This window comes from Elephas maximus, chromosome 26, assembly GCF_024166365.1.
Source record: "Elephas maximus indicus isolate mEleMax1 chromosome 26, mEleMax1 primary haplotype, whole genome shotgun sequence".
In the NCBI taxonomy this organism is placed as follows: Eukaryota; Metazoa; Chordata; class Mammalia; order Proboscidea; family Elephantidae; genus Elephas; species Elephas maximus.
The window spans coordinates 5,613,678-5,685,766 of NC_064844.1; the positions used below are offsets into that span (position 1 = coordinate 5,613,678).

At 40.3% G+C, this 72,089-nt stretch overlaps 1 pseudogene; it reads right to left on the minus strand.

Moving 5' to 3' along the window:
• Positions 1–4,672: 4,672 nt before the first annotated feature.
• LOC126067912 (40S ribosomal protein S7-like) lies at positions 4,673–35,814 on the minus strand (annotated as a pseudogene).
• Between the last annotated feature and the right edge of the window lie 36,275 nt (positions 35,815–72,089).

Consider the following 72,089-nt stretch of genomic DNA (forward strand, 5'->3'; position numbering starts at 1 on the left):
AACAATTACTCTAAAGCAAAGATAAAGGGGCAGGGAAACTAGAGTACTGGAAATGGGACAAACAGAAAGCAGTGAAAGAGAGTGCTGACTTGTGAAAAATGTAACTAATATCTCTGAGCAAACTGTATAGAGACTGTCAAAATGGGAACCTAATTTACTGTGTAAACTTTCACTGAAAACACAATAAAATATTAATTAGAGAAATAGTAACAGCAAGTAGCATTCTAGAGGTAGTAAGAACAAATACACTAGCCTATGTTTAAGCTTTTCAGTGATATTAACTTATCTCAAAGAGAATCAGAGGAAGTTGGTCAGAAGGTCCCTGGGTGGTACAAACAGTTTGCACTCTGCTGGCAACCAAAAGATTTGCCATTAAAACCCGCTCCAGCGGCATGGCAGAAGAAACAGGCCTAGGGATCTGCTTCCGTAAAGATTACAGCCAAGAAAAACCCAGGGAGCAGTTTTACTCTGTAACACATGGGGTCTCCTAAGTCAAAAATCAACAACACAAACAAAATCAACAGAGAAGGTTGGTCAGCTTGGAGAAGTCTACAGGCACTCAGTGTTTTAATACCTCAGGTGAGACCGTGAAGCCAATATAAATGTCTGAGTTGCCTCGAGAACTAGTGAGGTGTCCATATGCTTAATGGCACCTGTGGACTTGATTCACACATTTAATTCATGTGTGTATATATGAACTTCATAAATGGTTGTTGAATTCATGACTAAATGAATTAATGAACAGATGAATGTATTAAACCAGACGAATGATACACATAATACATGTCAGGGAGTTTCAGGGTAAGAAGGGAGACAGGAGGGATCATCCTACTTGGTTATATTGTTACAGAGCCCAGGGAAGAGAGAAGTTCTTTGGATTGTATCTTTTTTGTTGCCCTCACTTAGAAATGACACTACCAAAGCCTACCTAGCTTGTTGCAATGTCAACCCAGTTTTTTCTGTACAGCAGAAGGTGAGCTTGTGGGGACCATCTGGTCTACCCTTTTACCTTGGAGGACAACATTAGCTGTGCATTCAGTTCTACCACAGAGATACACACCATCTTAATAAGATATATTGGTCTATGGTTTCAGGGGACATCTAAGTCAATTGGCATAATAAAATCTATTAAGAAAACATTCTGCATCCCACTTTGAAGAGTGGCGTCTGGGGTCTTAAACGCTAGCAAGCAGCCACCTAAGATGCATCAATTGGTCTCAAACCACCTGGATCAAAGGAGAATGAAGACTACCAAGGACACAAGGTAATTATGAGCCCAAGAGACAGAAAGGGCCATGTGAACCAGCGACTACATCATCCTGAGACCAGAAGAACTAGATGGTGCCCAGCTACAAGCAATGACTGCCCTGACAGGGAACATAACAGAGAAACCTTGAGGGAGCAGGAGAGCAGTGGGATGCAGATCCCAAATTCTCATAAGACCAGACTTAATGGTCTGACTGAGACTGGAAGGACCCCTGCGGTCATGGCCCCCAGACCTTCTGTTGGCCCAGGACAGGAACCAATCCTGAAGCCAACTCTTCAGACATGGATTGGAGTGGAAAATGGGCTGGAGAGGGATGCTGGTGAGGAATGAGCTTCTTGGATCAGGTGGACACTTGAGACTATGTTGGCATCTCCTGCCTGGAGGGGAGATGAGAGGGTGGAGGGGGTTAGAAGCTGACAAAATGGACACAAAAAGAGAGAGTGGAGGGAGAGAGCAGGCTGTCTCATTAGGGGGAGAGTAACGGGGAGTGTGTAGCAAGGTGTATATGGGTTTTTGTGTGAGAGACTGACTTGATTTGTAAACTTTCACTTAAAGCACAATAAAAATTATTTTAAAAAACAGATATATTGGTCTGACAAACAATACACTAGGCTGATTTTACAAATTCTAATCAACTTTTTTTTTAATTTTGCATGAAATTTCTTTTTTTTTTACTAAAATTTGTATTTGAGTTATAAATATGCCATTTAAAGAATTTCCCTTTTTTGAATGAAGTGTTTTGAGAAGGGTCTTGTCTTGCATGAATAGAAAGTATAATGACTTTTAAAGAAAGATTCATACACAGTTATAAAAAAAAAAATAGGTCCATATATTTCCAGAGCTCTCCCCGCCCCCCTTTTTGTTTGGAGGGAGGTGGTAGAAGGAAGAGTATTATTCTTGTGTGAATCTAGATCAGAGTATTTGGGTGCAAGAAAAAAGGTACCTTTAATGGTGATATAAATAATGTGAGGTTATAATGGATTGAAATTTAGAGCAAGCAAGAAGCTTGTGGGGCCTGAAATCTCACCCAGAAAACTCAACATCCATCTTTCTCACAAGCTGTGTGATACCTGATCTTAGAGGCTCCACCTCTGTATTATTATTTTTCTCAATAGAGTGCTCAGCAAGGTTCTCAGTGTCTGCTATGCTAAGTCATCAGCAGCATCATTGGTTTACCAGAGAGCTGGCTCCGGTACTGACTGTGACGTGGACTAAGGGCTCTAGCACCCAGACTGTCTCATCATAGTTTCTGTTATCTTAGATCCCTGCTATTCAAGGTCCGGTCCGTGGACCAACAGCATTGCATCACCTGTGACTGGTTAGAAATGCAGAATCTTTGGCCCCACCTGTATTAACTAATCTGAATGTGTTCTTTAACAAGATGCCCAGGTAATTCATGTGCATGTGAGAGTTTGAGAATGTTGCATTAACCTAAATTATCAAGAGGGAAAACTTCATCAGTATGAAGCAGGTGTTTTGCACTCACACAACTAACTAATCCAAGAGGTCACCTGCTAAATAAATGGCCTATAGATCGGCAGCAGAATCAGGGGTACACTTACCAAAAAGTAGGCATGGACGACATAATTGCCCCGAACATGACTAATACCATATGCAATAATAGCTGACTACGTTCCAAGATTGCTAAGGAAATTAAGTAATAAATACCAATGAATACCAAAAACTCAACCACTCGTCCCAATAACAACTTTCTACGACAGTTTTTAACCTCTAGGGTGTCTCTATATCCTAAGAAAATAAAATATCTTAGATGAAATTCTTTCTCAATTTCACATCATTCCTTGAGATCGAGTTCATATATGACCATTTCAGTCAATCAGCTAATTCCTTTCAGCTTATCTGGCCTAGGAGATGATAACACCTTCACATGTTTTCTCATAAAGGATTTTATAACCACGATGTCTGTATAGCCTATAGGTGGCGGGCTGGCAATTCTGAAACCACTTTACATGTATACTAAGGGTGAACAAATAAGTAAATAAATCATAGATAATGGGAGCAAGGTTTCTCACTGTCAGAAAAGCTACAAGTAAAGGAGGAAGGATAAGATAAACCCTGTGGTGTTGTATTAGAGTCAGAGATATCTGTACAAATTCATGTTTATTTTAATATATATACAATAGATAGATGCAGGAATAAGTTAGTATAGATACTTTTTTTTTTAATTCTATCTGCTGAGGGAATCTAGAATTAGTGACATCCCAAGCACACTTAGCACCCAAATTTTAGTCTCTAAATACCATTATCCAACATAAGGAGCCAGGCCTGGGTCCCTGAAGAAGAGACTCATTCTAGGGGCTGAAGCAGAGAAAACACAAAATAAGTCTTGAGCATAATAAAGTGCCAGAAAGTGAAGAAATACTAAAAAAATTTTAAAAAGCAGCCTTCTTGAAAGAACACAGGATCCAACCTGAAGGAGCTCTTAATGGTGAAAGCTGGACAATTTGAGCAACAAAATAAATAATGATGATATTGGATTTAAAACCAAATAATAAAATGAATAGCCATGAACCCATGCTGATGTAAATAAAAGATTCAACATAAATAAATAGATAAGGGAGAAGGGACAAACCCTGCTTATTGAAGAACTCCAAATAATATATGTAGACTGACTGAGAAGACTAGACAATCAGCATTAGGACAGCACAATAATAATTGCTGTAGACAAGATCTACCAATGAATGCTTAAATGAGTGGGTGAAACAAGAAATAAAATATTTGAAGAGCCACAAATTATCCCCCCCATACTTATTAATTGTCCAAGTAGTTTTAGTATACATCCTCAAATTCTTTCATACTCCTCCTTCCAGGAAATGGACCTCAACCCCCTTTCTTTTGAGGTAAGCTGGATTTAGTGATGCATTCGTAGTGAACAGAATAAGGAAAGGGGAAAATAGTAACTTTACCGTGCAGAAACCTGGCAGACGCCACCTGAGCCACGCGATCAAGGTTAATGAACATCAGCGGTAATACATCTCATCAATATCATGCACTGCATCCTTATACCATATGATGAAAAGGATACTTTATGATAATCTTTCAAAAAATCCATAATCCAAGTCTAATCACCAGGATCCCTGGTGGCAGTGGTTAAGCACTTGGCTGCGAACTAAAAAGTCGGTCGTTTGAACCCACCAGCCTCTCCTAGGGAGAAAGATATGACTGACAGCCTACTCCTGTAAAGGTTACAGCCTTGGAAACCCTATGGGGCAGTTCTACTCTGTCCTATAGGGTCACTATGAGTCAGAATCAACTAGACAGCAAAGGGTTTTAAGTCTAATCATGAGAAAATATCAGACAAATCCAAATTAGAGACATTATACAAAATACTTGACCTTTTGTATAATGCAAGGTCATGAAGAAGAAGGAAAAGCCTAGAAACTGTCACAGTTTGGAGGATACTAAAGAGACAAGATAACTAAATGCAGTGTGGTATTTTAGATTGGTCCTGGAACAGAAAAATGGCATTAGTGGAAAAACTGGTAAAATCCTAATAGTGTCTGTGAACCCAAAAAACCCAAGCCCATGGATGTCTAGTTAATTCTGACTCATAGTGACCCTATAGGACAGAGTAGAACTGCCCCTTAGGGTTTGCAAGGAGCAGCTGAGCTCTTAACGACTGCACCACCAGGGCTCAGTAAAGTCTCCAGCTAATTAATAATGTTGTAGCAATGTCAATTTCTTCATTTCGGTATGTGGACCACAGCTATCTGAGTTGTTAACATTAAAGGAAGCTGGGTGAAGAGTATATGAGCATCTCTGGACAATATTTACAACTGTTGTGTAAAATTAGGGTTGTTTCAAAATCAAAAGTTGCTGTGTAATAGCTGTGTACCAAACAACTACAAAAATCTCACTGGTATACAGAACAGAACTTTTATTTATCTCAAAGTTCAGTAGATCTGATTACACAAGGTAGCTTTTCTGATCTTGTCTTGATTCATTCATATGCCTAGAGATTGGTTTTCCATTAGTTCATCCAATAGCAAAGCATGGTCTTTTCTGGAACAACAGAGCACCATGGTACTATCCTACCACGTCTGTCTCATCGACATGGCCATTTTATCATGGTTATGGCAGAGGCCAATGGCAGGCAAGTGGAAACACACAAGTTGTTTTGATGCTAGGATTGAACCTAGGGGCCAAATGAAGTCACAAAGCCAGCCCAGTTCAAGGGGTGGAAAACTGTTGCTGTTTCTTTTGTTAGAGAAATAGTAAAGCCACGTGCCAAAGAGTGCGGATGTAAGGAAGTTAAAATAAATGAGGCTGCCATGGCAACCTATCACACATGCTGACAGTGCATGGATTACCAATATTGTCTTCCATTAGCATACCAGATAATATAGACAGTACGACTCGAACCTTGTCCTCCAGCACTGATCCAAATGAATTATTCAATGCATATTCTTATGGTTATTTCATACGGTCAAATTTATATTTTAAAATTTCAAAAAAGAAAGTACCTACTTGATTTTCTGTTAAACTTTGTATTATTATATAGTTTTCCTTTTGAAACCTGAACATAAGGCAAAAGCAAATAAAAGAGGTCAAGTTCGGTTTGAAGAATATCATTTTCTCTGTTCTTTGAATTTATCTCTTCTTAACAAAGCCTGTATCATTAAAAGAAAATAAAGGTCCAATTCTACATTTATTACAATTTCAAATCTAGTTTATTGAAATTTTGTGTGAATGCATTTACAGTTTTTTTAATTATTGTTATTTTTAAAATGTAATTTCAGGTAAACATCGGGCCTCTCCTTCGACAGGATTCCTGGAACTTCATTCCACACACTCCTCTCTCCTGTTCTTTGCCCTCGTAAATACCAAATAAACAAATACATGCTTTTTTTTAGGTCTATGGTGTTGAGAATCAGTATAATTCAATAAACATTTATAATTAGTCTCTCCCAGTTATGTCCTGAGAACATTTCACCCCTCTGTTAAAATTGAGCTCTTGTGAAATGACCTTAGCAAAAGCTGCTTTGAAAAAAAAGCATAAGGTTTCAGAAAGTGTCACACCAAGTCAGCTGCTATGACATAGATGAGCACTGAAGCAGAGTATGACTAGGATAAAAAGCAAAATAACCAAATTCCTCAAATTATTTATGTGTGTGTCATTACAACTCCTTTGTTGGAGTCAAAACTAAACCAGGGTGTTCAAATTGCTTTTGTTAAATGTGCCAGGCAATTAGGTCAATGCTCTTATTTGGGTCAACCTGGCGAGAACACAATAGTCACATGGTTTATAATAGACAGAAAAAAAAACTATTTTTATATAAATACACACACACACACCACATACACACACATGTAATCAACGACTTACTTTTCCAGGACAGTGATGAATAGAAGGCAATGTCATCACATATAAGGACCAAAATGAGATACCTAGTGTGGAATCTCTCTCCTTTTTGAAATTCAAAAAGCTGTACACTGTAGGTACATATTTCACTTACGGGTAGAATCTTGTCCCTGAAAAGATACGTTGAAGTCTTAATTCTCAGTACCTGTGAATGCGACTTTGTTTGGAAATAGGGTCATTGCAGATGCAATTAGTGAAGACAAGGTTATTAGGCTGGGCCTTAATCTCTTTATGGCTTACAAAAGGAGGAAAAGAGACACAGACAGAGACACACAGGGAAGGCACCATCTGATGAAAGGGCAGGGATTGGGTTACGATACCACAAGTCAAGGAATGTTGGGGCCAAAGAAAGAGACAAGGGAAGACCTTCCCCTAGAGCCTCTGGAGACAGCGTGACCCCACCAACACACTGGATTCAGACTTCAAACCTCCAGGACTGTGAGAAAATAAATATCTGTTGCTTCATGTCACATCAGTTGTGGTAATTTACCATGGCAGCAATGGGAAGCTACTACAGATGCCTACCATGGGATCCCTCCCTTTTTTGAAATTAAAAAAGCAATACTAAGTAGGTGTATGTTTCAGTAATGGGTCTAAGGGATATCCCTTTTGTATCTGTAAAACTCCCTGACTAATGTTTGGCCCCTAAACAAAAATTATATGAAGTACAAATAAGTAACAGAAGTTTAAATGCAGATTATTAAAAATAGATTTGAATACATATTTATTGCATAAGCAATGTGTGCCAAATAGTGTCCTAGGTGCTGGGAACATAAAAATGATCAATACGTGTTTTTGTTCTTCTGAAACCCACACATACACTAAGTGGTATAAAGAAAATATAATTTTAATACAATAAAGGGTATTTGGGCAGTGGAGGGGTGGATTATTTTATATAGGCTACAAGGGAATGTTTCACATTACAGGTGATATATGAAGTCAATCCCATTTACTACAAGAATCCCTACCTAGGTCTGTAGGGAGGAAGGTCTTGCTAGGTAAAGGGGTTAGTATGTTTGATGCTTCTTAAGCACTAATGAGCATGGTATGTGGGAAGAACAGAATGAAGACCCCTGTGGGTAGAGCATAGTCAGTGAAAGGTGCAGATATAAGAGCTAATGTACTTATGTACTTGAAGGACACTGTAAGGAGCTTAGATGTCATGTTTACTACAATAGGAGCCCACTGAATGGCTTAAAGCGAAGGGACAGCATAATTGGACTTGTTTTAGAAACAGAATAAATTTGAAAGAAGCAACAAAGAAAGCAGAGAGATCAGATAGTTGAGCAGGTATCTGACAATTTTCCTCATTGAAGGAGAAGGTGTGTGAATGGATTGACATATAAGAAAAGATTGTCAATTAAAAGAGTTGGTGAAATCCTGGGAGTGTGTTTAGCTAAGCACTGACAATGGACTAGAATAAGAACCATTTTTTCCTGTGCTAATTTATAGATGAAAACACTTTCCTACTTTAACTCAGAGTAAGAGGTTGTAAAATAAAGAAATAGTTACCCCAAAACTTGGCCAATTCTTCACTCTACATAATTTTCATAATTATGCAAATAGTTTTACCATCCAAATTCTATTGTTGGACAACTATCTGGATCCATATTTTATTGACTGGACTGTTCTGTAAAGTACAAACAAATATTAAAGTACTTATAGAATGACTGTATGATCCATCATGCTTTGGCAACAAAACCGTATTTCTTGCTCCTATTCAGTTTGCAGTGGCTAGGAAAAAATTTTAGGAACTGTGAAAGGCAGACTATTTATATAAAAACACCAACTAATAATTACTGGAATGCTATGCTATAATAGTAAGTCAGCCATTCTAATTTGTGTATGTGTGTGTGTGTGGATGATACCTTGTCATTTTTGTTTGCAATTGAAACACTGGAAATTCAAAATTAATATCCTTAACTGTGAGCTTCTTATACACACCAGAAAAATGTTTCAACCTTGTATTCAACATTGTTCTGCTGTACTTGGGCCAAATGAACATTTAAAAGCTGGCTGCCATCCAGTTTTACACAGACTTCCTTTTCCAAGATTTCACTTGGGAAGACCAAGTCTTCAAGAATTGCATCATGCGTGGCTGTCAGGGTGTGCCTGTAGGGATACTTTTGCTTATTTTTTATTTCTTTGGTATGGCTTTTTTGAGTTGGTTTAGGCAGACTTCTCCTCTGAGCAATAAAGCCAATGTGATTTTCACTGAACTTTTTCTTCAGTTCACTTACTAGCCAGATCTGGATTTCATGGAAAGATGAGAGGAAAGACAAGGATTATAATAGTTTCCCAACCACGACCAAGTTCATTTTCCTTGGCTGCTGTTATACTCAGCTCCCTTACCTGAGCCTCTAGGTCCGAGTTCATCTCCAGCTCATGTGTCTGCCATTGGGCTTCACAGTCTTTGTGCTTAAGCTGAACATGGCCTTTTTATTGGTGAGCGCCAGCCTGTGAAGAGGCCCCTAAATTGTTATTTTTTAATCATTATAGAAAAATAAGTTATTAAAACTTTGCCCAACAAAAGCATCCATGATAAATAAATTAATGTAATGCACATTTATGTTCAGACTTCTGAAGAACAGTCTTCCACTCTGGAAGGAATATAACAACACCTTGTTTTAAAACTTCCTACTTCTACTAAATAAATATAATTTAGAGACCATAAAACAAGAGTAAAGGGGAAATACACCCCTGGACACCTTTTTAAATTAGTAATGAAGTCACCCCTGAGATTCACCCTTCAGTCAAAGATTAGACAGGCCCATAAAACAAAACAAGACTAAATAGGCACACTACTCCAGGGACAAGGACAAGAAAGCAGAAGGGGACAGGAAATCTGGTAACGGGGAACCTAAGGTCAAGAAGGGGAGAGTGTTGACTTGTAGTGGGGTTGGCAACCAATGTCACAAAACAAAATGTGTATTGTTTAATCAGAAGCTAGTTTTCTCTATAAACCTTCATCTAAAGTACAATTAAAAAAAAAAAAGAGTAATGGGGAAATAAAACCCATAAAACTACCTTTCCACTGAAGCTAGTAAGGATAGAAATCCTACAGTTAATTATCACAAGGTACAACCAAGTAGGGCAAAGAACAAGAAGTTGTAATGGTGTCCCAAGGATGCATAGGACTGTGAATGGATGCTAGCAGTGTTATCAAACCCAGAAAGGTGGGTCCTTGCCCAGTGCAGTCTGACTTGCCAATTGTCTGGACACTAGTCTTTGAGAAAGAGAAAGTAACTTTATTGCAATGCACAGAGCAAGAGCCGGGAGAAAGTTCCTCAGATCCAGCTCCCCGAGCAATGCGGAAGCAGGGCTTATATGTGATTTGGGCAGTAAGATGGAAGCGGCACAAGTGTACCGGGGGAAAATTCTAGAAGACAGCCAGGAAACAGGATATGACGTGGTTCCTAGGCATATCATATTTCAGTTGTAGAAAATCAAAGACAAATTCATGAATGAAGCTGGGGATGGGATCACAGGAATAAGAATTACATTGGACTTTTCTTCAGAAAAGTGCATGCAATCAAACAGAGAGAATAGTGAAACATTTAAAGTGTTGAGAGGAAAACAACAATAACAAAAACTACAAAAAAAAAAAAATTACCTAGAATTCTGTACCCAGGAAAATTATCCTTCAAAAGTGACAGAGAAATAAAAACTTTCCAAAACAAACAAAAAGTAAGAGAATTTGTCACCACTAAACTTGCCTTTGGAGAAAAATATTGAAGTTGTCCAAGATTTCATTCCACTGGGATCAACAGTCAACATCCGTGGAAGCAGCAGTCAAAAAATCAAACAGTGTATCGTTGCATTGGGCAAAACTGCTACAACAGACCTCTCTAAAGTCCTAGAACAGAAAGACATTATTTTGATGTTTAAGGTGCACCTGTCCCAAGTCATGGTCTTTTCAATCACCTCATACGAATGCAAAAGCTGGACAATGAAAAAAGAAAACGAAAGAAGAATTGATGCATTTAAATTGTGGTATTTTCAAATAATATTGAATATACCAAGGACTGCCAAAAGAAACAACAAATCAATCTTAGAAGAAATACAGCTGAAATGCTTCTTAGAAGCAAGAATGGTGAGTCTTATGCTCATTTGCTTTGGACACGGACACATCATCAGGAAAGACCAATTGCTAGAAAAGGACATCGTGTTTAATGTGGTAGAGAACCAACAAAAATGAGGAAAACCCTCAATGAGAAAGACTGAGACAACGCCTCATCAATGGACTCAAGCATATGACACAGGACTGGGCAACACTTTGTTCTGTTGTACATACAGTCACCATGTGTCAGAGCAATCTTGATGGCAGGTAACAACAACAAACCTGCCTTGCAAGAAATGTTAAAAGAAGTTCTTCAGAGAGAAGGAAAATGATATAGGTCAGAAACTTAGAGCTACTTAAAGAAAGGAAGAGTGTCCAAGAAGGAATAAATGAAGGCAAAATATATATATTTTTAAATTTTTCTTATTCTTAGCCGATCTAAAAGATAACTATTTAAAAAAAATAGTGCAATATATTGGATGATTATAGCTTATGCAAAAGTCCCTGGGTGTCACAAATTTTTATGCATTCAACTGCTAGCAGAAAGACTGGTAGTTTGAACCTACCCAGAGTCACCTCAGAAGACAGGCCTGGAGATCTTCTAAGAAAAGGTCACAGTCTTGAAAACCCTATGGAGCAATTCTACTCTGCACACATGGAGTTGCCATGAGTCAGAATCGCTGTGACAGCAGTTAACAACATCTTATGGAGAAGTAAAATGTATGACAGCAATTTTATAAGAAACGAGAGAGAAGAATTACAGCTTTATTCATAATTGCCCCACAGTGGATGAAACCAAGATGCCCTTCAAGAGGTGAATGGATAAAGAAACTATGGTACATCCATACAACAGAGTATTATTCAGTGATAAAAAGATATGGAGGAAACTTAAATTCATATTCGTAAGTGAAAGAAGCCAGTCTGAGACAGCTACATCCTGTTTAATTCTAACTATATGACATTTTGGAAAGAGCAAATCTATAGAAAACAATGAAATGATCAGTGGTTGAAAGGAATTTGAGGTTGAAGGATAAGGATGAATAGATAAAGCATAGAGTATTTTTAGGGCAGTGCAGCTATGCTGTATGATACTCTAATGGCGGAGACACGACATTACGTACTTGTCAATACAGTTAATAATAACGCATCAACTTTTGTTCATCAACGGAAACAAATTTACGACAGAAATGCAAGATGTAAATTATAGGAGAAACAGTATGAAGAGAAGAGGGTAGTGTAGGGAATTCTCTGTACCTTCTGCACCATTTTTCTATAAACCTAAAACTGCTCTAAAAAATAGCCTATTTTAAAAAATGAATACAGCAAAACATTATGGGAAAAAATCCACTGTGAGCAAGCAGGATTTATTTCAGAAATATGTTAATATAATTTATTATTTTTTTAGAGAAAAAGAGAAAAATTATGTTTTCATCTCCAAAGCCTGCTGACTGAGATCCTCCATTGATTTCACCAACAGCAATCCTGGGGTGACAGAAATCCCAAGGTGAGGTGTAACAGAGTCAATAGGTAAGGGCTGGTCTGACATTTGGGACACCAGCAAGAAGTATTTCCATCACAAAATACATAATATTACATACAAAGCCTTATATGATTTAATTGTGCAACAGTTTACATTTTTTCTACTACTTAAACCCACAAATAAAAATTTGAATTAAAATATAGTTCCCTTCGACTTTACAAATGGACATAGGAGGGGCAAAAGGCATCTTATATGTCTTTAGTCTTTGAATCAGAATGAAATGTTCTTCTAGAAGATAACCCATAAAATCCTAGAGTTCTGACTAAGATCAACATATAATAGCACTTACATCACTGCTCACACTGAGTCAGTTTCAACTCATAGCGACTGTATGTACAAAACACTTCCCAGTCCTGCACCATCTTCACAATCATTGCTATGTTTGAGCCCATTGTTGCAGGCACTGTGTCAATCTATCTAATTGGGTCTTTATCATTTTTGCAGACCTTCTATTTTGCCAAGCATGATGTCCTTCTCAAGGATCTGGTCCCTCCTGATAACATGTCCAAAGTATGTAAGACAAAGTCTTGCCATCCTGCTTGCTTAAGGAGCATTCTGGTTGTACTTCTTCCAAGACAGGTTTGTTTGTTCTTCTGGCTGTCCATGGTATACTCAATATTCTTCACCAACATCATAATTCAAATGCATCAATTCTTCTTTGGTCTTCTTTATTCATTGTCAAGCTTTTGCATGCATATGAAGGGATTGAAAATAAGGAGCACCTTAGTCCTCAAAGTGACATCTTTATAACACTTTAAAGAGGTCTCGTGCAGTGGATTTGCCCAATTGCAATGTCTTTTGATTTCTTGACTATTGTTTCCGTGGGCATTGATCGTGGATCCAAGTAAAATGAAATCCTTGACAACTTCAATATTTTCTGTTTATTATGGTATTGCTTGTTGGTCCAGCTGTGAGGATTTTGGTTTCTTTATGTTGAGGTGCAATCCAAACTGAAGTCTGTGGTCTTTGGTCTTCATCAGGAAGCGCTTCAAGTCCTCTTCACTTTCAGCAAGCAAATTTGGGCCATCTGCATCAACCTTGGTTGTGTCATCTGGAAGTTGTCACAGATTCTACCAGGACTTAAATTTCTTCATTTTCAATTTTCAGATCATCCAAAGGCATTAGTTAATGGAACTCACGATAATGGAATTTCGGAAGATACGCCCATTACATTGGTGCTCTGGATTATTGCTTAAAGGAATCTACAGAGTATTTTAAATTCAGTGTTTATAATGTCCATGGCATTCCTTCTTACTGTTACTTGAAATTCAATGCCTGAAAAATTAGTGTTTCAGATCAGACCACTTTTTGTCAGGGCCTTATAGATATCCCTTTTGCACCTCACATGGATATCAAAAAGTATATTCACCCTATTCTCCCATACACCTGTTCCTGTTTCACCTTTCCTATCCCACATAAGAATGTCATTATTACCCTGTCGTTCAAACAAATACCTGAAAGATGTCTGCAAGCTTCCCCTTCCCTCATTCCTCACACTCAATAGCACTGGGTGGTATTACTTTTATCTCATATCTATCTCTTCAACTCATCCTTTCCTGTCACTCCCATTTCCTAAGGTCAGGATTTCATAATCCAGTAGGATGGCAGTAGTCTCCTTACTGGTTTCTTGTCTCCCATTCACAGTCCATCCTCCACACTAATGTCCCTACACCCTGTGCAATAACGTCCCCACTGATTATAAGAGAAAGCCATTTAGAATCTATTCTTGCTTGTCTTCCAGACACCCTACATGTAGATACTAAGTCCCAGGGGAAAACACATGAGCTCCTTGAATTCCCATCACCTCCTCTACCTGTCTCACAACTATTTGCCTTCATCACTCAACTGCAGTATCATCCATCCATTGGAAGTATTCCCAGATGTTCATTCTCCTCCCCTCTTTGGCTGGGTGAGGGAGATAGGAACCGCTTTTGTGTGTGCCTGTGGCACCCTGATGTCACTTCAGTGCTGATGCTAAATTCTTATTGTTTTCAACACTTGTCTTCCTTTCTATTGTGACCTATCTCTAGGCAGGGATTTTTTTTTTTTTTAATCTATGCATACTACTTAATGCAGAGTTTGGCATATATTAAACCCTTTGCTCTCGAGTCAGTTCCAACTCATAGCAACCCGATAGGGCAGAGTAGAACTGCCCCATAGGATTTCCAAGGAGTGGCTAGTGTATTTGAACTGCTGAACTTTGGGTTAACAGCCAAACCCTGAAGCCACTGCACCACCAGGCCTCCTTGGTATATATTAAGACTCAAAAATTCTGTTCAATAAATTGAGTAGGATGTGACCTTTGAGTATAAAAATTAATTGTAAGATTAAAATTCATCTAAAATTGGAATGTTTTATCAGCTTTGTACCCTGTTTCTTTTCAAGTAGTCACATGCCTGTGACTTTGGAATGGATTTTTTTAAAAAATAAAAATGTGCACACAGTGGAGCCATCCAAACTTGCAGATGAAAAGTATACACTTCAATTCATGAGCCAGATGTTTTATCTCTTCAATGGCAAACATCTGGATGTTTATAAATTCAGCAGTGATTGGTTAATTTTGTCTTAATTTTTCATCTGGATGTTTGGTATCATGTGGAAAGAACTTATATTTCTAATCTAACCAAAAAAATGTTTTATACATACACAAAAGAAAAAAGTGATTGTGTTTAGTAAAACATCATCTGGTCCTGTTTTCCTTTTTATATTTTTGACTTCTACAATTTTGTCTCTTGAGATGTTATGTCTAGAAAACATCCACAGGGCCTCACAGATAAGTTCACAGAATGATTATAGGTGTAGGGCTGCTAAAATTAAAGAACAGATTAATACAACCTGATACCTGCTGTCTTAGTCATCTCGTGCTGCTATGACAGAAATACCACAAGTGGATGGCTTTAACAAACAGAAATTTATTCTTTCGAATTTTAGGAGGCTAGAAGCTCAAATTCAGGGTGTCAGTTCTAGGGGAAGACTTTCTCTGTCAGCTCTGGGGGAAGGTCCTCGTCATCAATCTTCCACTGGTCTAGGAGCTTCTCAGTGCAGGGACCCCAGATCCAAATGATGCACTCCACTCCCGGTTCTCCTTCCTTGGTGGTAGTAGGCCCCTCTCTGTGCTCGCTTCTTTCTCCTTTTATCCCTTGTAGGATAAAAGATGATGCAGGTCACACCTCAGGGAAACTCTCTTTACAGCTGATCAGGGGTGGGACCTGATCAAGGTGTTGCATCTCAACCTAATTTTCTTTAACATAACCTAATCTTCCCTTATCAACCACAGGCAGAGATTAGAATTTACCATACACAGAGAAATTAGATCACAAAACGGAGGAAAACCACACAATACGGGGAATCATGGCCTACCCAAGTGACATTTATTGTGGGGGGAGACACAATTCAACCCCTGACACCTGAGTAAAGCACAACAGAAAGAATCAGCAATACTGACCTTTTAGTTGGTGCCACATCCTCCACAGAACACATTCCATACTTTTATTCTGTGTCACCTGCCACACACCTAGATGTTGGCATTTCCAGCCACAATTTACAAATGAGGAGGTTACGTAAGTTTTCCCGGGCCTACAACAAAAAGTGTGGAGAATTTGTTTTTGACACCAGATCCTCCGACTAAAACATCCAGCGTAGTAACATCTACACACTACTCTGAATTTTGAACTTTGGGTTTCAGCCCATTCCAACACAGAATACTTTAAGCACACACACACAGAGCTATTATTTCACATTTTCTGTGAGTCAGTGTCTAGGCACAGCTTAGCTTCAGGATCTCAGCTTCAAGTTGGTAGCCAGCCCTGCAACTTCATCTCAAGACTTCAGTGAGGGAGGATCTGTTTCTAAGGAAACACGGTTGATGGTAGAATTCAGTTTCTTGTGGGCTGTGGGGCTGAGGGCTTCGTGTTTTTGTTGGCTGTTGGCTGCCCTTAGTTCCTTACCCTGTGGGTCTTGTGAAGGGGCAGCTGAAAACATAGCAGCTTGTTTTGTTGAAGCCAATAAGAAGGAGAGTCTGCTAGCAAAACAGACATTACAATCTTACGTTACATAATCACGGAAGTGACTTCTCGTCACCTTTACCACAGTGCTTTGGTTAGAAGCAAATCTTGGGTCCTGCCCACACTCAAAAGGAGTGGATTACACACACACATGAGTACTAGGAGGTGGGGGCCGCGTGGAGTCACACTGCTGCAGAAATGAGTCATCCAGTCACACGTCTGTTGATAGAGCTGGTTCATTTCTAGCCTCCCTTGAAGAGTAAATTGGGTAAAGGAACAGGCTCATTCTATAACATGATGTGGGGTTGAAGAGAAGTTCAACGTAGACCACTTTTAACACAGCATTTACTAACACAGCATGCCCTGGAGGTCTCATGGCATCATCTCATGACAATCTCCCTGATCCTTCTGTATGTTGTTTAAATGCCTCTTTCACTCATGCACTAAATAAAGTCTTCATTGAAACGCAGTCTTATCTTTGGCATTGCAGGACCTAAGGAAGCTTATTCTTCATCAGGACACCATGATGGGCCTGAAAAGCTAACAGGATGGCCTCTCGAATAAATGTGACGACAGAGAAGAAAGAGGGAGCTGGTAGAACTAAAAATAAATAAATAGGTAGCTAGGTAGACAAATAAATAAAGAAATGAGTGAGTGAATAAATAATAAATGAATAAATAAGTAAATAAAATTATAAAGCTTCATTATCACACTAAAACACCAATAGAGTGTTTCCCATTGGGTACTCTGTAGGATGTTAGTTCCAAGAGCTAATCAGAAACATATGCAGGAAGAGTTCTATGTCCAATAATTGTTTGATATCCGGATTTAGCAAAGATGAAGGTAGTTTAGCAAAGCGCTTCTCCAAGTTGCTACCATGCTGAAGCATGTGTTGTGAACATGCGAAGGGTAGACCATCATATGTAGCAGTTTCTAAATTACTGTGACCACGAAACCCGTTTTTCAAGGACACCCTGTGGGACCCATGCTAACAGAATGCTTTTCGTCAAAGAACAGGAATATTAATAGCTGGCAGATTAAATTTTGCAGCCAGAGTTTGCCTGGAACTCAACAAGACTTAGGGATTTGACTTCTAAAGCCCTGAAAGAATCCAAAGGACATATAACAAAACCCTGTAATGAAGATGAACTGATGACTCACGTATGTTATAAAAGAACATGAGGTCCTTGAACCAGGGCAGATCTGCGGAGAGGTCTAAGTCATGACCATCCTCCCATTAACCTGTGACTCCTCTGAGCCACTGGACCCATTCTAGGCTGTATCTGCTACGCACCGATCATCTCAGGGTGTAGAGTTATTTTATAGTCTAATGTAAATCCTCCGTCTAGCCCAGTGATGTAGTAATAGACCAGGTACTTTCCATAAAAGAAGGAGAACCTACAAAGAAAATGAGTGGAAAGGAGATAAGAATTTTAAGTTTGGAACTAAAGGCATTTTACCCAACCACCCAGAAGAGCCTTCACTATTGCGCACTTGACATCTGTCTGTACGAATTCCAGGTTGTCTAGGAATTGTTTAGAGAGCATATGCTGGGCTTACCTCAAGTCCCATATCCCCTTGCTCCTTTCCTCCAAGGAGTGGCTGGTGGATTCAAACTGCCGACCTTATGGTTAGTAGACAAGCTCTTAACCACTATGCTACCAGGGATCCATACAACAGACTAAATTCACTCCTGTCGAGTTGATTTCGGCTCACAGCGCTAGGACAGAACAGAACTGCATCATAGGGTTTCCAAGGAGTGGCTGGTGGATTAGGACTGTCGACCTTTTAGTTAGCAGCCAAGCTCTTAAACACTGTGCCACCAGGGCTCCGTACAATAGACTAAAGATGAGATTAATCTGTTCACTCTATCTTTCAGGTATTTTGGTCAATTGTATTGTTTTTAATTCCTAAAACTTTTCCTATGCGTTCACTCTATTGCAGAGCCTCTGAGGAAAGCCACATATATAGTCTATATTTAGTAGTGTAGGCCCTAGAATCAGCCAGGAGTGAGACGAGACCCTGAATCTGTCACAACTCTGTGGCCTTGGGAAAGCACCTCAGCTCTTTAAGCCAGACTTCTTCTATTTATAATAGATTGTAGGATCCTAATTTATGAAATCGTTGTGACAATTAAGGAAGCTAGAGCATGCAAATCATCATGGCCCATACAGAGTAAGTTCTCTGCAAATCCTAGCTGTTAAGCTCTTGATGATGGTGATGATGATAGAATCAGCTGATTCAATAATACTAGAGGGAACACTGGATAAGGATCCGTGTTTGGCAAACTTCAGTGTGTGTCCCTAAAGCCCGCCCTGGGAGCTGCAGGTTCTTGGAGCAGCACTCCTTATCTCTCTGGCTTTTTAGCAGTGAATTGGTCTCATCTGTTAGCTTAGTGGCTCTGGTTACTTGTTAAAGAATAGATTCCTTTCAGCCTGACTTAGAAATGGAGTGCAACAAAGGATGAGCAAAAAACTGTTTTTCATTTGTAACAAACCACTTGCAAATATATTAAAAAAAAATATATATATATACACATATATATACATACATGTATATAACCATATATGACAGCAGCAAACCAAAACCAGAATGGGCTAAGATAGCAGCTTGCATCTTAATTTTTCAAAAAGCCAAAATTAAATCATTTGTCTAAAGTGGGAATAGAGAAATAACTATAGTTCTACATATATGTATGTATATGTACATATATATGTATGCAATAAAATAGTTTATTTGTGTGTGCATGATGAAAAACTTTAATTGATATTACTGCCTATAATACTGAGACAATTGTTTTAATTCTCCACTTTTGCTTAAGGTATGAAGTGTCAATCAAGGACAACAATACATTCCAAATTTTCCTGCAAAATTACAACTGATTTTTGTTTTTTATTTTGCAAATAAACTCTTATCCTGGATTTTCCCTTTCTTGACAACCACCTTTGAATTGCGACGAACTCATTTAGGATCCACTGCGTGTCCCCCCCACCCCCAAATATTTAGAGGAGCTAAAAGGTAGACATTGACAAAATGGTTGCCTCAAGCAAAGGCTGGCACAGAGGGCTTGGTGGTTGTTGCCACCTACAATGTGTTCTGTGAATCTCAATTTGGAGCCCAACTGTGAAAACAAGGGTAGGAAACCTGGCCTCACTTTTAACAGTTACAAGCCAAGGGAATGTAAAGTCAATAGAACCTACAGCACCCCTCGGTCAGGGGTAACAACATGGCCTTTTCTTCCTGGTAGTTCCTATCCATGCTCTGGATCTGAGGATGTTGGAGCCCATACAGAATGGAGACCTTCACTTGGCCAAGGGGAAAAGAATAGCCTTGTGAAAAAAAGCATCTTTGAGACACAGCCCTTGAAGAATGAATAGGGGTACTTTAATATTAGCACTTGTTTTTTTAAGTTGGGATTGTTTAATGCTTTGCTTTGGGATCTGCTTTGAGTGATAAATGTTCCTGCTTTCCGGGGGACTGAGAGCCTCGTACCAGAAAAGACTAACTGAGCAAGTCTTGAGGGCTCAGTCATTCCACTGATAATTCCAAGGGGATGAACTATTACCACTGCACAAACATGGAGCTAACCGAGTCGTTCTTTATTTGATGGAAATTATTTCTGATCAAAGCCAGCTCCCAGAATAAAGTCAAATTATACAGCTGCTCCCGTGGACTATGTAAAGCAGTCTGGCGATGAGAGCTGTAGGGTCTTTGTACTAATATTAGCACAAATTGGGCCCCTGTTTGACTCTAAAAGCCAGTTGCAGCTATATAGTTTAAGAGTTTCAGTATTAATGGTGTTTTTTCCTAAATGAAACAGCTGTCAAGCTCTGCCCCCAGCGAACATATACATCAAAGAAAGCAAGTCTTTATGCTACAGTGGTTACTTTCTTCAATAGATGGTCATTGGTGACAAAACAATGCTTCCCTGGGCACCTGCCAAAGTGCTGCTTTTCACATTCACATGCTGACTTCAAACATGTCAGATCTCAGTGTTCACCACCCAAGTGTCAAATGAAAGTGATTTTCGGTAGAGATCCTTTGTTTCTAAGTTTATTAAATTACAGGCAAGTACTCTGTGAGTCTGCTCAGTATACTTACTAGGACATCCCAGATTGTCCCTGTGACAACATATGTCAGCAACAAGGTGGGTTTCAGGATTATTGCATATCCCATTTTAATTAATACTCTGGCAGAAAGGGTTTTATTTTTATTTTACTTTCTATCTGTGCTGAATGTTTCTCAGACAACTCTACATTTTGAGCCATTAGCAAAGCTTGTTTTTACTTGGAGTCCTGGTGGCACAGTGGTTAAGAGCATGACTGCTAGCCAAAAGTCAGTAGTTCAAATCTACCAGCTCTTCCCTGGAAAACCTATGGGACGGTTCTACTCTGTCTTATAGGGTTACTGTGAGTTGGAAATGACTTGATGGCAACCGGTATTTTTAATTGTTAAAAAAAAAAATCCATTTTCTTAATTGACTGTGTGGTTTGAAGTTTGATTAAAGTATCATCCAAAAGGTGATTCAGGGCCCAGGTGAATGGATGCGCTAAGAGGAACATTTGCAAATACAGAAGACTCCTGGAATTTCTTTCCTGAAAATTTGTGATGGATTCGGAAAGCCCTGCCATCTCTGCTTGGCCCATCTTACACAGAGCATTTAAAAATCAAGACCTAAATTAAGATGAGAAGTTAACCAAGGGAGCCAGAGCTCCTTTTAATCCGTTGCTTTGACTAAAACTGTTAATTCAAATTGGGAGCATTCTTTTCGGACTAGACCTACAGAGATATTATACTTCTCCTTCCAGGCACCCAGTTTTTTTAATCAAGATATTCTTTGCACTCCCATCAACCACTATCTTGTGTAAGGTTAGAAAGAGACGTGACAGCTGTGTCTGATCCTTCCGAATGATCATCAGAAGGACGGATGGAGTGACAAGGATGGGGCTTTGGGACCTATCAGCACCAGACCCATGGGATATGCTGAAATAATGGCACCCTCTTTTTTTTGTTGCAGTAGGGATACACAGCTTGTATGCAGACCAACCAGTTACTGTCACGTCAGCTTTGACTCACGATGACCCCATGTGTGTCAGAGTAGAACTGTGCTCCACAGCATTTTCAATGGCTGACTTTTTGGAAGTAGATCTCCAGGCCTTTCTTCCAAGGTGCCTCTGCATAGACTCTAACCTCCAACTTTTCAGTTAGCAGCCAAGCATGTTAACAGTTTGTACCACCCAAGGACTTCTTATATGCAGAAGCTCTCGGTACACACTGTCCAAATACCTCTGGCCATTTCTACCAAAGCAACGGCCAGTGGATATGCCTTTACCATTTCAAAGACAGCGAACTTTCCTTAGATAAACACTGATCTTGGTTAAGAAGAAAAGCCTCAGAGACATGCAGAAGGCTTATAGACAATCTAGAGCTTTGAAATACATTTTCTTTAGAGACAAATCGGAGGCAAAAAAAAAGAAAGACAAGTCAAACAGCATTAATCCATCTCTAATGAAAACCTGAGAATCCACCTCACTTGGACCATTGTTTTTCCTGTTCATTTGTTTGTAGTTACATGTCATTTTGTGAGGGTAAAAAAGAACATGGGGGCATAAAATACTGAAAATAAAATCCCAACCTGAACCATGAGAACATCTCTTGGAAAGCCTTGTAGACAATCTGTATCTGCATTGTAATAGCGTTGAAATCTATTTTAAAAAATTCAGCAGGAGATAAAGTTAATGCCAACATATTTTACAGTGGTTTGGAGTACTTTTTTCCCCCTTAAGGAAATGCACCCGTCTTCACATACATGGTTTATAATTCAGCCTGTGTGATGTCAACAGCCACTAAGCCATGTTCTCGGTGTTTCTAACACTTGAGGAAATGGGTGCTCACTTTCTCTCACTGCCAAAGCCCCTGGCAGAGGATTTCCTGTTCAAAAGTGCTTAGGTCATAGGCTGAGGGTTTGCTATTATGAAAATAGAACTGTATTGATGCTAACCCCAGAACACGTATCTGATCAACACCCAGAACTGTATTTGATGTTTGGGGTGGGGGGGGGCGGGGACAGGTATTTTATAATTGAGGAAACTGAGCCAGGAATAGATTAAGGGACTTACTCAAGATCCTGTAATCGGTGAGCAGTAGAAATAAATAAAACACAAGAGCCTTGATTCCCGGAGCCAGACAGTGACAGACACCCAAATGAAGAGGAAAAAGAGGATTTTTTTTTTTTTTTAAGTAAAAGAGAATCTGATGATATTGGCCGACCAATTACTCAGTTGCAGAGAGGTATGTCATAAATTTTTATTTGCACCTCTAAGATTTTCTCTACTAAAAATGGCTCTAAAAATTGTATGAGCTATATCATAAATTGTTTGAATAAAATAATGGTTGGAAAAACAGAAATGTGCTCATAAAAATATTAAAAATGTATTAAGTAATACAGTCTATACTCAGTTTCTTTGTTAATTCATCTGGAAGGATGAAGGATTTTGCCTCAATTATCTTTATCTCTTCCAAATTTTCTCTCAGACTCGGCCTCTGGTGCGCTGCCCACATAAGTGATTGACCAGCACTCCCTGAGTAATCCACGGAAACTCAGTGTATCTCCTATGATACAGTTTTCCCAGTTTTAAAAATAGAGGATTACACTACATAATTTCTAAAAGTCCCTCCAAAAATAAAAAAAAAACAAACCTGTTGCCCTCAGGTTGTTTCCAACTCATGACACCCCCGTGTGTTTCAAAAGGGCTTTTTGGCTGTAATCTTTGCAGTAGCAGGTCTCCAGGTCTTTCTTCCATGGTGCAGCTGGTGGATTCGATCCTACAACTCTTAGGTTAGCAGACAAATACAAACCGTTTGCCTCACCCATGGACCATAAAACCAAAAACAAAAAAACCCATTGCCGTGGAGTCGATTCTGACTCATAACAACCCTATAGGTCAGAGTAGAGCTGCCCCATAGAGTTTGAAAGGAGCACCTGGTAGATATGAACTGTTGACCTTTTGGTTAGCAGTTGTAGCATTTAACCACTATACCACCAGGGTTTCCCATGGACCATAAAGGCCCCTCTAAATGAAACCAAACCCATTGCCATTCTGACTCATAGAGGACAGAGTAGAACTGCCCCAGTAAGGTTTCCAAGGAGCGGCTGGTGGATTTGAACTGCCGACAGTTTGGTTAGCAACCTGAGCTCTTAACCACTGCGCCACCAGGGCTCAAAAAAAAAAAAAAGTCCATTCAGCTTCATATAATTGCATGTAAAAATGATGGTATCTAATATTTTAGAGTACTCGCTACATGCCACGCCCCAAGCTGAGTCCTTAACACGCATCATCTCACGTGATACACACAACCCTGTGACCTGAGACCTGGAGCTAGCTACCTTTTATGTATTGAGAAGCTGGGGCTTAGAAAGTTTTAACAGCTTAGTCACAGCTAAGTACAGGGGAAAATTGGAAGGGGAACTCAGGTCACCTGACACCAGAGCCCAAACTCTTAGCCTTTTGTATCCCTGTTGCACCAGCTGTTGCTGTTAGGTGCTGTCCAGCTGGTGACCCCATGTGACACAGCACAACTGTCCCATAGGGTTTTCTCGGCTGTAAAAGGAGCCCTGGTGGCACGGTGGTTAAAGTGTTTGACTGCTGACCAAAGGGTTCGAACCCCCCAGTGGCTTGGCAAGAGAAAGGTGTGGCAGTCTGTTCCGTGTAAAAATTACAGCCTTGGAAACCCTGTGGGACAATTCTACCCTGTCCTATAGGGATTCTGTGAGTTGGAATCGACCCGATGGCAGTGGGTTTGGTTTTTGGTTTGGTTACTGTTTATGGGAGAAGATAGCCACGTTTTTCTCCAGTGGAACAACTGGATGGGTTCAAACCACCAACCTTTTCGTTTAGCAGCTGAGCGCTTACCTGTTGCACCACCAGGGCTCCTTCTGTTGTGCATGTTGCATGTTTATTGTGAAGATGGGGATTCTGTAATAGGAAGGTCCAACAGATTCCCATGATGACCTAACAGACTGTTGTCTTACAATGCAAACTGTGGTTCGCAGACCAGAAGTGCTGGCATCACACTGGAGCTAGTGAGAAATGCAGAATCTCAGCCTCCACCCCAGACCTACTGTCGGGTCTGCATTTTAACAAGATGCATGTGTGCTTCCCGTGCATGTTACGGTTTGTAACCAAAGCCCAAAACCAAACCCGTTGCCCTCAAGTAGATTCCAACTCTTAGCCAACCCATGTATTACAGAGTAGAACTTCCCCATAGGGAAACCCTATAGGGTTTTCTTGGCTTTTTTTTAGTCATCACAGAAGCAGATTGCTAGGCCTTTCTTGCAGTGTCTTTGGGGAGGTTCAAAACATCAACCTTTAAGTTAGTAAAAAAAAAAAAAAACTGTTGTCATCGAGTCAATTCCAACTCATAGTGACCCTATGGGACAGAGTAGAACTTCCCCATAGGGTTTCCTGGTGGATTAGAACTGCCGCCCTTTTGGTTAGCAGCAGTAGCTCTTAACTACTATGTCACCAAGGGTTTCCATTTAAATTAGTAGTCAAGTGTAAAACATTTGTGCCACCCAGGAACCTACAATTTGTGAATCACTGTCTTAAGGACCATTTAAGAAAGAACATAGACATGTGGGGAAGAAAATGGTCAGAGATTACCTGGTTTTAAGAAGTGCACAATGTCATTCTTAAAAAATGATTTTTTTCTTAGATCTTTCAAGCCCAAACTCTATAAATGATAAAAACAAAACTGTCAAATGTGTATACAAAAAAAGTTAAAGCAGGGTTACTATCAAACTAGACTAATCATTCCAGTATCTGGGAATTATTTTTATCTGTTATTCTAATCGCTGAAAAATAGATTAAAATTTTTAAATCTCTATCCCTGTTCATGGAGCCCTGGTGGCACAGTGATTAAGAACTTGGCTGCTGATCAACAGGCTGGTAGTTCAAATCCACTGGTCCATCCTTGGAAACCCTATGGCGCAGTCCTACTCTATCCTATAGGGTCAATATGAGTTGAAACTGACTCGACAGCAATGGTTTTGGTTTCATTCTTATTCATACAGCATCCACTACACAAAAGATTAAAATAAAAACAATAACTGCCGATGAATATATTTTGTTAATGCCAGTTAATTGTCTTCTGCCTTCTCCATACCCAAACATCATGGCTTCTAGCCACACAAACGAGAAGCCCTGGTGGGGCAATCGTTAAGCATTCAGCTGCTAACCAAAAGGTTGGTTGTTCGAACCCACCAGCAGCTCTGTGGGAGAAAAGACCTGGCCATCCGCTCCCGTACACTGTACTAGGAAACCCAGTGGGGCAGTTCTACTCTATTCTATGGGGTGACTGTGGGTCAAAATCAGCTCGATGGCGTACAACAATAACAACAGCCACAGAAAAAAAAGAAAGTGTCCCTAACTGCTGAAAGCCCACGGCATTCATGAGTTTGCTTTTATATCCCGTGGGAAATCTAGCCGGGGAATGTATACACAAGCTTCTGATATTGCAATGTTTAGTCCTGGTACTATATCATTAGTCCAACGAAACACAGACTTAAATACCCAGATTCATTTTCAATTCAGTATAATATCTAGAAACCACAAACCTTTTCACCTCATTGTCTGGTAAAGGTCAAGCCAGACCAAGGAACTAGAGTGTCCCAGATAAGTCATTCTCCTGACGGTTCACTCGTTTTTCTTCCCTTGGGACTACCTAATTTAAACCACATTAATTTTAATGAGAGTAAGGCCTCTTTGGACCTTAGAAGTGTTTTGTTGTGTATTCTTAAGGAATTTCCCTAATTTTCTTGCTACTAGATTTGATTCTAATTGAGTAGCAAAGTTTGCTTTCCCTTCTGCTCCAACGCTGCAGTCATCCCTGATCAATACTCCTGCTCATGCTGGTTTATTTGTGCCCTGGGCTGTTAAAACTCACTCTGTAAGAGGAGCCAACCCTGCAAAACGCAGTTCTTCTTAGGATGGGGAGAGTGTTTTGTGAGCCTGGCATAAACAATAGACTTCATATTCTCCAGTCATCAAAGAAAAAACTCAAACCACAATGCCAGAGGCAGAGCTCTTTCCTTTGTTATCAGAGTTTGACATTTACATGACAATGGAGCCATATGAGATCATACAATGCGAACCTAAGTAACCCCTATGATTTTATCACCTGTTATAAATATATTTGAGTCCTCTGGGATTCTTGGCCCAGATAAGAAACCTGAACTATCAGCAGAAGTATTCATGTACATCTCACTCACTGTTCTCATAATATACCTACGGGTTGCCTACTATGCATTAGGCGCAGGAAGCCCTGGTGGCACAGTGGTTAATAGCTTGGTTGCTAACCAAAAAGTCAGTGATTTGAACCCACCAGCCACTTTGTAGGTGCAAGCTGTGGCAGTCTGCTTCCGTAAAGATTATAGCCTTGGAAAACCTATGGGACAGCACTTCTCTGTCTCATAGAGTCTCTACGAGATGGAATCCAGTCGACTACGGTGAGTTTGGTTTGGGTTTGGGGAGATGTGTGCTACTGGAATCCAGTGGATTATGGCCAGGGATGCTGCTAAATAGCCTACAATGCATGAACTAGACAGCTCAGCCTTCCCTTCCTCAACCAAGAGTTAACCCAACCCCTATATCAACAGTTACACTGTTTAAACCCTTGTTTTAGTATAAAGAATGAAATGAGAGTGCAGGATTACATACAAGAGAGAAATGTGAAGAGATGTCCATGAGTAAGTATAGGAAATTTTAATTTTTTTTTTTTTATTAATTGGTTTCACCTTTTCTGTTAAATAGGGGAGATTTTCAATACCACACCTCAGATCAGAAGGCCCTTATCAAAGACGTATGCACCCTCTGCTCCTTTTGTCACTGCATTTTACCAGCTCCACCACCATGTCCTCCTCTCATTTTTATCACTACTATCAGACTTGAGCACAAGTAGCAGCTCACAGCAAAGCAGCTAGTTTCACGATTCTTTATTATTGCTTAACCATGCACTCCCCTTCTGGGGCCTGGAAACTCAACAACAGCCTTGGGTCTCTGAAGACAAAGCAATGTGAAAGGCAGAACAAGGTTAGGTCGTGTTCGGCAATTAGATTACTGTGACAAGCACTGCTTGTTCACTATCAGCAGCTCTGCTGTTGGTTCATCATTTGAGAGGATGGGAAATGCAGGCAAAAATCCTGGAGGGCTTTCTTTCTATGCAACTTGCAGATTCCTTTTCCCAAAATTATGTGACCCCTCTTAAAATGGTTTGAATTAATAAAGCGATGGTACTTATCAATTGCGTCTCTCCCTCTATTTATGTTTCCTTTACTTAAGGAGTCATGATTGAATAGAAAATTACAAGAGACAGTGAGCTTACAAGCCTAAAGTAAATACTGTAGCTCTAATTTCACCATAAACTTTGACAGTATGATGTTTGTCCACACTGTTTGAGAATTGTTTTGTGGCATTTTACAACCAACTCAGAACAAGGAATATTAGGTACCTTGTTTTTTTTGACAGGACCTGAGAAATCTCCTAAAGGCGTGACAAACCAAGAAAATAATAGAGCCTTCAAGAGCTTTAATTCATTCCAAATAAATGTTCTGGACAAAGAGAGTGCAAGTATTTTCTGGGATGCATTATTTCAAAGTGCAGTACTCAAAAAAGAAAGTATTGAATTGGTAAGTCATTTGGACACATCGTAAAAGGCTGCATTGAACAAACAGGGAAAGATGCTCTCCCTGTATTCCCATCCCATAATAGTACATTGGGGTAAGAAAGGAACTCAATAGGGAATAATTAGATGCTAGTATTAGGACTATTCAGTCAGACACCAAATTATCATTGTATATTTTCTGAACATTTATAATAAAGTGGTAACGGTTTTCTACAACACAGAAGCCAAATTCTTGTGCTTTCTGAGGCCTCTCCCTACCAGGATTTGGAGCCCTTTTTTGCTGATTTTGGAGGTGAAAGCCTGAGAACTGACTTTGAAAGAAAGCTAAGTGATGTGAAGCATAATACGGCAACAAATGATGAAGCTCTGGACGTGGGTAGACAATTCTCTCAATCCTTGGGAAGAGGCGGGAGGTATGTAACGACTAGTTTGGGGACTAGCCTGTGGCACAGAGATGAGAAGGCACCTACACATGAGAACAATAACGACGGAGCTGGGTGGTTGTGGGGGCCGGAGGGAAAAGGTGTGTTAGAAAGGGAGCCGTGCATAAAGCAGTACCTGCTCAGGGTCAGCACTGACTGGAAGCTCCAAGTGCTTCAGCCGCAAATGAAATTTCTTTACTGCCATTTCAGTTACCAGGGAAAATGATGTCATTTCTTGCACTTGCTATTTCTAGTTTAAGTACTGCAAGGAGACCATTATAACAAGAACATCTCTGCCAGAACCAAAACATGCTGGACCCGAACAAAGGGGCGAGGCAGGCTCGCTTCCTAGCTAAAGCAATAAAAACGTCTCTCCAAAGAGCACATACCGTGCTGACTTAGAACAAGTAACCTCATGTTCTATAGCTTTATCAGTGACCCTTGTCTGTTCTCTTTCTCATCCTCAAAGGAATATTACACACTGACAAGAGAAAGACAGGTTTGTAGGAGACAGCTAGATAGCCATACAGACAAAACTGAGAGATAAATAGAATAAAATATTTTTGCTCATTTAATCTATGTATATAACGTTGATTCCGATTCCTAGCAACCCTGTAGGACAGAGTAGAGCTGCCCCATAGGGTTTCTAAAGAGTGGCTGGTGGATTTGAACTGCCAAAAGCTTCATAGAAAAGAGTGAGCTGGGTCTTGAATAGTAATGGAGAGTTCTGCAGTCAGAAAGGGAGAAAAAAATAAATCTAGGTATAAGCTGTAGATTTAAAAAAAAAAAAAAAGTTGCTGTGGAATCGATTCTGACTATTAGCAACCCTAAAGGTCAGAGTAGAGCTGCCCCATAGGTTTCCAAGGAGGTGCTGGTGGATTCAGTCTGCTGACCTTTGGTTAACAACTGAGCTCTTAGCCACCGTGCCACCAGATGTAGATATGGGTATATATATGTATATGCCTGAGGCTTAGGTTTTCTAAAAACAGAGCTTGAGGGAAAAGCTTATATGCTAAGACATTATTGGTGGGAGAAATTCTAGGGAAGAAGGAATAAGAATGTCTTCTGAGAGGCCATTTTTCCAGCTAGATTTTGAGACATTCTGTCCAGGTAATGAAGGAATAAGAATGTATTTGTCTGGAAGGAGCATTTGTTGATCATCTCCCACCTCCTATTAGTCAGAAGTTGAACTTTAGCACCTCACATGCATAGATACCAAGTGGATGCTATGGCACTTCACACTTCAGTTGTGGTGAGGACGCCACGGAGGGAGTGCCAAGAGCTACAGAGTACAGCATGAGACGTAGCGAGGCGCTGTTTTGTGAAGTCAGTCATCCCAGCAGCTGGGATAAAATAAGTGGCCATAAGCCCAGAGGCAGATGTAGCCAAAATCATTTGAAGTGGGACCTAAATGGTGTCTGATGCAGCCCACTTCTTGCACGACACAGACCTACCATGCCCTCAAATTTTATCAACTCCCACACTACATTAGGGCCCTGCATTTTTGTGAAAATAAGAAGTGCTCACTTATTCTCCAAAAGCGGAAATAAAAGTCACAGAATCGCAATATCTGAAAACACACCAGCCAAGGAGTCTGGCAAGACAAGCATGGTGTTCACTGCTACAACTGGTCTGCCGTGAACTTCTGTAACTGAGGGCCATGGTGCTGTTCCAGATACGCTTGTGTCAGTGTAGACTTGGATCCAGACTGAACGCCCTTCAAAAGGCTGGATATGCTTCCTTCCCAGGGAGCTGTAACCCCAGCAAAAGGCCATGGACTCCATTGCAAACAAAACAATGGAGAGTTTACCATATATGCTTGTGATGGTGTGGATCACCCAGGGTCTCCTTCAATCAGTGGACCTTGGGTCTGTGAACTGATTTAGATCTACAAACTAGAAAGACATGATTTTCCATTTCAGCGGCTGATGTTACTTTCTTTATGCCTACAAATCAAGCACTACTCTAGCCTGTTGTCTATATATTGCACCTCCAGGACTGTCATGATCTAATAGCTTTTGTCACAGACCACTGTGGGTACAGACAACCTGGTAGCCATTCTGGTCTTGATGCCAATTATAGAAATTACATCCAGCTTTTTTTTTACACCTGACAAGTGAGTCCTACCACCTGGCCACTGCCTTTGTAGAATGCCATCATCCCCATTTATATGAAGGAATCTAGTTCCTTGACAGCGTTTCCCACCATCCTGGCATGCAGATATTAGCCTCGCTCAAGCTTCTCAAAGATTCCACTGCCTACCCTCCCCACCACGGACCATCACTATTACCTTGGAGGGGAAGTGGTCCTTTACCATCTTCTAGGAAACCCAGATAGTGGTTTCTTAAGTCTTTCCAACTAAATCCATTCTGATATTCTCACCTCCCTGAGTCTCCAGACATCCGCCTCAATTCTCTACCAAATTTATTTTAAGTGATTATCATTCCCAAATGTCAGAGTCATCACAACAAACCATTAAGACTGCCTCTTTGACAGAGCATTTAAATCTGAGTCATGGGTGAGAACACCATGCCAACAAATTCTCTTTTCCACTCTAACATCCTGCTTCCCACGTCTGGCATCTTCAAGAGTTACTTCTACACACGTTCTCTAGGTTTCTGCCAATACAAACTAGCCAGATCCTACAGTTTCTTTGATTGATATGATACTCCTTCCCAGACATACTTATCCCTGGTTATTGGAGCCCTGGTGACACAGTGGTTAAGAGCTCGGCTGCTAACCCAGAGGTCGACAGTTCAAATCTACCAGCTGCTCCTTAGAAACCCTGTGGGGCAGTTCTACTCTGTCCTGTAGGGTCACTATGAGTTGGAATTGGCTTGAGTGAAACAGGGGTTTTTTGGGGGGAAGGTTATTGCCCCCAAAGCAATGAGGATTAGTGGGAACAGATCATGGGCAAAACAAGTGCCATCTTATGAGAAACTTGTATGTAGTGAAGCCATCACAAGGTCTCCAAGCAAGGGGAAAGGGCTCTGTTTTACCAAAGGGGAGGGTGCTTCTTTTAATGGCCTACAATGTTCAGGGGAATTTTGGAATTTAATATTCTCAGGTTTGTTCTTATAAATGTTCCCGATGAACTCTGAGGGTCCTCATTATCACAACCAGGGCTTTGATTTTAACACAGGAGGTCTGATGAATCTGTGGATTCAGTTGTCCTTTGGAGCTTTGCCATCCCGTAACCAGACCCAGTATCTGATTTTCAACATGAAGGTTAAGCGTATCACCTGTGAGCAGCCATCTAGGCTACTCCACTGGTCTTGCCCCTTTGGGAGCAAGGAAGAATGAAGAAAACTAAAGATACAAGGGAAATATTAGTCCAAAGAATTAATGGACCACATCTACCATGGCCTCCACAAGACTGAGTCCAGTACAACTAAATGGTGCCCAGCTACCACCACTGACTGCTCTGACAAGGATCACAATAGAGGGTCCCAGACAGAGCTGGAGAAAAATATAGAACAAAAGTCTAACTCAAAAAGAAAGACCAGACTTGCTGGCCTGACAGAGACTGGAGAAACCTTGAGAATATGGCCCTTGGACACCCTTTCAGCTTAGTAATGAAGTCATCCCTGAGGTTCACCCTTCAGCCAAAGATTGGACAGGACCATAAAACAAAATGAGTTAAAGGGGCACACCAGCCCAGGGCAAGGACTAGAAGGTAGGAGGGAACTGGAAAGCCGGTAACAGGGAATGCAGGGTTGAGAGCGAAAGTATTGACACGTCGTGGGGTTGTTAACCAATGTCATAAAACAGTATGTGTCCTCACTGTTTAATGAGAAACTAGTTTGTTCTGTAAACCTCTTCTAAAGTACAATAAAAAGAAAAAAAAGTAAAAAGAAACAGGTGAAATTAACTTTAACAATATAATTTATTGAGCCCAATACACCCAAAATATTATCATTTCAACATACAATCAATATAAAAATTAATAAATGAAATATTCTTTTCTATACTAAAAAAAGATTAGGCATATCGCAAGGATTAAGAATAATAAAACTGGTATATTGAAATTTTTCTTCACATCACAGTACAGTTATTATAAATTCTTCCGTGCTTACCTAAGAATACTTATACTGAAGCTGCCTGGGACATTTCCAAGGGTACCAATGAACTCTACAGTTTCTCAAAAACTAAGCTTGAATCAGTTGAACCAGGTTGTCTTTTAAAATTCAGCTAATAATATCAAAGCCATAGGCACAATTTTAATCAAAAGGATGAAATTGGATTACTGCTAGTTTATGGCCAAAGGCTAGCCTTCTCGAGAAAATCTTTCCCCTAACACTTGCAGGCTCAAGACAAGAGTTCAAATGGAAGCCCACACATCATATGTCTACATATGTACAATTTATAAATCAAACTAGCAAGCTGTTCTGGAAAGTATGTTCCGTTCTTTTACTTGAAAAATATACATCCCCATGGTCAGCTAAGCCATGTCCAAGCTTATAATTCTTGAACTTCTCAGAGTACCTGCTGGAATACGGCAGCATGGAGAGATCCAGCCCTTAGACCCCTGCCTGCGCCCTCCTCTTCGCATCCACAGCTCTGTTTCAGCCTGCTCACCCAAGCTCCATCTACAGTACCCACACAGCTGCCTTTATTATCCCTCAGCCTTTGGGCTCAGTCTACCTTGAGGAGGACGTACTCAGCGAGGATGCCTGTACAGGCTCTGAGCCTGGGAAGGGAATTCCTGGATGCCAGTTAATAAAAGTGGAAAAGAGAAAGAAGTGTAAGCATCTGTGGAAGGTAGCATGGCTAGAGACAGGCCACAACGGTGCCCTCTAGAGAGTATGATCCAGGTCAGAGGCCTCTTTTGCCTAGATCTAAGGATGTTATTTTTTGAGGGCAGGAGCCATGTTTTATATACCTTCTTATCTATAAATGCCTAATAGAGGACTCCAAGGTATATATTTTTTTAACTGTGATATTACATAAAAGTAATGAAGGTAATAAGCACATATAGCCTCAAGAATATTAGGTAAGGATACAGAAATGGATAGAGATTGTACAGCAGAAGATTTGGGCTCTAGTACAGGTTTCTACATGGGGACATTGGCGCTTCAGCGGTAGAGTTTCCGTCTTCCATTTGGGAGACCCAGGTTCGATTCCTGTCCAGTACACGTCATGCTCAGCCACCACCCGTTTGTCAATGGAGGCTTGCATGTTGCTATGATGCTGAACAGATCCCAGCAGAGCTTCTAGTCTAAGACAAACTAGGAAGACAGCTCTGGTGAGATACTTCTGAAAATCAGCCAATGAAATCCTTATAGATCACAGTGATCCAATCTACAACTGATCATGGGGATGGCACTGGACCAGGCAGCGATAAGTTCCATTACACATGGGGTCACTATACTTAACAACAGCAATAAGTTTCTGCTACTGATTCTTTTACTAAATTAATTTGGGCCAAAAATTCTGTCTAAAAAAGAAAGAAAGGGCTTAGATTGAGCCATTTCTAAGATTCTTTCAAGTTCTAAAATTCCGTATTTACTTCAACTCAACCCCACCGTTGAAAATGCAACTCAAAAGCAGGATGTTGCATATATGTACGTATATGTTTATATATTTTTTTACATATAGGTTTATATTTTTATATAACAAGTAGTAATAATATAAAGCCCATGAAAATAAATCTTAGAAGTAATAACTAAATTTTTTTTTATTGAGGTTGGGTAGATATTCTTCCTAAAGAAGTCTCAGGTTACACTTGAAAGTGTCCAACGGTCTTCAAGCAATGTATACCACCTGAGAAGGAACAAAGAGTAAGTAAATACAAGGCATTTGTAAAGAAAACATGAATTTTATCCTGGGAAGCAAATCAGATACCAAATCTGTTAGGAATAAAGATGTCCCTAGTAAAACCAGTTTAGGGACTAGAAATGCAGTGTATTAGTTTCCTAGAGTTGCCATAACGAATTACCAGAATCTGGCATAAATCACTAAATCCAGCCATAGCAAACTGAGAAGTAAATGATTAGGACTGGATAGTTTGCAAACAAAACAATATACAGAGCCGACTGATGGGGAATGCTGTAGCCATTCCCTCATAATTTTCACCATTAGCTTTGCACCCTAGAAATATATTCTGGCTACAGAACCTTGCCTGTTCACCATCCAGAAATTTTTGACATGAACTTTCAAATGGTCCAGTGTGATGCTGACAATCACTTGACCCTCTTCGGATCCAATAATTTGCACCATTAGAAGAAACATTATCTCTCACAGCAGGACCTGTATTTCTGTTATTTATGGAGTCTTCAGATGTGACAATTTCAGACTCTAAATCGTTTCACTTTCTACACTAGTATTAATTTTATTTTTACTACAGCCGTGAATGGTTGCAGAATTTGGAACAGATTCTATTATATTCATATTGCTGTTGGCAGCCTGTGGAACAGAACAAGGGGATAATGCTTGGTTTAATATCAGGAAAGGTGTGCATCAGGGTTGTAGCCTTTCATCATATTTATTCAATCTGCATGCTGAGCAAATGATCTGAGAAGCTGGACTATATGAAGAAGAACGTGCGGCATTAGGATTGGAGGAAGACTCATTAACAAATGTGATATGAGGGTAACCCAGCCTTGGTTGCTGAAATCGAAGAGGACTTGAAGCACTTACTGATGAAGATCAAAGAATACAGCCTTTAGTATGAATTACAACTCAACATAAAGAAAACACAAATCCTCACAACTAGGCCAATAAGCAACATAGGCCAATAAGCAACATCATAATAAAAAGATTGAAGTTGCCAACAATTTCATTTTACTTGGATCCACAATCCCAAGCCATGGTATTTTCAATTGCCTCATATGCATGTGAAAGCTGAACAATGAATAAGGAAAACTGAAGAATTGATACCTTTGAATTATGGTGCTGGAGAATATTGAACATAACATGGACTGCCAAAAGAAAGAACAAATCTGTTTCAGAAGAAGTATATCTAGAGTGCTCCTTAGAAGCTAGGATGGTGAGATTTCATCTCACAAACTTTGGACATGTTATCAGCAGGGACCAGTCCCTGGAGAAGGACATCATGCTTGGTAAACCAGAGGGTCAGGGAAAGAGAGGAAGGCCCTCAACAAGATGGATCGACACAGTCGCTGCAATGATGGGTCAAGCACAGCAATGATTGTGAGAATGGTGCAGGACCAGGCACTGTTTCACTCTGTTGTACATAGGGTTCCGATGAGTCAGAACTGACTCAATGGTACCTACCAATAGCAACAAAGCATTGCTACTAGTAATTTCAGCACTAGGGATACTAGACTTCCTATATGCATACATGTCTATCTATGTAACCACACATACAATTTATTGGTTGTTATTGTAGTTGCTGTAAAATTGTCTGTTATAGTATTTACTGAAATCGTCCCTTATTCTTATGTACTTCTTAATGTCTTCATTTACCTTGGACAAACTGTGCAGATTCATCCATGTTGGGTATTGTCTTTCCCATCACCAAAAATGACAAGGGTCTACTATCTAGAATATGATTTCCCCTCCCTCCCTCTCCCATCCCTGGTAACCATCAAAAAACATTCCTTTCTGTGTGTACACCAATTCTTGATTTTTTATGAAAGTGGTGCCATACAATATATGTTCTGTGATTGACATTTCGCTCAGCATAATGTCCTCCAGATTCATTCATGTTATAATATGTTTCAAGGGCTCCTCTTTATTTTTTATAGTCGCACAGCATTCCATTGCATGTGCGTATCCCCCAAGTGTCATCTCTGCTTCATGTGAACTAAGAAGATGAAAAGAGCTTCAACCATTACTTGGATTGAAATCTCAATTTGCAGCTCTTAATTCTTCTGTGCACTTTCCTTTAACCCACAGGAAGCCTTAATTTTCTATTTGCATTCTCAATTTGATGCCATGATATCAAACTTAATGATTTCTTTCCAGATTATTTTTAGGAATTAGGGTTTTCATTGGAAATTTCTCTCTATTTAGGAGTGTTGCTAAATATATTTGCAACCTTCGTTTCAGTTAAAAAAACAAACAAAAAACTCAAGGCCTATTTAATTGATTCAAGCCTGATTTCCGCTTAATGTGATCAGTTCTAAACTCAATGGCAATAATGGTGGAATGGAAAGATGGGATTTCTAGAGAGATGAGACGGGGTGGAAATGAGTTGGGCTAGGTGAAGAAGTAGGTGGGTTATTGGCTTGGTGTCATCTGAGAGAGCATTTAAAGTCTCTACAAAATTTCCAGAAATAGCATGCAAACATAATAAATACCATTTCCAACCTGGTGAACATATTGCCTCCTGATATTTTACTTTAATACTTATAACCAAGCATATGTGTTCCTCTTATGTCACTATATTTTGTGAATGCTAAGTTTATTGAAACTTTTTCTTCTTCCCAAGAGAAGAGAACTGTGATTTTTTAAATATTTTATAGGAGATATGAAATATTAAGATGCATCTCCTGACATTAGTCTTTGCCAAGTGAGGTAACTTCCATAGAATTTAATTTTTAATGTCTATGTGCAACATTTCAGTTTATAATGTGCTTTTCTTTCTGCATGTCCAGCACTACAGTACAATACGCTATTGGTGGTCAGGATATTTGAAAACAATACCGATTTAATTAAGCATCTTCCTCAGGAATTACGGCAAAAATGACTTTGGAACTTCAATGTCTCTGTGAGAAACAAAAGGAGAGCTCATCTCATGTCTACAGACACAGGTTTAATTAAATAGTGTGAAGCTTTTGATCACACATTTAATTAAACACTTTCAATGACATCAGAGGCTTTAGGCAACAGACAACAACCAAAAGTCAAAAGCAGTAACAATACCACAGTTGCCAAAACATAATTACCCCACAGTCAAGAAAATGTCCTGAGACTGGAAGTCCCAGTTTGAAAAGAAATTTAATTTCCTTAACTGTAAAAACACATTTTTCTTCTTTTTTAGGAAATACTGACTCAATCTACGTCCAACACAAAAAACCAAACCAGTTGCCAGCAAGTCAATTCTGACTCATAGCGACCCTGTAAGACAGAGTAGAACTACCCCATAGAGATTCCGAGGAGCGGCTGGTGGGTTCGAACTGCCGACCTTTCAGTTAGTGGCTCTTAACCATTGCGCCACCAGAGGCTGTTAATTTCTAAGAAAGCAAAGACAACATTTCATTGATGTGTTTGATCAGCAAGTATTTATTAACCACCAAATAGATGCCAGGCATCTGTATTGTCCATTTCTGAGTAACAAATTGCTGTAATCTTAATGGTTTCAAACAGCACACATTTGATACCTCACAGTATCTGTGGGTCAGAAATTCCAGCCTGGCTTAGTTGGGTCCTCTGCTTCAGTGTTTCTCACAAGGCTGCCATTAAGGTGTCCACCAGGGCTGGAGTCTCATCCAAGGCTGACTAGGGAAGGATCTGCTTCCAAGATCAGGCGGCTGTCAGCAGGATGCAGTCCTTGGAGGTTGTCAGATGATGGCCTCAGGTCCTTGCTCTCTGTTGGCCAGAGATGATGCTTGTTTCCTCGCTGTATGTGTCTTTCCATAAGGGAGCTTGCTTCAGCAAAGGCGGCTGAGAAAAGTCAATAAACAGAGCCGGCTAGCAAGGTGGAAGCTAAAATCTTTTGTAATTTATCATGCGGGTGATGCCCTATCACGTGCATCATATTCAACGGGTTAGAAGCAAATCACAGGTTCTGGCCAAACTCAAGGGGAGGAAATTGTATAAAGGCATTAACACCACAAAGCAGGGATCATTTGGGGTCATCCAAGAGTCTGTCTACCACGGCACTGTTCCAGGTGCTGCAGACAGAACACCGTATAGGACAGACAAGATACCTGTTCTTCTACCTGTTACTATAAAACGCAACAAAGGATGCCATCGGCACATTGATAGCTTTTCTGGTCTTTTGTCACTTTTGGTTGTCAATAATTATATTGATAGTGACCCAGCTGCTTGAGTGTGCATGGCGATCTGAAAGGGGTAACAATATCAGTCATCCAAACAAATATTAGTCACCCAAACATGAAGGAATGACATTCTATTTTAACCTTGAAGCAGTGGAAATGGGAAAACCCATTGCTGTTGAGTCGACCCCAACTCATAGTGACCCTATAGGACAGAGTAGAACTGCCCCGTATTGTTTCCAAGGAGCAGCTGGTGGATTCAAACTGCCGACCTTTTGGTTAGCAACCGAGCTTTTAACCATTGTGCCACCAGGGCTTGGTGGAAATGGGAAGGAACTAGCAAATGCAAAGTATACCAGAGACTGGCTTCTCTCAGAAATTGAAGAATAAAAAGAGAGAGGCAGCAAGCATGCCTTCAAAGCACTCAGCCTGGGCAGCTGGGAGAAAAACGATATCTAAAAGCATACCCTAAAGGGACACTTATTTGGGAAGAAAGAGAATGAGTTTGTTTAAATATAATAGGTTGAAAGTAGAATAAAAACTTCAGGTGAAGATGTCCTTCCAAGAAGTAAGAGAGGTGGAATTTAAGTTTCAAAGAGAGATCAAAGCTAAAGAAATAGAAAACTGCTCTCCAAAAATAGTTCTGCTTTTGTTCAGTGGAAAAATATGCTCCATTAAACTTGAAGAGTAATAGGAATAATTTTTTTAAAGGAATAATATAATGTTAAAAGAGTCTTTAAGAATGATTTTGGCTTTATCTCCTTCAAATCCGAAACATGAAAATGTTGAGGTCTAAAGACCTCCTTTAATGTTCTGTTTCTGTTCACCTCTGTCCTTTGCCACTATTGCTCCTTCTTGGTGAAGTTTTTCCCCTCTTCCCCTGGTAAACACTAAGTATGAGTACCATGCTTTAGGTCTACCTCTGGTCCTAACTGTCCATCAGGAAGTACACATGCAAGTTGCTCTACTCCTCTGAGTCTCCTGTTCTTTCTGAAAATGGGGATAATCCTATGCACCCCACTTACTGAATTTGTGGTAGGGCAAAGAGCCTAATTATGTGAGTAGGTGCAATAAATTAAAGTGAAATTATTATTATTAAAGACTCCAGTGACTACGCTATTGCCTTTATTCCTTTTATATTTGTCATAAATGTTATAAATTTTATTGGCTCTCTAATTGTTTCCCATATTTTGCTCCTTTTGGGTTAAAAGACATTTCAAATTTTAAGGAAAAAGTCCATAGGTATATCACCTTTTAAGTTCCATAGCCCTTTGCCAACATTGGGAAGTGAGTACATTTAGTAAATATTTAATCATTTGACTTTATATTTGTTGTCTTAGTTACCTGGTGCGCTGTAACAGAATACCACAAATGGGAGGCTTTTACAGACAGAAATGTATTTTCTCACAGTTCTGGAGATTAAAAGCCCAAATGAGGGTCTTAGCCACGTTGATTCTTTCCTTGCTGGTAGTCCCTGAGGTTTCTTAGTTCTTTGGCTTGAAGACAATCCTCATATGACGTCTATCTTCCCCTTTGTCCGTGTCTATTCTGTTCTTTGTATGCCTCAGAAGTGATCAGCTTGAAGACCGACTTTACACTGGCAGGACCTCAACATTACATTAGATTGCATTATGGAAGGTAATAGGCTCTATCCAAGGTCAACTGGTTTAGTCTTGTGATTAAATCATAACAACACATGGCCAGAATTTTCATACATATTTTGGGAAGACACAATTTAATCTATAACATTTGTTTTGTTTATTGCATATCTGTCTCCGCTCTAACACAAGCTCAATAAAGGCACAGATTGTTGTCTGTTTTGTTCACTCTGTACCTAAAGGGGCATTTGGCACATAAATATTATTGAATGAATAGTTGAATTAATTCATTCTCTCATTCATTTAGAGTCCAAGAAAACCCACACCCACTGCAGTGAGTTGATTCTGACCCATAGCGACCTATTTAATCTATGGAAGGAGCCCTGGTGGCACAGTGGTTAAAGCATTCAGCTGCTAACAAAGACCAGAGGTTCAAACCCACCAGGCATTCCATGGGAGAAAGATGTGCCAGTCTGTGTCCATAAAGATTACAGCCTTGGAAACCTTATGGGGCAATTCTACTGTGTCCTGTAGGGTCACTATGAGACAAAATTGACTCGACAGCAATGGGTTTTCCTTCATGGGAATCTTTAAAGAAGCAGACGGCCATATCTTTTTCCAGCGGAGTGCTTGGTGGGTTCGAACCGCTGACCTTTCAGTTAGTAGCCAAGCACTTAACCACTGTATCATCAGAGCTTCTCTCACTTAATTTAGGTTCATTAAAACAAATACAAATCATTATTTAAGCATTGGTTTAATTATCTTGATGATTCTAGCTGAATGATAGATGATAGATTGTTTTCTATTATTGAGAATATTAGACACACATAGACCAAGATAAAATGAGTAGTAGGGTTTGGAAGGAAAGATGTTTGAATCACAGAGAGAACTGTTGTTAGTAAGAACTTTTAGGTTCACGAGTGGTGGTATTTTTCCCCAGCTGCTATACAGTAAGTTTGTACTAGTGTTTGTGTTCAACCTTGAAGCTGACTGTGAAGACAAACAATCTCTCAGGACAAGACTCACAGGTAAAGGACTTGCAACCAGATCTTAGAGGAGTGTATTTGTGTCCAATGTGACAAAGTTTAGTGCCTAAAGTGGAAATGAAATGAAAAGGCATTGGATTTTGTTCCGACGGCAGAAAACATGTTTCTTATTTAATCTTCACATTTCACATCGATCCATAAGGCATTTATCTCCACTTTACAGATGAGGAAGCTTGGATCTGAGAAGATTAATGATATTTCCAAAAAAGCACAAGGATATTAAGTGGCAGAATAGAGATAAAAACCCACATCTGTCTCATTCCAAAGTGAAGGGAAAGAAAAAACAGACCAGATAAAGAAGCTACAAGAAATGCCCAATAGCAAAAACCTATTTAATGAAGTTTGAAAGCCCCTGAAAAAGTTATGTCAAAGCAATCACTAGGTTCTGTGATGTTTCTCCTTTGAGTATAATCACAGAATTTGGTCCATATAGACTTGAGCATATGCTACTGTGAACTGCTTCTCTTAACAAATAATTAATGAGGGCAAATTAAATTATTTAATAGTTAATACATAGTAGACACTATGCTATGTGCTAGGGACACTTGGATGAAAAAGGACAGTCCTTGGTTTCCATGAGAAATATGCATTAATAGTGAAAAATACATTATTATACAAATATAATATTTTATTGGTTCATTTTAAAAAGGTAATTTGCACACATAATGGAAGAACCATTAGCTTTTCCAAATAGAAATCTTGGTAATGGAGGTAGTTTTTGCAAATACATAATAAATGCATTTTAATTTCCCCTTTTTTTCATGATTAGAGTGCAATCTTCCACTTAAATGCATCATACTGATCTCAAACACTGAACAGTCAGCACTCAATCTCTCTGGTAAGGCAATAGACAGGAAAGCCAGACTTCTTGGATAGAAGATTTGCCACTTTCCTTTAACTCCGAGTTAACAAATCCAAGGCTGAGCTGGGAGGATATAGATTGTGGAGTTCTCCCTATAGAGGAATGAAATACTCCTCATCATTTAGGTTCAGCCATGAGACTGGAGGTCGATGTAAGGAAAAGTCTGCACACTTAGATCCTAGAGGAGAAGGAAGAAGAGGGAGAAAGAGAGGAGAGAAATTAGAGACACGTTCCAGCTTCCTCTCTACCATCTTCAGAAAGGGAGAGTTAATGAGACAAGTGACGCTGAGGGTACTCACCCTTCGTTTAGGATCTCTGGGAAGAGGAAGTCTCACAAGTACATCTGTGTAAAGTTGGTGGCTCAAGATGGTCAATTACTGAAAGGCATTGAGGTTCCATGATCATGAGCCCCCTGATACGCATAAGGCATAAATAGGACCCAGAAATAGCTGGGAATCTGGTTCAGGAATCTGCAGAGGGGGTCCCCAGAGTGAGGCAAGGTGGTTCTGGGTGAGAATGCTGCTCAAACTCCTAACATCTAGCTGAAAGAAAATTACAACCAGATCTCAGCGGGGTCTATAGTCCAAGCTGGAGCCAAAGTGAGGCTGAGTTGGCCAGGACCCAGAAAAGAAAGCAGACTGTGTGTTACATCATCTACACCGTCCAGCCTTGGACGCCAAAGGACAAGCTGCAACCAGGTAGGAAAAAGGACATAGTCCCTGAGACCAGAAGAACCAGACAGCAATATCCCAAGGTCCCCAAGTCTTTCCCTCCTCCATGATATCATGCATATGTTTCTATCCTCCCAACACTAAGTACCATCTTGGAGAGAAGATCCAGTTGTTGAAGAACTAAAATCTGAAACCCAGAACACTTTTAGGAATGTTGAGAAAAACCTATAAGAACTGTATGGATTAGATGAAATTTTAAATAGGAAATGACTAAAAGGGAACCCTCCCCCTGACTAACAACGGATGGCTGTTGGGAGGAAAACAGACTAGTTACAGAGAGGATAAAGAAGCTACAGTTTCTCCAGGCATCTTAGCTTTGGTGTTAGTCAGATTTGAAGGTCCAGCTATAAGTGTTTTAGCTATCAAGGTAAAGAATATCAATAGGCTGCTTATTTCCTCGCTGCCCAAATAAATTTTAAGATAGTAAAGGAATGAATGAAACATCACCTTTTTTGAAATCTTTCACTAGCAGAACAGAACTTACCTCAAAGTGCAATTTAAGGTCACACTTAGTAGTGGCAGCGTCACTAGGGTTGGTGTCACCCAGTGCAGTAACTCATGGTATCAACCCCCTCCCCGCCATGGACCTCCTCCCATACGAAAACAACAGCAAGGGCTTGTAGAGATTGCAGACAAAACCGTATGATTTGAAGCAACATCGTAATTGGGTAATAACGACAGCTCTGACCCGAGCACATTTAAAAAAAACCCAGTGCATTTTTAGATGGTTCAAAACATAAATTAGCATAGAGTTTTAGCCATGTGGGTATATTGATACATGTAGGCTGGGCTTATGAAAAATGTTTTTGCTGTTATAACTAACAGCAGGGATTTTTTTAAAAAAATACATTTCCACTGAAACACTGCACAAAAATTTTATAGACGGTCATATTGGTGTCACCCCCCTGACCATGTCACTCACTGAGGTCTGCACCCTCCAAACCTCCCTACTGACACCATCGATAGTTCAATTTGAAGAGTCCGCGAAAGTTCCTTCCTCTTTCCTTTCTTTTTCTCCCGCTCCCTTTGAGCCAAACTTGCGTCCACCACTACCAGTTTGAGAGACAGAAATTCTACGCCGGCTTCACCCCTTGGATCATAAAGGGAAGAGAAATGAGCTAAGAATTACTGAGGTTTTAATATATTCTGCACTCAGTTCTGGGTGATTTAAATAGCAGAGCACAGCAGCCAGGGTTATTCATGGAGTCCTTACATGGGGCTGTGCATTGTGTACCCTACACACATTATCTCATTTAATATTCACATTTCACATCAACCCATAAGGCATTCATCTCCATTTTACAGATGAAGAAGACTGGGATCTGATGAGATTAATGATCCTGTCCCCTAAAAAAAAAAGATATTAAGTGGCAAAACAGAGATAAAAACCCACATGTGTCTCATTCCAAAGTTTATGTCCTTTCCATTGATCCAATTGGTCTTGCAGAATCATTTAAAATTGCAAATACCCTTAAAAAGTCTATCTCCATAACTTCTCATCAGTAACAACTTAGAAAATTCTGAATAAGCAGAACAAAATCAAAACCCTTGGAGCAAAGCATCTTGGGAAAAAGTGCCAGGGAGGGAAGAATTGGGGCCCTAAAGGAAAAATTACTCCAAAATTTCACATGGCACTGGCCTAATCCTTATTGCCTAGAACAGTACCAGGAATATAATAGGGACATGAGATTATATAATAAATTCTGGAGATTTCCCTTCTCTGAGGTTCTCACTTGCCCTACTCCGCACCTTCAGTGAAACTAGGCTGCCTAGATTTCACACAGCGTTCTTCTTTCTTATCAGGGATGATTTTAAGAGAGCTGCCACCAATGGGTTTGGGAGTTTATACTCCAGTTTCTACTCATGGACCCTCAGCCATTTGGATATGCATTTCACTGGGTGAATGTCTCCTTGGGGATACACCCCCTGTCTGGGCTCAGTCATGATGATAAAAGTAAGGTAAGTACATAGAAACATCATTATCTTGGATAAAGCCAAAAACACCAAATCCACGGCCATCGAGTCTATTCCAACTCATGCTGTGAAAACTCTTTCCCTGGAACAGTTTCAATTCAGAGAATTTGATTCTGTTGAGCATTGCCACGTGTAAGGCGCCACCATACAGGATCCCTGTAGGACTTCAAGAGAAGACAAACACCAGCCTCAGGCAATTAAGCTGTTGAAGAAAGGCATATCGACTGGAAAAAGTTAAAAGAATAAAGGAAAAGTATAGCAACCCTATAGGACAGAGTAGAACTACCCCCATAGGCTTTCCAAGGCTGTAAATTTTTATGGAAACAGGCTGCCACATCTTTCCACCATCTAGAGGATGGGTTTGAACCGTCAACCTTTTGGCTAGCAGCCAAGCACTTAACCACTGTAATATCAGGGCTCCTTCCATGCAGGAGACACAGGTTCAATTCCTGCCCAGTGCACCTCATGTGTAGCCACCACCCCTCTGTCAGTGGAGGCTCATGTGTTGATGTGATGCAGAACAAGCTTCAGCAGGTGAACAGACACAAGGAAGAAAGGCCTGAAGATCTATGTTTGGTTGTGCATGGAGTTGTCACCTAGTGTAGCTAACGACAATATAGTTGTGAAGCACCAAGAGCTTGCTGTGGTTTCCCCTAACTCTCTTTGCAGTGACCCTCTCCTCCATTGTTGAGCTGTCTTTCAAACACACACGCACACTCACACACCCGTAGGCCCTTCCTGCATCTTATTGTCCTGGACTCTGGCTCACACCTCACCCTCCTGAAGTGTTAGCCAGAAAGTGTTCAGGGATGAAGACTTCAGGAGTATTTGCACACTGAAGAAGTCACTCGAAGAGAGTCAAGCGCTTTTATGGTCCAAAAGGCTGAATCAGTTTCAGTAGAATTCTTGGTAGCTTAAAGGTTTTGAGGGAGATAATGTAAACTGGAGACCTGCTGGCACAGTAGCTAAGAGCTTAGCTGCTAACCAAAAGATTGGCAGTTCAAATCCACCAGCCACTCCTTGGAAACCCTATGGGGCAGTTCTACTCTGTCCTATAAGGTTGCTATGAGTCAGAAGTGACTTGACAGCACCTAACAACAACAACAACAAAAATGCAAATTAAGGGAAAGTCAAATTATGCTGTTTGGGGCTGCAGCATTGGGTATGAAATACTAGAATATAAGCTGTGAAACTAACCAGAATGTAGTTCAAATCCTGTTTCCAGCATGTGCTGGCTGCATGGCTTTGGGCAACATCAATAAATAAATGAAATTGTCTGGCATACAGTTGGCAATTATATGTGGTAGCCTCCATTATTATCTGCTATTCATAAGATTTTCATAAGAAAGACAGCTTCCTGGCCAACTGACTGGAACAGATCCATATTTATGCCTATTCCCAAGAAAGGTGATCCAACAGAATGTGGAAATTATAGAACAATATCATTAACATCACATGCAAGGAAAATTTTGCTGAAGATCATTCAAAAACGGCTGCAGCAGTATATTGACAGGGAACTACCAGAAATACAGGCTGGTTTCAGAAGAGGACATGGAACCAGGGATATCATTGCTGATGTCAGATGGATCCTGGCTGAAAGCAGAGAATACCAGAAGGGTGTTTACCTGTGTTTTATTGACTATGCAAAAGCATTTGACTGTGTGGATCATAACAAATTATGGATAACATTGCAAAGAATGGGAATTCCAGAACACTTAATTGTGCTCATGAGGAACCTTTACATGGATCAAGAGGCAGTTGTTCAGACAGAGCAAGGGGATACTGATTGGTTTAAAGTCAGGAAAGGTGTGCATCAGGGTTGTATTCTTTCACCATACCTACTCAATCTGTATGCTGAGCAAATAATATGAGAAGCTGGACTATATGAAGAAGAACAAGGCATCAGGATTGGAGGAAGACTCACTAACAACCTGCATTGTGCAGATGACACAACCTTGCTTGCTGAAAGTGAAGAGGACTTGAAGCACTTACTAATGAAGATCAAAGACCACAGCCTTCAGTATGGATTGCACCTCAACATAAAGAAAACAAAAATCCGCACAACTGGACCAATGAGCAACATCATGATAAAGGGAGAAAAGATTAAAGTTGTCAAGGATTTCCCTTTACTTGGATCCACAATCAACAGCCATGGAAGCAGCAGTCAAGAAATCAAAGGATGCATTGCATTGGGTAAATCTGCTGCAAAGGACCTCTTCAAAGTGTTGAAGAGCAAAGATGACACCTTGAAGACTAAGGTGCACCTGACCCAAGCCATGGTATTTTCAATCACATCATATGCATGTGAAAGCTGGACAATGGATAAGGAAGACCGAAGAATTGAAGCCTTTGAATTGTGGTGTTGGTGAAGAATATTGAATATACCATGGACTGCCAAAAGAACGAACAAATCTGTCTTAGAAGTACAACCAGAATGCTCCTTAGAAGCAAGGACGGTGAGACTGCGTCTTACGTACTTTGGACATGTTGTCAGGAGGGATCAGTCCCTGGAGAAGGACATCATGCTTGGCAGAGTACAGGGTCAGCAGAAAAGAGGAAGACCCTCAACAAGGTGGATTGACACAGTGGCTGCAACGATCAGCTCAAGCATAACAACGATTGTAAGGATGGCTCAGGACCAGGCAGTGTTTCAATCTGTTGTGCATAGGGTCGCTATGAGTCGGAATGGACTCAACGGCACCTAACAAAAACAACAACCACCACCATTATTATGCCATGTGATTAAACGGTATCATTAAGATATGTGGTAGTGTCTGGTATACGGTTCTTGCTCATTAAAATGTTTGTTGAGTCACAATCTGCCTCCTACTTCACCAACTCATAAGAGCATCCCTGATGCCTGATTAGATTGAAAGAGACAATACACCGTTTGCGCAGCATGACTGAGACTGTTTTTTTTTAACCCTGTGAAAGAAGTTGGATTAAATTTTTCATAAGTTGCTTTATTTAGAGCGGCTATGATGGAATTTTTTGTGAAAGCCAAGTCTGAGAAAAGATGAATACCAAAACCCAATTACTAAACATTTCTCTAGTATTTAAGAAGAATGTCAATATAAGAAACGGAAAACATTAATTTTGCAGGCGGAATGGAGAAAAACACAGTATGTTTTTCTCTAGTTATGATTTCAGTGTATCTGGTGTTTTTTGTTTTTTTTAATCTTTTAAAGACAGAGTAGTGCCCTGGGGGTCATATAGCTTAGTATGTCAGCGTATGAAGAGAAGGTTTGTATCATGAGTCGTGGGGAACAGCTGATCAGTTTTGCAGGGGTCCTGATACATCTACCCATTCTCTAACACATTGAAGACGTGCTGGAAGGAGAGGGTGCGTGCTCAACAGAAGGGGCTTCTTTACCCCATTATTAAGATCCTTGAAGAATATCCCAAACCACAAATATTTCATAGGAGTGGCCAATTGAAATCCATTAAATAATTATAACAATAAAAAACTTGACAGTAAGAGAATGTTTGCCCCGTGATATCTCTAAGAGTTGACGAAGCAATTAGGCAAAAGTGAAAGCCAGCCTCACAAGAGACAGAACTAAATTCTTATGATCAGACAAACCTCAAATACTTACTAGCTTAAACAGCACCAGGTGATCGTATAACCAAAGGCTTTCAAAGCTGTGAAGCTTGCCAAAGGGGATAAAAATTTCCAAGAGTACTCATTTTATCATACTTACTTATATATTTTTCCTTACAAAAGATGAGGAATGTAACTTGTTAAGGAGTCTGAATCCTGAGCCATCCAATACAGAAGATGACCTTGAGTGATTAAATTCCCAAAGAGGCAGAAGACCTCCTTCTCATCTGTAATTTGGCTCAGTATAGAAAAAGACCCATTAAAAAAAGGGTAAATGTAGTGTTCAGTCAATCTCCTAGGCATGTCACAGTGAAAATTGGAGACATGAATTTAGTTACTGAGCTAATGAAATAAAGGGCCTAACCCACTTAGTTTGGAAAATAGTCAGTGATAAACGTAATGTCAAATGTGATACATGGCCCCTGGATAAAAATGGTAAGGAGTGCACATAAAGGGTTGGCCTATTTTTATGTAGCCAAATTTGCTTCTACATGTTTTTCCCCCTTGTCATTGTTGCTTCTCCTTTAATCAGCACTCAGTTTTCCTCCATGCAATGACCATGTAACAACTCTGCCCTTACCACTGGAGTCCCTGGGTAGTGTAAACGGTTAAAGCACTTGGCTGCTAACCAAGAGGCTGGAGGCTTGAGCTCACCCAGAGGCACATTCAAAGAAAGGCCTGGCGATCTAGTTCTGAAAAGTCATCCATTGAAAACCCTCTGGAGCACAGTTCTACTCTGACACTCATGGGGTCACCATCAGTTGGAGTCAACTCTGGGGCAGCTGGTGTGTTTGTGTGTGTGTTTACCCTTATCATTATTACAAACATTAGAGGTACCATTAGTCATTAGTAGGTTCTGACATAAGTCAAATACCTTTTTTTGTTTGTTTTGTTTTCATTACTATTGCTTTTTATTAACAGTATCTATAATTTCAAACTTTATTTGTCTTTTGGGGCTGGAAACATTACATGTTAACTTACAGATATTTTAATACATACACGTATATGTAAAAAATACACAAATCATAAAAATTTACTCCAATGAAGAAGAGTTGGACAACGCTGGCATTTTGTCTGTTGTAGTAATAACTCCACTTTTGGAAGGTTCTGTGTCGTCTGTGTTATGGCTGGGAATATTCATGTCTAGAGCCTTCTTCACCTTCATTTTTGGATTAGAACTCTCAGTGACATGGCTTCTTTTGCCGGACATGTTGTTGGGGGTAAAACCAGTGAGGGTGTTAGAGAAACCTGAAATTATTCAAATTAACAACTGATGCTTCTTGTGGTACAAAACACTGAATAAGATCACGCTGTAGACCTGGTCTACAATGAAGTCGGCATCCGTGTGGTAACAACGAAGTCAGTCTTAAACACTGTTGGCTGAGTTCGCAGTTCAATCGCCATATGCCATTAGAGTTGAACATTGCCCAACTTTCTAACCATTGCAACTCCCAAAGCCAACTTCATTGTAGACCAGGTCATAACTTGCTAAGTGGCTGTGTTTTGAACAGTAAATCGTAAAACTGAACAACTGTGAGTGAACATCTGAGAACAATAACATCAGCAAATTACACACTGCAATGTTGTATGTAGTACATGTTACTAAGGATAAGATGTACAAAAACACAAAACAGACAGTGGCAAGTACAGTTCATTGTAACTTGAAGACACTGTAAGTCGGGGACTACCTATACTACAACCAACGACCTACCACATCCAGTGAAAGGCATTTAACCCTAAACTCTAAAGTTGCTGTTTTCTTGTCAGTCAGTTGCATGATGAGAAATTCCTTAACATTTAAATCCTAATTCTTTCAAAAGAGTTCAACTTTCTCCTTTATTGTCTAGGGTTCCTTCAGTGAGATTAAAGGTAAAGATAGTAATACTGGAGTTGCTATATTTTGGGGTCAAAAACCAAAAGCAACTCATAGCCACCCTAAAGGACAGAATAGAACTGCCCCATAGGGTTTCCAAGGAGCAGCTGGTGGATTCAAACTGCTGACCTTTTGGATAGCAGCCAAGCTCTTAACCACTGCACCACTTGGTCTCCCATTATGGGGCAGGGGGTAAATGGATAAATACGTTTCGGATAAATTCAGATCAAATGAGATCAATGGTATCAGAGTTTTTCTCTTTATACTGGGTTGGAGACAGTAGTGTTTGGAGGAATGAGTGTTAATAGTACCTGGAGCCCAGCAAAGGTGAGGGGTAACTCTAAGAGAGGCAAGGAGGCTGTAGGGTTCCAATAGATGCAATGGAAACCAGAAGGGCTGAAACCAAAAGCAAATGATTTCATAATTCAGCCTTAAACTGGCTGTCTTTGTGCTAGGATAAAGAGGGATAGAAACAAAATGGCTTCAGGGCCTCTACAATTCCAAATATGTAGACCTAAATGTTTCTGTGCATCATCTATTAGTGTGTGTGTGTGTGTGTGTGTGTGTATGCATGAGAGAAAGAGAGAGAGAGAGAATATGCATCACACTAAGAGTAAAAAACCCATTGCCATCAAGTCGATTCTGACTCATGTCGACTCAATAGGACAGAGTAGAACTGCCTCATAGGGTTTCCAAGGAGCGGCTGATGGATTTGAACTGCTGACCTTTTGGTTAGCAGTTGAGCTCTTAATCACAGCACCACCAGGGCTCCACACTAAGAATAAGTCTCTTTAATCTATCAGGCTTGTGTTCCTATAGTGACCTGCTACTTGCGTGTCACGTCATAATATACATTCCAGTTTGGTATGATACTGTCCCTGGTCTTCAGAACCTTCAGCCTGCAAACTTAGCAGATCTGTTATTTGTTCTAAGGCTCTGGGGGTTCCCTGTCTTTCTCACCGTGATTATAAGGTCCATATATTGATATTTGTCAGTTAAAGTACTGTTTTTTTTCTTTTGAGTTTGTGACAGTCTTTAAAAATAGATGTTCTCTACCTCCCTAGGCTCTTAAATATAATATACTGAATATAACCTGAGTGTTTTTGATGGCAAATTCAGTATAATGAGCTGTCTTTATGGTACTGTTATACAGAATAGTGACGTCTTTGCAGATCTTCGAGGGGTGTAGAACTCTTACCCCTCCATTAAATGGCTCCTGTCTGTTGCAGGTTGCTTGTTTTATATCTATTTTATAACTTTCCGAATGTCAGATTGTTACTTGTCATTGTGTTACCTCTAGGAGTCATTGCAACTTGTTACTTTAAATACCCTCAGCTGAGAGAAAAAGACAAACTTGCTAAAAGCATATGTTGAAATAGAATCAGTAAGACCTAACAGAGGTCCAAAGAGCTCTTTTTAAAATAAAGTAAGGGGAATTTAATTGGTACGTTTTGTGGCATAATGGATAAAAACATGCCATTACATACATCTGAGGTCATGCTTGAGTTGCCAGAATTCTAGAGTAAACTTGGCAATAGTTTGGTAATATATTGGTGACAGCAATCTGTTTAAATATAACAGTGAAAAGGAAGGAGCTTTTAGAAAGATGTGATTATTTCGATATAATACAGAATTTTTTCTTTTTTCCCCAACTCCTTCCACGATGCTTTGATTTGAGGGAAGGCTGGAGAGTCTAAGGGCCATTTAGGATTGGTGTAGGGAGATCCTGGATATACTCAAATCCGTAAGTATTCTCTTCCCTGGTGTGATAGTCAATTTCATGTGTCACCTTGGCTGGGCCATGGTGTCCGGTTGTTAGGTCAAACACTAGACTCTGTTATAAAATATTTACATGTGATCAAATAGGTTGGCTTTAAGTAAAGCTGATTCCCCTCCATAATGTGGGTGGGACTCATCCAATCAGTTGAGGCCCTTAAGAGCAAAAAGGGAGATTTCCTGAGAGAATATTCTGCCTCTAGACTATAGATAGACATCTTGCCACAATTTCTCTCAGGCCCCCACTTCCTCACCTACGAATTTTGCAACAGAAACTGCCAGAATTTTCATCCTATCACCTGACCTACAGATTTGGGACCCACAAGCTCCCACAATGAGGTAAGGCAATTCTTCAAAATTGAATCAGCATCTCTCTGTATCTATCTGTCTGTCTGTCTGTCTACCTGTCTGTCTGCCTACTTATCTATCTGTCTACCTATCTATATCTCATGGGTTCTGTTTCTCTAGAGAATTCTGGCTAGGACATTGGTAAAGAGTAATCAACAGTCAGATATGATCCAGCTAGGAAGAATGGTGGACTTGGGGGTTACCTAAATCAGGACTAATATTAACAAGATGTACAGGAGGAAGAGGAGCTTGGCAAGGTCCAGGGGAAGAAGCCAGTAGCAAGGCTCTTCATCCATAGTTTCATTCATTCGACTAAATATTTATCGAAAATCTAACGTGTGCTGGACACTCTTCTAGGGGCTGGAAATACAGTAGGGAAAAAACTAGACAATATCCTCTCCCCCTTGGGCCTTACAGTTGAGTGGCCAATACTTAAAGATACGATGGGTGTGTCCCAGCTATTCTGCACCAGAACCCTCCTCAGCAGTTGGAGATAGAAAGAAGAGGTCCAGCATCTCTGAAACGACTAACAAAATCTAGGTAAGATATCCAGGCATTAACACAAAAAGCTGGATTTAAGGCTGGGTTCCGCTACTAGAACTGAGACCGAACAACTTACTATAATAGTGAAATGTCCTCTGTGACCCCAAAGTCTTTGTAAATTCCTGATAGCTCACGTTGCATTACTACTAACTGTTTATATATTTTTTCATCTTCCTCAGTAGTCTCTCAGTTCTTGCAAAGATCAGGATATTTTATTTTAACATTTTTTTATTCCTAAAGACAAGCCTAGCCCCCAACACATGTAGACATTTTATTGATACATGAATAAATTAGTGAGTTTTCCCACTTTCGTTCCTCAGTGAGGATTCTTTGGTGACAAGCAAAAGAAATGGATTCTAGCTACCAAGGAAATCAGGCAATTATTATAACCACTTGCATGTGGGGGTGCTCAGTCAATCAAAGAAATAAGCCAAAGAGCCAGACTCAGAAAGGGAAAAAGCCAGGGCATCTGAGGGAGTCCAGGTAGTGGGTGCCAGAGCATGTTTTTTTAGGGAGCTCTGGGGCATTCAATGGCTGAAGCACAGTGGTTAAGAGCTACAGCGAGCTAGGGCTCCTAACCAAAAGTTGGCAGTTCGAATCCACCAGCTGCTCCTCAGAAACCCTATGGGACAGTTCTATTCTGTCCTATGGGGTTGCTCTAAGTCAGAATTGACTCACCGGCAGTGGGTTTACAGGTGCCATCCAATATGATAGCCATTTTTTTTTTTTTTACCGACAAGTGGTTACTTAAATTTAAATGAATTAAAATTAAATTAAAAATTTAGCTACACTAGCCATATTTCAAGTATGAAGAAGTCTCATGTAGCTAGTGGCTATAGTACGGGACAGCGTGGATTATGTGTGTCCATGATTGCAGAAATATCTACTGGATAACTACTGTGCTTGAATCGAGTCAGCCCCTAAGATGAATCACACTATTCACTTTCCATCCTTGTGACATCCCACTGAAGACTGAAATTCTGGAGAGAGTTCCTTCAGCTAAGCCTGAATTACGTGGCCGCCATTTTGTTAGCGTTGCTCACACATCTCAACGGAGAGCGCTGCCCAGACTGCACATCATGTAGAAGACGTAATTTCCCCCAAAGGAAATTGAAGTTCTCGTAATAGAAGACATGGGAGTAGAATCTGGGTGAACAACAACAACAAAAATGTGTATTGTTGTTGTTGTTGTTAGGTGCTGCTGAGTCATTCCCACTCATTGCAACCAGTGTACAATAGAGTGAAACAATGCCAGTCCTACACCATCCTCACAATCTTTATGTTGGAGCCCATTGTTGCAGCCACTGTGTCAATCCATCTTGTTGAGGGTCTTCCTCTTTTTCCCTGGCCCTCTACTTTACCAAGCATGGTGTCCTTCTCCAGGGACTGGTCCTTCCTGATAACCTATCCAAAATATGTGAGATGAAGTCTTGCATCCTTGCTTCTGAGGAACATTCTGACTGTGCGTCTTCCAAGACAGATTTGTTCATTTTTCCGGCAGTCCATGGTGTATTCAATATTCTTCACCAATACCGTAATTCAAAGGTGTCAATTCTTCAATCTTCCTTATGCATTGTCCAGCTTTCACATGCTTATGAGGCGATTGAAAACACCATGGCTTGGATCAGGAGCACCTTAGTCTCAAAGTGACATCTTTGCTTTTCAAAGCACGTGTTTGATACGACGCCAAAATGTCTGGCAGGTAGGGCAGAAACTGAGAACGCCCAGGAGTCATTTACCTGGTCTCTTTATATTTAAATTACACTTCCCTTTAAAACCTGGTTTGGTGATAAAGGAATTGAATATTCTCATCAAGTCTGAGGAAGGTTAGCATTCCTGGCTTCAAAGGGTCACTTTTTAGTATGCAGCAGCTTTCAGCATCAGCAGGCGAGGTGCAGGGAAAAATGTCTTTTGTCAGTACGTAGCACCACTGATACATTCATTTTCACTACACAAACTGCCTTTGTTCACTATTTCTAGCTTGATTTATGACTGCAGATGGGATCTCACAGTTTCTTGTCGTCAGTAACATGCATGCAGGAAAAAAATATATAAACCTTCAATTGTAGTGTGAATTTTACAGTCAACCTGCCAAGCACTCAGCACATCTTTCTTTCCCAGGTTTGGGACAAGAAAAAGAAGTCATGCAAGATATAAAAATAAGAATTAGAAATGGAGATTGGGCTGGTAATCAAGTGCTCTGGACTCTGGTTTTAGCTCTGAGCCTCAGGTTCCTCCTGAGAAAAGGGAGGAATGGGGTTAGATAATTTTCAGGGCCTTTTGACCCCTAAAATTCTTTCATTTTAATTGTGCTGGTCCATAATGTCTGTTCCTCATTACACTCACCATCCTCTGAGTTTTCTCTGTCTGCTGGATTCATAGCTCTGGACCACTTTAACTGAAGACAAGCATGACAGAACATTTTCTGATGCATTAATTTTAATTAACTAATTAGCATTGTATTTGACTGTATTTTTCCTTCCCCTTCCAAGAAAGTAGCCAGGTCCTTACTGTGTCCTTGCCTCTGGACCTTTGATTCCAGGGCTAAAATCAGAAGCAGTGCCAACTCAACAGCTCTTCCTCGATTTGTCAAGACATAAACTCATGTAGGGGTTATATTAGGAGTATCCAAAGAGAAGGGGAGAAAGAAGAGAGGTTTTAGGAAGAAGTAAGAGAGAGAAGAGAACTTTTCCCTAGACTGGGGAGGGGGAAGAGGAGAGTCGATCTGTCAACAGGGGCATCTGTGACCTATTTTCTTACTTTTTTTAAGGTAAGGGCATGAACTCGTAGGGTACCTAAGGAGACTCGGATTTAGGAGGCAGTGTTCCCAGAATTGAAAAATATCCCTTTGCCTCATGGTTGGCACAAAAGCAAAACAACTAGAGGACCTGAGGGACCCTTTGGGCTGAGACGAGGGTACGCCGTGGTACCATGGTACGAGCAGGATGGAGCAATGAGTCCCTGATACAGCATCATTCATCCCAGAGACCATCTAGCCATGTGAGAGCGAGTAAACCGCAGTGGAGCTCTTCCACTCTGGGATGGGGCAGTGGTTCTTCTGGCTGAAATAGACACGTATTCCCAACTGGAGTTTGCTTTTCCAACCTGCAGGTCTTCAGCCAGCACCGCTGTCAAAAGGCTTACAAAGTGTCTGACCCACTGACCCAGAATCCCACAGAGCATCCCATCAGACCAAAGGATGGTCTGTGGTCTGTGGGATGGTTTGGAGGTCTGTGTGATGGAGGTGCAGCAGTGAGCACATCACCACGGGGTGCACTGGTCCCATCACCAGGAGCTGCTGTCCTGATACAATAATAGAATGGCCTGTTGAAGGCACAGTAGAGATGCCAACCCAAAGAGCAAACCCTGTGAAAATCCTCCAAGACTCAGTATCCAGTATACTCTAAATAATGATCATCATAGGGTTCTGTGTCCCCAGCAGGTAGAATAATTGGGCTGAGAACCAAGGATGGAAACAGGAGTTGCCCACCTGGGGAATTTGTGTGTCTATTCTCTGCAAATCCACTCACTGCTTGTTTAGAACAAGTGCCTCCATTGAATTTTAAGACATAGCTGCTGCCCAGACCTTCAGGATCCATGTTATGTTGAATAACTATTCTAGCACAGATCACTGGCCCTGATCATCAGGAGAACATAAGGCCATGGTTATGTAACCTGGGAGAGAGGGGGAAGAATATATTTGGTAACCGGGTGGTCCACTTTAGGATACTCTAGGATTTATTTAGGAGTCCCTGAATGGTACAAAACAGTTAATATGCTTGGCTGGTAACCAAAAGGTTAGTGGCTTGAGTTCACCTAGAGGTGCCTCAGAAGAAAAGGCCTAGCTGTCTACTTCAAAAAAAATTCAGCCATTGAAAACCCTATGGGGCACAGTTCTACTCTGACACACACGGGGTCACCATGAGTTGAAATCGACTCCATGGCAGGCACCAGTTTGATATTGATGCTAAATAGACAAGTGTAGCAACCACACCCTGAAGGACTTGGTGACCAGAGGCTCAAACCCCTTAGGAGTGAGATTTTGGCTTCCACCCCCAGGTATGCCATTGAGACCAGCAGAGGTTCTAGTTGAGGTTGAGGGGAAGACTGAATGGGTAATAAAGAGCTGATGAATATCATTTGTGATCTCATAAAAGCTACAGCAGCAGAGTCTGCAGTTATCACTCTGACCTTCCTCTTATTAAGTTTCCCCATAAAGAGAGGCACCCTAGGGTCCTGAAGTGGTTGTTCTCAGACCTTGCATAAAGGTGTGGATCCGAGCAGCACAAGGGTGGACCATTGCGGATACAGGGCTACTCCTCCCAGATTCTCCTTTCAATAATAAGGGAGGGTCTCCCTTCCCCTTACTGCTGAGAAGCCTGCTGCCTGATAGCCCTCGGTTGTCAGCCATCTCCCATACTTCCTTCAGCTGAAAAAAAACCTGTTGCCACTGAATTGATTTCAACTCATAGTGATCCTACAGGACAGAGGAGAGCTGCCCCACAGGGTTTCCAAGGAGTGGCTGGTGGATTAGAGCTGCAGACCTTTTTTAACAGCCAACCTCTTAACCACTCACCACCAGGGCTCCTCCCTCAGCTAAAGGCTATACACAACCACCTCCCAAGGGTAGCCATCATCCAGTGTTTGGTCAACGCAGGAGTACGAGGAGAACTCTGCAAACCCACTCCTACTTCAGAGATACCAGTTGGTGCCACTGAAATTTTTTCCTGACTATGTCACAACCCAACTTCTCTCTCCATGCAATTCTGCTTCCCTCTCTTCCACTACGTATGTTAATCCTGAGAACTTTCTCTAATAAACCTTTTGCACACAAATCTCTCCCTCAGAATCTATGTCCTAGAGACACAGCCTCAATGCCCTATGTACCAGAAATTATTTCTCTCCCCTGGGAAATGATTTATTCCTTGATCTGTACTTCTTTTAGGACTTATTCATTCATTTATTTAATCAATCTTTACAGAAGCACTGTGTGTCAGGAATTATGACTGGCACTGAGGATTCCAAAACTAAATAAACAGGCATGGTTATGATACTAATATATGTGTTTGAATCCTCTGAGCTCCCATAGTTTCTATAGACTTCTGATCTAGTCTATTTAAAAGGCTTTCTTGATTTTAGACTGGCATCAGTTTTATGAGTCCCTTAAGGACAGGGATCATATCATCTTATCTGCATAATTTCCAGAATTCAATAGGACATAAGACAGATCAAAAATCAAGGGGAATTAACAAGTGTTGTATACATACCAGTGTTTGCTAGATGGCTTTAAGTATTATTATGTTATTATTGGGTGCCCTTGAGTCAGTTCCAATTCATACAGACCCTATAGATTACAGAACGAAACACTGTTTGGTCCCGCGCCATTCTCACAATAGTTGTTACGCTTGAGCCCATTGTTCCAGCCACTGTGTCAATCCGTCTCACTGAGGGTCTTCCTCTCTTTTGCTGACCCTCTACTTTGCCAAGCACGATGTCCTTCTCCAGGGACTGATCCCTTCTGATAACGTATCCAAAGTATGTAAGACATAGTCTCACCCTCCTTACTTCTAAGGAGCATTCTGGTTGTACTTCTTCCAAGACAGATTTGATTGTTCTTTGGCAGTCCATGGTATATTCAATATTCTTCACCAATACCACAATTCAAAGGCATCAAGTATCTCATTTAATCCATTAAGATAACTGTGGTACAGTATTTGTTCCTTTTATAGATGGGGAAGCTATGGCAATAGTGGTTAATAATGTTTCAGAGCCAAAAAGAAAAAACAAAACGGTACAGCCAGGATAGGAGTTCAGGTCTATCTCTGTAATGTGTATTTTATTTAAGAAAAAAATAAAAATAAAAACAGTACGTTACACTGAGATTCTATGCAAAAGAACACACAGACAGCCTTAGCAAACATTTGATGAATGGAGGGAAATAAATAATAATAACGAATAAGTGGGCAATCATTTGTAGATCACCAAATCAGATGTTAAATCTCTTAGTTTGTGCTTTCTGTGCTAATTTTGAAGCCTTTCTGTTCACATTTTCTAGTTGTTTGCTAGAAAATTCATATGTGATCTTCATCCATGTTACAGAGTGGAAACAATGTCTCCTCGATATTTGGTTCTATGAACCTTCAGCTCCAGGGGACAGGTCTAAAATTAGCAACAGAAAATCATCCTGGACCCAGTAGAACTGATGAGGATGCCTGCTTTCTGGAGGCACAACCGCCAGAGGAAAGTTTTCCTACGTAAAAAAATAGTAGTTCACTGCTGAGGATAAAGTACCAATGAAATAAAAAAGGCAAGGAAAAAAAAAAAAAAGACCAGGCTTGCTGGTCTGACAGAGAATGGAGACATCCCAAGAATTTGGCTCCCAGACACACTTTTAACTCAGTACTGAACTCACTCCTGCGGTTCACCCTTCAGCCATAGATTAGACAGGTCTAATAGGGCCAATGGAGCCCTGGTGGTGCAGTGGTTAAGAGCTGGGCTGCTAACCAAAAGGTCGGCAGTTCTAATCAACCAGATGCTCCTTGGAAACCCACTGGGCTGTACTGCTCTGTCCTATAGGGTCACTATGAGTCAGAATTGACACAATGGATTTGGATTTTTTTTGGATAGGGCCAATAATAATAAACATGAGGAACGGGCTTCGTAGTTCAATCATGTATTCGAGACTAATGGGCGCACCAGCCCAAAAGCAAAGATGAGAAAACAGGAAGGGACAGGAAAACTGGACGAGTGAAAGCAGGGAAAATGGGGTGGAGAAGGGGGAAAGTGTTGACACATCACGGGGTTGGCAACCTATGTCAGAAAACAATTTGTGTATTAATTGTTTAATGGGAAACTAGTTTGCTAAAAACAAAAAGCCAAAGAAAAAAAGACCAACATCTATGGAGTCACAGAGAAGCAAATTAGGGTGTTTCAGAAAAGAAATCCTTGTCTCCATGCCCCCCACACCTAACTCTGGCATTATCCCACTTAAAGAAGAGAGGGTTTTACAGAAGGTGGCTCAGCATGAACTTTCTGCACACGAGGACATGAGGCCCAAACTCCCTTGAGTCTGAGCCTGAAGTGGTTGATTTGTAACCCAGCCCATAAATGGATTTCACTGCCAGCCTCCTTCCCTGTGGTCTCTAAGGCCCAAGGATGCATAAATAGAAAATAGACATCATTTCTTATAACTCAGAATAAACTGCTCCCCGGGCCAGACCTGGCAATACATAGTTGATTCCAGAATAAGACAGTTTTTCCTGCCCTTTGGAAGTTGTACAGTAGACAAGAATTACCTTTATAACATTGCCGTTATTGCGTATTTATTTTTGTTCTTTTGATTTTCCTTCATTACATCCATGGAAGAGGCTACCTTCATCCGTTATGATTGGTTATCCAGCTTAACTTTGCCAAAGATCTATAACGAGCTTCATCTTCATTATATGTGCCCCAAAGGCAAATCCACTTAAAAATGGGTTTTAACAAACAAGCAACCCTTATCCTGACAAATAGTTCTCTCTTCTTATTACCAAGGAAGATAGACAAGAGTTAAGCAAACCTAAATAGATCTAAAATGGGAGGTTTCTGATTGCTTGCTCGGGGAAATGCGCGAGGTACGTTTAGGAGATGTGGCTTCATTATGGAAAGTGACAGCCCTGCTCATAAACATCCTTTAACTTTCACTCTCTGACACATGCTAATGTCTGAAATGGTGACTACCACACACTCTTAGCTTGAGTTCTCTCCTCTCTGAATGTTCCCTACAAGAAATCAGCAAAATCCATGTGTGTAGTCCACTCTATCGCTGTTGTGCTGAGTATCTGAGAAACACATAAACAGAATATTTAAGCTAAATGATTGAGGAAGACTAATGCCAATCCATTTTCCACTCTTTCATTTTCCCAATATGTAAATGGAAAAGAGAAAGGAAGTGCATGAAAGGAAAATCAAAACCAGCTATCTCCTGGGCCAGGTACTGGACATACTGTTGTTTCTTTAATCGTCACAGCAACTATTAAGCCCTTTTTACAGAACAGGAATCTGAGGTTCACAAAGTTTAAACCACATGCTATTGACACACAGCTAGTGTGTAGGTATTACTGGCTTTGAAAGCCTGTGTGGGCTTTGAAAGCCTGTGTGGGCTTTGAAAGCCTGTGTGGGCTTTGCCTTGTTCTCTTTCTGTTATGATGACCAGCCATGTTTGAGATGGGGACTCCTCAGAATCTTTGGTGCCTAAAACTCAAGAAAATATAACTCTGAGTGGGCCTCCTGGCAGACTGAATAGGAGGATTGAGGAAGAGGGGAACATTAAAGAAAAACTGAAAGCCACACTTCTCAAAGAGGACCATCACTTCAGGATACAGGTAGGTACCTTACACACACACAAAAAGGGCTGTGTTCAAATGAGATTGGGGCTTCAGGTTTGAACACTAATGTGCCCTGTGACTTTCCAAGGAAGTGACAGTACGTAGAATTTCAAAACTTAGAGGACCATTGGATCACAGTGCATCTCAAAGGTTTAGTCTTCCACGGTTCTCACTTTGAGAGCTCCTGGACTGAGTCACCAAGAAATTACACTCATTTAAAAAAATAGAATAAGCTTGAGTGAAAAAGAAAACTTACTTATTTTTAACAAAATCGTATGGCTTTACTACATTGTTATGAATTTTTCATCGTTGACTTTTGCTTTGGTGGTTATTAGAGTTACCAAGAATTAGAGTTGCAAGGATCTCAGCTATCTCTCTTCTGGACAGACACATGGAAGGATAACAGATCACTGCTCACCTGAAGCTAGGTGTGGTCATGTGATTTACTTTGGCCAATAGTGGAGGCAGAATGCTGTGTGCCATCATGGCAGAAGCTTTCAAAGCCTGTGTGGGCTTTGCCTTGTTCTCTTTCTTTCTGTTATGGTGACCAGCCGTGTTCTAGATGGAGGCTTCTCTATTCCTAAATGTGAAAATGTTGTTTCATGTTTAGGAAGACTCAGAGAAGAGCCCCTAGCCAGCGCTCAATGGACAAACGTGAGCCAAAAACAACAAAATTTTGTTGTTCTGAGTCATCAAGATTTAGCCTATCCTATTTATTACAATAACTAAGTTTGTTTTGGGCTTGATGTTTCATGTATTACAACAGTTACTGTAATAACATAGCAAGGTATAGTGTGGGAAACATCACATCCAAACCAAAATGAAACCCATTGGCTCAAGTAGATTCTGAAATCAAATAGGACATAAGAAAAGTAAGAGACAAGTTCTCTTTTGTTATTTACCATCTGGGTAAGAACTTGTGAAGGTCATTCAACCACTTCAGAGTCTTCGTTTAGGAAAATAGAACTGTCTTTCTGGCAGAATTGTTGCAAGAATTGAAGGAAATATCCAAGGGTGTGCTTTGTAAGCTATTAAGCACGTTGTATGTGAAAGTCCTTAATCTTTTTAAATGTCAGATATAAAACAAATAATCTGTAAATGATTGATGGCATAATGTATTGCATCATGTATCAGTTTTAATGCTAGTAGCCACAGGACACAGCTCACATTCTTATCTCATTTGCTTATATTCCATTTGCCTCAGAGCTTCAGATAAGGATCTGTCATATTATTTAGTTGCCTTCAACTATAACAAACATAAATGCCATTTATATTTATTTAACCTTATCTAGCTCCTGATTATTAAATTATAAAGGCACAAAATTATCTTAAAAGTAACTTACATTTCCAAAGAAGTCTTTATCTTTCTTCAAAGTTGAGCTGATTTTCCTGCTGCCCATTACACAACTGTGAGCCATTGTAGGCCAATGACCTCTAAGAGAGGCATTCAATCTTGAAGAAACAAGCTACTGATGAGACTGGAGATGATGATTGGGAGAAGGGAGGCAACACTGACTCTCCAGAGTAGCCACAAGGGTATGTAATCAAAAGAGTAATAGACGCTAGGTGGAAACGAGTATTTTTATAAGGTACCCTTACCATGAGCAAGGACCCAAAGTTATGTTCCCTTCAGAGTCTCCTCCTTCATGCTCTCCACGTCACCTGTCTTGTCTGGGCCTTCTTATTACTTCCCTGAATCACTGTAATGTGTGTTAATGGGCTCCCCATTTGCAAGCACTTCTCCCTGTCCCAAGAAAGTCCTCCCTTGTTCCACTATCTTTGTGACCCATAAAAATATAGACAACCATGTGACTTTCTTACTCAAAAGCATTTAATTGCGGCGGAACAAGAACAGACCTCTTTAGCCTAGGATTTCAGGTCCTATATATTGTTGTTGTTAGCTGCCGTGGACTAGGTCCTGATTCCTTTTTTGTTGTGTTTTAGATGCAAGTTACAGCTCAAGTTAATTTCTCACTCAAAAATTTATACACAAATTGTTTGGTGACATTGGTTGCAATCCCCACAATGTGACAGCACACTCTTCCTTTCCACCCAGGTTTCCCTGTGTCCTTTCGACCAGTTCCTGTCCCTTCCTGCCTTCTCATCCCACTTTTGAACAGGAATTGCCCATTTGGTCTCGTATATCTGGGTGAACTCACAAGCACGTTCCTCACATGTATTATTTTTTGTTTTATAGTCTAATCTTGGTCTGAAGAGTGAACGGCCCCGGCTCTCAGTGATGCCATGCACAAAGGAACAAAACCCTGCCTGGTCCTGTGCCACCCGCATAATCAATTGTGGATTGGACCGTTGTAATCTATAGGGTTTTCATGGGCTGATTTTTGGCAGTAGGTCACCAGGCCTTTCTTCCTAGTCTTAGTCTGGAAGCCCCCCCGCAACCTGTTCAGCATCATAGGGACGTGTCAGCCTCCGCTGTCAGACGGTGCTGGCTGATTATGATGTACATAGTTCAGGAACCCAGCGGTCTCCTGCGTGGAAGGTGAGAATTCTTCTACTGACCCAGCACTGCCTCCACCAGGCCCTGCGTAGTCTTGATAAATAGTTGTGAAAGTCATTCAACTCTCATCTTACTCTTCTCCCTTCTTTCTATGTGCAGTTGATATTCTAAACACACTAGAATAATTTCTAGTCATGGAACCCACCTCGACCCCTCCTGCCTGACAGCTTTGACTTCTGCTCTGCCTCCTCTTGAGTCCTCTACACCTCCATTCTCGCATCTGTCCAGCCTTCAAGTTCACACTAAAATCCTACCCGTCTTTAAGTTCTACAAACCTCAAGAACAACTAATGTTGTATTTCTCACTAGCACAATGGATTGTGACCCAGATTTCAGATTCAAATTTAATTATACAAACTATTTATTGCATATTGGAATTTGTGGGCTGAAATTACTAGTAAACACAAATTATTTTGTCTTCACAACAGCCCTGTAAGGTGACTATTATAATTCCCATTTAAAAAACAAACAAAAAAACCCTTTGCCCTTGAGTCCATTCCAACTCATAGAAGAAAAATTGAGACTTTAGTAAAGCTGAATAACTTCTTCAAAAAAAAAAACAAAAAACAAAAAACCATGGACTTCTTTTCTAAATAACTGTGGCGTGTTCCTTAGGCTTGGAGAAAAAAAAAAAAAAACACAGAGCTAGGGAATTTGCCACCATAATTTTGGTACCAGTTATAACCAAGTGTAAATTCATAAGTGCTTACATACACAGTTGATTTTTTATTTTTAAATGAAAAATTCTAAATTTTTAGCCCTTAAGTAAGAACTATATAAATACCATTATGACTAGGGAACCTGCATTCCTAGGGAAGAAAACAATATTTTTATCACAGTAATCTTATGTACATTGCCTTTAAAATTTCTTTTATAGAGGCCTCAAAAAGTAATAGATGTGTCAGTCTGGTGAAGCGTGAACATAAGAATTCAGAATCCTAAATAGAGTCACTTAAGCAAAGTACCTACTAGGGAGATGAAATGCTTTAACTTGGGTAAAGGAAGAAGTCTTTGATCTTCATCAGCCAGTGCTTCAAGTCCTCTTCACTTTCAGCCGGCAAGGTTGTGTCATGCAGACATCGCAAGTTGTTAATGAGTCTCGCTCCAACCCGGACGCTGCATTCTTCTTCATATGGTCCAGTTTCTAGGATTATTTGGTCAGCACACAGATTGAATAAGTATAGTGAAAGGATACAACCCTGACACACACTTTTCCTGATTTTAAACCATCCAGCATCCTCTTGTTCTGTTTGAACAAGCAGCAGTCAAGAAATGAAACCACATATTGCATTGGGCAAATCTGCTACAAAAGACCTCTCTAAGGTGTTAAAAAGCAAAGCTGTCACCTTTAAGACTAAGGTGCACCTGACCCAAGCCATAGTATTTTCAATCGACTCACATGCATGTAATAGCTGAACAATGAATGAGGAAGATTGGTGAAGAATTAATGCATTTGAGTTAAGAGGCTGGCAAAGAGCATCGCATGTACCATGGACTGCCTGAAGAACAAAAAAAATCTGTCTTGGAAGACGTACAGTCAGAATGCTCCTTAGAAGCGAGGAAGGCAAAACTTCATCTCATGTGCTTTGGACATGTCATCAGGAGAGACCAGTCCCTGGAGAAGGACATCATGCTCGGTGATGCAGAGGGTCAGTGAAATAGAGGAAGAGCCTCAACAAGATGGATTGGTGCAGTGGTTCAACAACAATGGGCTCAAACCTAACGACAATTTAGAGAGCGGATGGCACAGGGCCAGGCAGTGTTTCTTCCTGTTGTACTTAGGGTCGTTGTGAGTCTGAGCCAACTCGATGGCACCTAACAACAACAACAAAAAAAACAGAAAAAGAAGACTTGCTGGCCAATGGCAGTTTGTCCTCAGACTCATCCTTGCCTTCTGTCTCCCAAGAAGTCCCAGCCATTGAGAAGCATTGGCGGAAGGTAAGAGGGTGAGACAAAGGCAGAAGTCAGCAAGTTTCTTCAACTCTCTGGCTTTGCCTCCCGTGGAGTCTTTCTGTAGCGACTGACTGTAACTCTTCGTGGCTCCTGGTAGATAGCGTCAGCCCCTGTGGTTTAGCTTTCATCAGACAAACCTTACCCTAATGAAGCTTCTGATGCTTACAGGGTGGCCTTTGCTTCCAGGTTCTGGAGACGGTGTCCACTGAGCACCGGGACAGCAGTAGCTTTCTCCTAGTGCTAATTTCAACATTTCTTCAGCTTCCCATTTGGGTTCTTCAATCTGTGATCAAGTGTGTCGTCAGTTCTCTGCATTAAATTCCTTTCTATTATAACAGTGGCTATTTCCTGATTGATATAGACAGTGCCGATATATATATATTTTTTAATTTTATTTTGTTGCCAAGAATACACACAACAAAACATACACCAAATCAACTGTTTCTGTGTGTATAATTCAGTAACATTGATTACATTCTCCCCTTCTTTTCTGAGTTGTCCTTCCTCCATTAACATAAACTCATCGCCCTCTATGAGTCCCATCTAATCTTTTGAGTTGCTGTTGTCCCTTTGATCCCATATAGATAGTTCTTAAAAAAGCATAGTGCTCAAGGCAGACATTTTTTACTAATTAAGCTAAACTGTCGTTAGGTTTTAAGAAGACTGCAGGGGATATTTTTGGCTTAAGTTTTAAAGACTGCCTCAGGACAATAGCTTCAGGGGTTCATCCAGCCCCCCCTGGCTCCAGAAAGTCCAGAGTCCCTTGTCAGCCTTGAAAGCTAAAAAAAAAAGATAGACATAAAAGAAACTGACATTAAAGTGACCATTTGGGCTTAGATCCTGGGATATAACCTCTTTCATTCTGATCCCAGTTTTATCTGTGGGGAAATGGGTGAAGCAGTTATTATGTTATCCCTGCCTGGATTCCTGAGGGGGTAGTGGTTAAGGGTTCAGCTGCTAACCAAAAGGTCGGCAGTTCAAATCCACCAGCTGCTCCTTGGAAACCCTATGGGGCAGTTCTACTCTGTCCTATAGGATCTCTATGAGTTGGAATTGACTTGATGGCAACGGGTTTGGTTTGGTTAAATTGGTTTTGTCTGGAATCAGTAACGCTCTTCAAGCTGCTTCGGATTATAGTTTCAATTCTTGTCTAGCTTTGTCTACACAAAGAGAGTAGCTAACTAGTAGATACGAGTACTCTATCATGGTGGTGCTTTATGTCCATTTTATATCTAAAAAAAGTTCTTCTGGTTTCCGTCATCAGATTCTGAAAGACTGATGAATGTGAGACTGCCCCTCTTCATTTACAGGAATGTCCGAGTTCCGAATACAAAGCCGGAAATACAGAGAATTCCTCCAGGCAGTGAACGCCACGAGGTGGGGAGCCACCCTTTCCCAGGCCTCTCCTAGCTGGCATTTTGCTACCTTTTCCTTAACTAGGAATGGTATAGGTGGAATTTGCCCCCACTGTTATTCACGGGTAGCTTTGAGCATTAAATGAGATTGTACATGTAAAAACACTCTTTAAGTTACCAAAGAAAGTAAGAGAAAGCATAAAGAAGTGTGTTGACCATTGACTTTTTCTTCATTAGTGTAAATCTCTCAGCTTGAAAAACAATAAGGGATGGCAGAAAGATGGGGATATTCCACAAAGAATAGATAATTAACTCCTCGATCTAATTAGATTTCACTTCAACTTAACTTGTTAAGTTACAACACAAATTGATACGTTAACCTACTAATAAGGAGGAGTATATTGAAGGTCACTTTTGGGTCCTTGGGAATGCAAGTCCTTTACGCACAGTACGTGAACGTGGAAAACTTGTGCTTAAGCTTTCTTGGAGAATAAAGGAACAATTAAAAAAGGAAACAAATTGCCAAATGAAAAAAAAAGCAAAAACCCATTGCCGTCGAGTTGATTACAGCTCATAGCAACCCTACAAGACAAAGTAGAAGTGCCCCCTAGGGTTTCCAAGCAGTGGATGGTGAATTCAAACTGCCAACCTTTTGGTTAGCAGCTGAGCTCTTAACTACTGAGTCACCAGGGCTCTAAACAAACTGCAAATAGAAAAAAATAAGTAAGTTCATACCAATTACAAAATTATAAATTATACCTATTTACTGATTATCTACTATGGTTCAAGTATTTGGTTGTTGTTGCTGTTATTTTTGGGTGCTGTGGAATCGATTCTGACTCATAGCGACCCCACGTGGTAGAGTAGAACCGCCCCATAGGGTTTCCTGGGCTGTAATTTTGATGGAAGCAGATCTCCTGGTCTTTCTCCTGCAGAGCTGCTGGGTGGGTTCAAACCGCCAAACTTTCTGTTAGAAGCTGAGAGTTTACCCATTGCCCACCAGGGCTTCTTCAAGTAGTTGGTAAAGCAGTGGAAACCGAGACAAAAAACCTGGTCTCTACCCTCAGGGAACTCAGTTAATAGGGAAGACAAATGTATAGTACAGCAATGTATAATAAAATGAAGGCGATACCATGGTAATATGTGAAATGCAATAATATGTACAAAATACAGAAGAAGGACAGAAAAGTGAGTAAGTAATTCACACTTGGGAGTTTAGGAAAGATATTCAGAGGAGGTAATGCCAAGCTGTGGTTTTGTTGGACTGGCTTTCTACGGAGTGAATAGTGGAGGTGAAACCAGGAATTCCATGTAGAGAAAACAAGTATGCAAAAGCATGAAAGTATGGAATTCCATGGAACTTTCAGGGAATCATCAGTAGATCTGCATATTTGTAAGGAAGCATTTGCGATGAGAAAAAGGAAGAAACAAGCAAGACATAGTGCTGGAGAGGTTGTAGGGATCGCAGCGTGAGTGACCTAACAGTCCGAGCTAGTCAACTTTGACTTTCTTACTAGGCAATGAGGTGCAAGAGGAAGTTTTAAATATTGGAGCAACATAACATCACATTTACGTGTTACGAAGGTGGCTTTCAACTATGTAGGGAATGGACTGAAGAGTGATAAGGAGCAGCATACCTAACTATCTATAGGTATTCAATAATTTTTAAAAATATATGACCAAAGCCCTTACTCCTGCCAGGATGTTTATGATCTCAAGTAATTGGGCAGTCCATCAGAGACCACAGTAGATTAAGAAGTAGTAATATTGCCTACAGGACAGAATTCCAAGCCCCTTCCTCTCCCCTTCATTGTATCTTCCCTTAAATTTGGATCCATTTTCATTCCTGAAGCAAAAACAAAGCTTCTTGGTCATTTCCAGCCATGTGAGGCAGGATAAACCCAACTAGACACTCCCAGCACTTGGGCATAATCAGCAATCACCTGTAGAGAACAGGAGATGGAGGTTTGGAAAGAACGGGTGTTAGAAAAAAGCAATGAAGGAAGAAAGCATCTTCATTTCATAATTAAGAATGAACAGCAAGAGGTCAACGGGAGCTCCTCATAGTCAAGGACTTTGCATAGTGGTGTCTCAGTATAAGCTGAGAGGAAGGAAAGATATAGAAAGACTCAAAAGGAGTGAGAAGGAAGGAAAGAAGAAAGAGAGGAAGTCAGAAATAGGAAAAGGAAGGAAGAAAGAGAAGAGGAACAAGAGGGAAGGAGGGTGGAGGAAAGGAGATTAAAAGAAAAAATTCATGGGGGAATTTACAAACATTATAGCAAAATTATATTAACCAAACTCATAAAGGGACAAACTCAGAAACAAAAAAGTTCTAAGTAAGCTTCATCTCACTTACAAAATCATGATTAAATCAGATTTTTTTTTTTCCTCAAGTCTAAGGTTCCCATGATGAACAGGGATGTCGACATTTTAGCCCTCAGGGAAAGTTCAGGAAGCCAGGAATTGCTCACTCAGCTATGACACCACTGACAGAGAGATCTAAAAAGACTAGAACGTTTGGTGAAGGAAAAAACTCACCGGATTCACAAACACTTTAATGTGATCCAGTCTCTCCTGATGTGCACAGAGTGCTTGTCAGAGAGGTGGATGTCGCCAGTCCCCAAGAGGCTGAAGACACCAGCCCTGAAACCTCCTGGCCCCTCATCTTTGCATTCCTTGGCTGCTGGCTAGGGATTCCCAAGGGTTTATACGCATTAAAGCCGATGGAGGCATAATTCGTATGGTGTGTAATTTGGGAAAATATCAAACTGAATCACTTCCTCTTCACTTCAGGTTGCTGCCTCAGTAACAGAAGCTTTCTCCAGCTGCCTGAAGATTGAAAGAGCTATTTTTGTTTGTGTTTCCAGTGGAGTCCGGGGACTTTGTAAAAAAAGTTAAAAACATTCAAGGAAATGTCCCTAAATCTTATGGTCGTGTTAAAATTCAATACATTGGGAAATCTGACTTGTACAGCATGTTAACTCAAGAGGAGCTAAATTTACAATGGCACAGGGGTTAAGAGCTCAGCTGCTAACCAAAAGATTGGCAGTTCGAATCCACCAGCTGCTCCTTGGAAACCCTATGGGGCAGATCTACTCTGTCGTATACGGTCACTATGAGCCAGAATTGACTCAACAGCAATGGGCTTTTTTTTTTTTTTAATCCATGCCCAAACTCCTCTGGTTGCTTCCAGATTTTCTTTAATCTTCCTCAGCTTCATCCTATTTATCGCCATTTACTAGATTTTTTAGAGCAATCAGTTTAAGCCTTACTTGACCAGAGTCTGCATTAAAAAAAATGCATTTTGTATTTCAATGCAGTAAACACACACATAACCCCCACTTCTCTCTCACACACATATATTTGTGTATGTGTGTGCATATGAAAGAGCCCTGCTGGCACAGTGGTTAAGAGCTGGGCTGCTCACCAAAAGGTCGGCAGTTTGAATCTACCAGCTGCTCCTTGGAAACCCTATGGGGCAGTTCTACTCTGTCCTGTAGGGTTGCTGTGAGTCGGAATCAACTTGATGGCAACCGGTTTTGTTTTCGTTAAATATATATGAAACAAATTTTTACAAAACAATATTTACCTTTAATAAATACGTATGATGCCCTTGACATGCTCCATTCTATGCTGTTCTATTTAAAAAGAAATGCTGGCTATGATCTGTTAAATTGATTTCATAACCTATAAATAGGCCGTGGCCCAGAGTTTGAAAAACAATCTTCTGGGGGTCAGGGGCTATATCAGATAAGCTGCTGTGCCACTAAAGGCAATATCGCTAAAGTAATTCATTAGCCCTAGAAGAACAGGTCTACCTGTCACCAGACGCTGCGTGATTTAAACCAAAAGAAACATATGAGAATAACACGTAGGTGAGCAAGACACTGCCCTGAAGCAGACTCACCTCTAGCCCATCAGCCACATTTTGAACGTGTCCCTTTCCTGAGTCTGGTAGTTTTCTCTATCAGCAGTTCCCTCTGCAACATTTACCGTTTTGGGCTGGGCGGTGAAATAAGGGATACAGACACGTGTATGACTGGTCCACTAACAAATGAAAATAAACACGTAATTTGTGGGGTGCAGAGTCTCCGGAAAAGCTGACCAGAAATCACCCACTTAAGAAAGAAGTGACAATTCTAGAAAACACTCCATAAATGGTCTTGTGACCTGGAGACTGATGCCTTCTTATTGGTGGAGCTTTCCGAACATTCTGCTAGAAAAGTACAAAACAAGGCTGTAGCTACGGGATAAAATTAGGCAATTGCTTAGTCCATTCTATTTAGAAAATAAGTTAATGGATTATTTGCTTTTGTGGCAGTCAGAGAAAAGATTTTTAATTTTCTCACTAATATACGCCAACAACCTCTTCTTGTGCATTGTACCCCTCTGGAGAAGCTGTGGACCCCATCTCAGGATAATGTTTTTAAATAATGTTTTAAATTTGTGAAGGAAAACTATGGTATTACAACATAAGCCCATTTTAATAAAATATTGATCTAATTATGAGCCTCTTGAGGGTTCTTGGAATCCAGATTAAGAACTCTATGGCTCTGGTAAAAAAATACCATATTGCTTTATTATCTTATCCTTCTGAAGATATCCCCTCACTTGCCCTGGCTCCAAAAATTTAAAGAGGATGTTGGCATGGACTGGGACATGAAATAAGAAACAATTGAAATACTCCTATTGCAAATATGACTGAATTTAGATTTTAAAAATAATATTAATAAGGCTGCTATTATTAGTTTATTGCTCAACACTGTGATTGAAATGAATCCTGGATTTTTAAAGATTTCTCACTTAGTCTTTTGGTTTTCTATATTTAAATTATCCTTTTTTTTCTCCCTTCAGGGTATTTTTCATTTTATATTAATACTATTTTAATCCTTCATTACTAGAATATTTTCTAACATTATCATATATTGAGGGCCACAGTGGTTAAGAGCTTGGTTGCTAACCAAAAGGTTGGTAGTTCAAATCCACCTGCTGGTCCTTGGAAACTCTATGAGGCAGTTCTATTCTGTGAGTTGGACTTGATTCAATGACAATGGGCTTGGGGTTTATGGCTTGTATTGAGGTCATCTCGTTCCTGAAATATCAGTAAATCATATATATTGTTCCAATAAAGTTCTTTCTCCCCTTGATTAATGTTTCCCATGTGATCCTTCTGGCTACCTTCCCGTCACAGACGAGTGACAGGTAGTTCTGAGTGATGGAGACTGGAAATCAAACAATCAAAAACAGACATTAAAACATGGAAGATAATAAAAATTTAAAACA